We start from the raw sequence: 70,655 nt of genomic DNA on the forward strand, positions 1-70,655 counted from the left end.
CAATAGTTATTTTGACACGTCACTAAAACTCTATACATCTTTTTAGCCGCATAGAGTTCGGTATAAAAGAATTGGAGCCTTCAATGGCGCTCGTTTGGATTGGCGCTTTTTCACTAAGTCGGGACGAGTGCTTCGTGTAGTTTATTCATGTAAAGCCTGCTGTGAATCTATTCTTTGGTAGTTTTAGCTATAATCTTTCTATGGGGACCTATCTTGTGAGCTATTAGCTACCCGTGAAAAGTACTTATTGGCAGTAGGTAATAGCTCACAAGATAGGTTCCTATAATTGTCCGTGGTGTATATTCTTAAAGGTTAACATAACCTTTGTTTTGTCACCTGTCATCTGCTTTGCACTGGAGGGAAGTCGAACCTTAACTTCAAACTGCTATGTTCTTCTGATTAATTTTGTTGCGGTTCCAATGACAGTTTAACTTTCCCCCACGACAAACTTGACCTTCACTGGTTGGGTTTTTATTGGCGGTCAAGCTGTACATCCTGGCTACACTGCAGCGGTGGTATTAATGAAAGGTAATATTTCCGTATATTCTTTCTATCTAGCATCAAAAAATATTCGGAAATTATTCTGAAGATATTCTTGATGTTTCCTATTTGCCTAATATAAGGTACTAGCTGTGTTCGCGACTTTGTACGAGTGGAAACCCGTTTTCGCAACATTTTTCATTATTGCTCTGCTCCTATTGATCGTAGCGTGATGTTGTACCTTCCTTGACCTTCCTCGATAAATGGGCTATCTAACACTGAAATAATTTTTCAAAGCGGACCAGTAGTTCTGGAGATTAGCGCGTTCAAGTAAACAAACAAACAAACATACAAACTCTTCAGCTTTATAATATTGTATAGATTACAGTGAGTTTAACACACGCAAAACCAGGACTAAAAAAGTTTCCCACTAAACTCGTTGGCTCAAGCTCATTGTACAAGCTCCATAGGTACCTCAAAGCTAAAACGAAGCATACAATCCAGCACAAAAGGATCGCACCCGCAACCCCGTCCGAGAGCTCGTTGGATTGACGCGTTTTTTCACTAAGTCCGAACGAGTGCTCTATGGCTTATTCATGTACATCCTAAAGCCTGGAGTATTACTGCTCTTTGCAGGTTCCAGGTTTTTTGCTAGATAGTACAGTTTCCTAACAGATTACAGGTTGCAAAAGAACGCCTATTATCAGTACAAGATGCAACAGTGTTTACTTAGGCTGAGTTGTACCATCTTACTTTAACTTTGGCAAACATCGTCTGTCAGACTACATACAGTGTGAGTCACGTTAAAGTGTACATATGAAAATAGATGAAACTAGACCTATTTTTATCGACAAAAAAGAGGTCAAAAAATTTTTGAGATTTTTTTTTATTTTTTATAGAATTTTTTTTCTTCCAATTACTTATTGAAAAGAAAACGTAATAACTTTTAAATTAAGCGGTATATCCTGATAAAATAAAAACAGTAATAATGCTAAATAACAGGCAATACTAAAAAATACATAAAATATACAAAAAATGCCAACAAATAATAAAAAATGATACTTTTTGAAAAAAATCTGCTTTTAAATTCGTGTTTTTTTGGTTATTTGATAAATTTCTCCAAAAAATGCCCCTATAACAGGTGGTTTTTATTACTTTTTATTATTCTCTATCGTATTATCTTTGTAAAACGAAAAATCGCATGTCTCTATCCCTATCACAACATTTGCTATGATCGTTTGAACAAAGACCTGCCACAACATTATTCTCCGCTATAGGTAGAGACAATTTTAATTTTAACTAAAATGCTTATTTTACTTCGAAATCTTTTGTTTTCATTTGAAATCTAACTTGCCTTTATAAAAATTACAAATCTAGAGCCATTTTCAGTTTCGTTGATAACGAAGCTTTGAATGGCGCGCCCGGAGAGGCTTAGTTCACACGATCATTGCAAACGTTGTGATAGGAATAGGGACATGCGATTTTTGGATTTACGAAAGTAATACGATAGAGAATAATACAAAGTAATAAAAACCACCCGTTATAGGGGCATTTTTTGGAGAAATTTATCAAATAACCAAAAAACACGAATTTTTAAAGCAGATTTTTTTCAAAAAGTACCATTTTTAGGGTTCCGTAGCCAAAATGGCAAAAACGGAACCCTTATAGTTTCGTCATGTCCGTCTGTCCGTCTGTCCGTCTGTCCGTCTGTCCGTCTGTCCGTCTGTCACAGCCGATTTACTCGGAAACTATAAGTACTACAGTGATGAAATTTGATGGGAATATGTGTTGTATGAACCGCTACAAAATTATGACACTAAATAGTAAAAAAAAGAATTGGGGGTGGGGCCCCCCATACATGTAACTGAGGGATGAAAATTTTTTTTCGATGTACATACCCGTGTGGGGTATCAATGGAAAGGTCTTTTAAAATGATATAAAGTTTTCTAAAAAACATTTTTCTTAAAGTGAACGGTTTTTGAGATATCAGCTCTCAAAGTCGTAAAAAGTATGTCCCCCCCCCTCTATTTTTATAACTACGGGGTATAAAATTCTAAAAAAAATAGAGGTGATGCATGCTAATTAACTCTTTCAACGATTTTTGGTTTGATCAAAGTATCTCTTATAGTTTTTGAGATAGGTTGATTAAATTGACATAATAAGTTTATTATATTTGCTGCTACGGAACCCTTTGTGCGCGAGCCCGACTCGCACTTGGCCGGTATTTTTTTAGTGTCGCCTATTATTTAGCATTATTACTGTTTTTATTTTATCAGGATATACCGCTTAATTTAAAAGTTATTACGTTTTCTTTACAATAAGTAATTGGAAGAAAAAAAATTCTATAAAAAATTAAAAAAAATTCTCAAAAATTTTTTGACCTCTTTTTTGTCGATAAAAATAGGTTTAGTTTCATCTATTTTCATATGTACACTTTAACGTGACTCACACTGTATAAAAAGCACCGGTTATAGTTAATGTTACGGTTAAAACTCTCATGTGTTTACTTGAAGCACTGCATGTCGTCTATACAAAGTACTCTTGAGATAGACTTCTAAGTTTCAATGGATAAAGGAAGGCTAACTGGTACTTAAAATACCTAACTGACTGTGCATCAAATTGTTCGAGACATTCAAAGTGGCCAATAACTTGATGATACAACCTTATTCCAATTATAACAAAGACGTGTTGCGAACTTATTGACACTCTGGGTGTCAAGAACTATTTGACGATGACTGTACAATGTGATACTGAGACAAAGTTCAGTACCTAAGAACTAGGGATGTTATGGATATGTAGTTTCGGTTATGGATACGTTTACGGATATAGGAATAATATTATACCGGTTTCGGTTACGGTTACGGATATTTTTTTATTTCGGATATCCGAAAGTTTCGGTTACGGTTACGGAGATCCTGTGCTTTAGAATGCAATTTGCAATAGTTGTCCAACATGGTTCATTCATGGCCGCACACTTTACATCGAATAAAAAGTAATAAAAATATAAAAATTGATACTAGATGCCATTATAAAGGTAAATCGGGCTGTTATGCCTTTACATATTATAATGCTATACAAAAAACAATTTAAACTGCCTACATCCGAAACTATCCAAAACTTTTGAATCTGTTACGATTACGGTTTCGGATATTTTATTATTTCGGATATCCGAAAGTTTCGGTTACGGTTACGGATATCTATAACATCCCTGCTAAGAACGTCTATTTCGTACCATGTTGATAAATTTAAATATTGTAGTTGTTTTTAGTGCAAACACTGTCAGTCTTCTAAATCTATATCTAAAAACTGTTTATCTACCTACGCATCTCCTTCAGCATTTTATTCAATTTTATATTAAGTTCAGTGAACTTTTCCCATTACATACAGTGAAATGCAACAGCAACAGTTGCTTCAAAAACGATCATACTCACAGCAAAAGGGCAAAGTTGGTCGATTGCACTCCGGTCGACGCATTGACGGCATTTCCGAACTAGTGATGTAATTGTGCAGTGAATATCGATAGTTTGCCGCGTATCGATACATGTAATTATGACTGATAATGTAATATAATATGATTATCCACAAGTCTCACATTATAGAAAATCGGCAAGACCTGGAGCGAGATCAAGCGCGAAGATCAAGACCAAAAGCGATGGAGGACTGTTGTGAACGCCCTCTGCCCCATCTAGGGGACATAGGACCTTACGTCAATTAAGTCAAGTCACATTCTATCGCAGACCAGTGAGTATTATTGCACTTAGCCAAATACTATTAGTATTAATGCTATCTATAGTATTGATAAAAAAACGCTCATAGTTTGAATTTAAAATTAAAAATCATTTTGTTTTTATGTAATAGACGCTCTGACGAGTTGTCTTCTTTTTTCTTGTGGATTTTAACAGCAGCAATCACAATAACTGTAATGTTATGATATTAATTTCGCTTATGTTAAAATTTTGGCATTGAAGTATAAATAAATAAGTAAATGTTAGACTTAATGAACTGACAATGCTTTACGAAGCACGAACCAATTTTTTTAAGGGACGCGCGCTGGTAGCTTGAAGAGCTTTTCCAGCTCCACCGGGCAGAGTGGCGAGTACAGAACGAAAATTATATGCTATGAACTTACATAAAGTGACGTGACTACCATCTATTGAGTAGGTATCGATGCCGATAAGTATGAATATAATATTCTTGTTTGCTTTTTAACTTTAAATGTTATCGATTGACAATCGATATAATATTACTTATTCGTGCAACACTATTCCGAACTAAATTCTACTGAACATTTTCTATTTGACGTCAAAGTGATCGGTTGTATCGAAGATACGAGTTCAATCTTTGAACAGTATTCGTAATTTCTCGCTGAATTCGTACTGGTAAAATCTAAGCCAGGATTTTTTCTATATTGAAACATTTTAATAAATCTTGTCTAGGTATGGGTGAATTTCAACAAGTGCATATTTTTGCCTAATTTTGGTGGAAATTGTTATTTGTGTATTTTTATTCTTTAATTATAGATCAAATTTATTGGAAACTTATACTGTTTCTTAAATGATTAAGACATTAAATTTTGTCCAGTAGTTTTTTAGATTTTCCTTACACCAAAATTAAGAGAACACCAAAATTTATATTAAAGCACAAAAATTAGAAAATATGCTGTCAGTCGGTCATATCTTAGTGCCAAGCTCAAGAAATGGTTTTAAATTTACCAGCACCGACTCCAAAAATATTAATCATGGTATATTGTCCTAATAAATAAATAACGACGTACTTATTTTCTACTTTTAAGTGATTTTTGGCGTCGGTTTTATTTTTTTTGTTAAAATTATTTTTTTTGTGGACACTGCACCAAAATTAGAAACGCTTAGTTCAATTATTTTTTGTCGAATTTGTAAAAGAAAATACTCATTAATAATGTTGTCCTCAAAATGGAACCTCTGTATATTTTCGTGTAAAAAAAAATCAAAGTTCTATGTCATAAAAAACATATGATTTTCAGCTACGCCGCTCAAAAAATGTGTTTGGGAAATTGACCCGTATATTACTCCTAATGTACAAATTCTGTGATTACTGTAATGTTGAGCAACGCATCATTATGGTTCTATTAATCAAAACATGACCTTTAATAGAGCTATGTTTTTTTGAGATTTCAAATGAAATCCACTAAAAACACTTTATCTTCTTGCAACTCACGAAGGCGAGTGAGCTTTACTTGTGTGTGTAAGAGTACGTGTACAATAGTGTACATACACATAACGATGGTGTAATGTCTATCAAAACTTTTGAAAAACGAACAGTAGTGAGCCACCACACATGTAAAGCTCACTCGCCTTCGTGAATTGCAACAACTATAATACTTAAAACGATCCAGCAAGCAACATCCTTCGCACTAAGCGCCAAAATATTACTACCATTTCGTTTGCCGGTTAAAAAGCCACTGGTCGATTGCACTCAGTGTGATAGAGCCCGTATATCGAAACAGACTGGCGGCTAACAGTATAACACGTACGTTCACCTGGTGCGCCACTTTCAACAAACATAAGTAAGAATTTTTCTGTATCCACTAGAAAAGAGAAGCGAGGGAAATGTTTCGATGTAGCGCGTTCGAACTGATCAGTTAAGCTGTCAAGAAATGTGTTTTATTATTTTATTTTATACTGTACTGACTCTATGAAAAGTAATAAACGTTTCTCAGCAAGCAAGTGTAAGGCCCGGTTTCCACCAAAGCGGACTGGAGCGGAGAATAGTCGGACCGTCAAATTCTATACTTTTTTCTATACAATTTGACAGCGGCGGCAGCCCGGCGCGTTGCAGAGCTGTGCAGAGCGGAGAGGAGACGTGGAAATAATGAGATCTGATTGGTTATTTAAAACACTACTCCGCTCCGCCTTGATGGTGAACAGGCCTTAATGCTGCTAATCAAACTCAGCTGATGAAATGAACCCCGAAGAATTAGAAACTGCAACCAGAGATGGCGTTGGCATTGTAATGTAAACCTAGAAGCTCACCTGGAAGCCACCTAAATAAAATAAAATCGATACGAGTGTTGATTTAGGAAAGATCGTTTCCAAATTGATGGAAACAAGAATCAATGGGGCCAACATTGTGCTCAATGCATTGCAATGCACTACATGGCCAAAATTAATTCTGAATTAACGCAAATAAACCGTTCTCCTTTTGGGCGATGATTGCAGTATGTAGCATTCATGTTGTAGAGTTATACGACCTTGAGCCTTAGGGCCCTCGCCCACGGCGACTTTTTGTAGCGATGCAGTCGCGCTGCTGTAGCGCGTTAGTAGCGCGTTGGCATCACTTCTGTAGTGCGTTGCAAATGCGACTAACGCGCGTTAGTAGCGATGCTGTCGCTCGTTTACGAAACGCGCGACAAAAAGTCGCCGTGGGCCAAGGCCCTTATTGACGTGTTGTACGGTTAACGGCACATCAAGCTAAATACTACGGCTATTCTTATGTTGCTAATAGGTGCTATAATCATGTGAGATGTCTAATGTGCTATAAAAGTGCGAAATACATTCTTAACACCTCTTTTTATCATCGGAAGTCGTGCTTCATTGCACCTTATTATTTTAACGCATCAAGAGGCCGTAATAGGTTTTATAATTTTTCCTTTTCCGTGAGCCTGATATTTCAGAAAATAAAAAATGTAATTTTATTAAGAAGTTTATGGTGTGTTCAACCATATTTTATCATCATCAATCATCTTGATTTAATTCTTCATACTTTTTGAGCTTTTATAGGTTCTGTTAATAACAACTTTGAAAAAATCTCCATATAAGAAATAAAGGAGAGCGCACTGCACAAACGAATATTTTAATACCAAAATAAAAAAGCACGCCGCTTTTAGCATAAAGAAATGTTGCATTTCGTACATTTCAAATTACGGACAATGCGCTTCAAAAAATGAGAATTTTTGATAAAAACCATCAAAATATGCTCTTTGATACAACCATCATAATGGGACTTACAAAGGCTGTTTCTATTAAAACAATGGGCATTCTAAAATTACTTACATAATCCCAGAAGCTTTGTGCTCGAAAAGTGCGGTTGGAAAGCAAAGCTCTTGGTACGAGTGTGGACAAAAAGTCCGAATCAGAGTAAAACTGAAGAGTCACGGTATCTGACATCAGCGGCGCGTGTACTTTACAATTACACTGCTTGCCAAGATTATCGCACGTATTCACAAACATTAATATAAGGTCTCACAGTGCGCGTGGATGCACAGGGTCACACACGAACCAATCACAGAGCTCTATTCAACGCTGTGCTGCTTCACTTAAGCAAGCATCGTTTGTGAATACGGGTGTAAGGGTGTTGTAGAAAACTTCGATGAAAATAAATCAAAGTTATGATGGCAAAGGGCCAAGACGGGTTTCCTAGAGTTTTATCTAGTCGAGGAGCCAGAAGTTACAAGGTAAAGTATCTATTGTTTGGTAAAGTGAAGTTCTTGAAGTGGGTCAAATTCTTATACCACTTGCAATAATTACTAAGTCAATGTCAAAGTCAAAGTAAAAATTTCTTTATTTGTTTAGACTAATAAATAGTTCTTACAAATTGTCATTTTGCTCTTAAGGAGCCTCTACATGTCTCATAATCTTTTTACCCTACCAGCGCTTCGAGACCAACATTAGGCAAGTGCTGAGAAGAAGCGCCGCAACAAACTCAGTCACCACTGTCTGCCGGTTAACATAAATAAATAGAAATAGTAGTAGTAGGTACATTCGATTTAGGAGCAGTTCACTGAATAACTAATATTAAGCCATTATTAAACTTAACTAAGTATTATGATCATTTTTATTAATAAAGCTTTATTTTTTATTTGACGTGAGGTTTATCACACGAAGTTTTAAATGAAATAAGAATAAATGATATTTGGCCACGTGTGTCCGCGGTACAAAGCGTACCTAACTGATTGACCACCCCCACTTACGTTTCACTTTCACGTGGATATCATTAAAGGCGTCTTATTCACAAATGTGTCATAATAAAAATAAAATATAAACTAACTGTTCCCGTTTCCCTGTCCGCCAGTGTTCACCCATTAGGTTCGGCGACCACGTATGTCCGCGGTGCAAAGAAAGCGTAACTGAACCAGTTTAGTAACGTTTGCTCTAATTACGACCTTCGTCATGTTGCTTACTTCATTTTGGGTATAAAGGTATGCTAGTTATTCACTGACATGTGACTTATTTTGGTTTTGTAGAGTTGGTTAAAACAGTTGCTAACTATTGCCATTATTGGATGGTGACAATTTAATATTATTGTAGGTACAAAAGTTTCTAACTTAGAGGTTTTACAGCGCTACAGTCTTAATAATCACAGGCATTACTTAACTTGATGCTTCATTGTCATACTAAATATTTGCTTTCGTGTGCCAATTGATATACGAAAGGCTAAAATCACCATACCTGTGGGCTGAGTGTGAGTTTACATCAAACGCGTTCACTAGTGAGCGCGTTTAAATAAAATTTTATAAAAAAAAATAAAACCGACTCCAAAAAACCTACACTAAAAAGTAGAAAAATAATTACCAATTACCTACTTATTTATTAGGACGAATTAATATTTATGTAGGTATACCATGATTGATACTTTTGGAGTCGGTGCCAAGATTATGAAACATGTAAAGTTTGCCTGCACCGACTCCAAAAGTATCAATCATGGTATACCTACATAAATATTAATTCGTCCTAATAAATAAGTAGGTAATTAGTAATTATTTTTCTACTTTTTAGTGTAGGTTTTTTGGAGTCGGTTTTTTTTTTTTTTATAAAATTTTACTTATTTCTTGCTTTTTAGTTAACTAATTATTACCTTGATGTTAGGTACCACTGAAGGTAGGCAGTACATTGAGACCATATTCTTCATGTCTAGTGTAAAATAATATTCCCTACAAAATACAGGTTACCATATCGGAAACCTAAAAAGACCTTAAACCGTCAGCCCACCTTAAAAACATGAAAGAATACAACTGTTGGTCTATTTGTACCTATAATATTTAAAGAATTATCCTCCAACTCCTAAGCATTAAGGAGTTGTACCTACCATGACCAATTCATCATGATGAGATGATGAATATCTGATGTAAACACTTGAATAACTTTAGAAACTATACTTACCTATAAAATTAAAAGAATTATCTTCCAATTCCTAAGTATTAAGGAGTTTTACCTTCTATAATCAGCTCATCAATATGAGATGATAATTTCCAGGAGTAAATACTTGAATAAGTTAAGAAAAAGTTTGAAAAACGATATACGTGCCTATAAAATTTGAGGGTTGCCCTCGATTTCCCTAGGATCCCATCATCAGATCCTAACTTGGTGACAATGGGACCACCTCAGAAGTGTACCCTATCGAACAAAAAAAGAATTTTGAAAATCGGTCCACAATTGACGGAGTAATCGGTGAACATACATAGAAAAAAAAAAATACATACAGTCGAACATATAACCTCCTCCTTTTTTGAAGTCGGTTAAAAATGTATGAACATTTTAGTTTTTGAACTTTTCCCGCTAGGGGCGCTGTACAATCCGTCATACATTTAATGTCATTTTTGACGCGGTCACTAGTAGAAAAGTGTAATGAAAACTCACACTGAGCCCTCTGTTACTGTTATACACATTTGCCATGATTGAAAAATAGTTGCTGATAAAAACCTAATTTTATCTCCCACAATCGTAAACGGCAAAGTATAAAAACGCGATCACATTTTATACTTTCGTAAAGAATCAACAAATGCCCCATCCGATCTTACACCCAAACGCTTGCCCATAACCTCTCTAATAGCACTCAATCGCATAATACACCCGTAAGGCCTCAGCCTCGAACTTAGCGGGCAGCGGGGCGGGAGCGGCGGCGGCGCTGGAGCGGGGCGGGCAACGCAGACCCGTTCTCGAAACAAGCGGGCAGCTCGCGCGGCGCTTTAGCGGCGAAGGGTTGTGTTCGGGGGTGTGTTGTCGAGATATTTGTTTTTATTCGCAAACGAAATGTCTGAACAACGGCGACAATTTTATTTCGATTCAAATTTATTCCTAACGCTCGATTTATTGTGGGCAAAAGAAGGAGTGCGCTGCCCGCTCGTTGCCCGCTCCCTCGCCGCTGCCCGCTCGTTGCCCGCTCCGGCGCCGCTGCCGCGCCACATCACTGTTTTCGAGAACCGGTCTATTTGATTTTACGCATAAGATCCTGCCGCTCCCGCCCCGCCGCCGCTCCCGCGCCGCTGCCCGCTAAGTTCGAGGCTGAGGCCTAAAAGCTCGAGTTCTGACCGCGGTCACATGGCGTGACGTCCGGAAACGGCCCGTGTGCCGGACGTCCGGACCGCTCATCCGTAACGCGTACGGACAGCGTGTAAACTGTGATAGAGTCACCAGATCTGTGGCTTTATGACCTTCGATAACTGGCGATGCTGGCTGGGGTTGGGAGGTGTTTATGGGATTGAAGTTTTGAATATGGAATTTTGGGGTCCTACTAAGCAATGAGACCATCTCTAGAGGGACTACTCGTATGGTTTTGTTGTAACTGTCATAATCTTATAAACTGTGTTAATGGATTCTAAATATGCTCAGGAGCTATTATTGTATATTTTTGTTGCTCTAAAAAGGATTAGACACTCCAACTTATTAAACGTAAAACTATATTTATTTCTCAAGTAATGATTAAAAACAATTAAAATTATGTAGAAGTTATGGTACCTACTATTTAATTTTATACATTAAAATTCTGCAACAAATAATCGTCAAAAAACACAAATAAAAAAGCTCAAAAACATTGACAGTACTGATTCGGGTAGGGTTCTGTCCCTTGCTAGTGGCTGAAACAGTGGCGCCAATGAACTGGCGAATACGGATGGTAGCCTGAATGAAGTCACTACTCAGTTAATTTATTTGATTTTTTTACCCAGAAACAAAAAGAGAATACGTTCAAAAATATCATAAATTATTTATTAAATTACTGAAATAATAGTGAAATAATAGTCAGGAAATTCATAAATTAATTTAAAACGGTTCATTGGCTTGTAGGTACTCTTATTTCCTCTTTCCCCTACAATTTATTAGTGAATGAATAGTAATTGAACGAAATAAAATACGATCATACCTTATCATTTCTTTTCTCCTTGATATCCACGTGTCTATTTATTATTACTTAAAGAATCTCCGCACTCATTCCGTCACTTCTATAGCAGTCAAACCCTCATCCAAGTCCCGATTTATCCTCAAAGTCATGTACAATCGTAAGGACAACGAAAAAATTATTTAGAAACTCAACTCTATTCCATCGATTTAAAGTTCAAAACTTCCCAAACTTTGCCCTTGACTGTACAGAGACAATATTAGAAGTTCAATTAATATTTATGTGTCTGTCGCTTCCTGCGATGCTCTTATTGAATCAGACGTTAAATGGTCACTGGTTTCGAATTTAGTAAAGTACGTTGGACTGTTAATTATTAAGTGGACGTGCAAAGTTTTGTCAACATAGTGTAAGCTTTTTGAATAATGAATATAAAATGCGTATTTGCGATAAGGCACTATACTTGAAATGTTAGCAGTAGGTCTAGGATGCGGTCTAGGTATTCCATCGCGGAAGACCAGTTTCTTGACATGCCCTTACGAGCATGTCAGGATAAATGCTGAGCGGGAGCCTATTGACATAGTGGCCCACTATTTTATATATTCGTTTTGTGTTGTTATTGTTTATAATTTGTGCTTACTGTGTTCAATAAATTCTATTTCTTTCTTTCTTTCTTTCTATTTCGTGGACTCCGGGTGAAATTTTGATCACCCATGGATAAGTTCACCTAGGTAATGAAAATGGACTTAGTTATTTAATTTTTTAGCGTTAAGAGTTTATAATTTTCTTTCTCTAAATGGACTTCTTATCCGTGGGTGATCAAAGGACACCTAAGTGTCACCTGGAGTCGACTTTGATCACCTGGGTGACTCATTCCCGGTGATCTAAGAGGAATAGACCTAGGGTGCGCGCCGCACTAAGGTTTTATAGCGCCATTTTATCGATTTTACGTGATAAGCCCATACATTTGTCGTTACAATCATCGATATGATTTCATCCTAGTCCAGCTGATGTCATTTATTTTGAGAATAAGTAGAGCATTTTTTGCGAAGTAATTATTTAACTTAATTATTTATTTTATCAGTTTTCTCTGCCATAGGTACAGTTCACACATTTACATTTAGTGGGGAGATTACGTTGTTGTAGGTTGTCATTATAAACATTTTAAGTTATAAATTCGATACTATATTAACGAAACTTTGTTTCCGATTTGAAAGGCGGAAGAAAAAAGAATTTTAATTTTTGAAACCTGCAGAACTAACTTTCAAAAATTGTGAAACACATTTGAGTTTAATCACCGTAATAATATTAACAAAGTAAGACCATAAAAGCTGTAAAAAGGGGTAAAAAGGAGCTAACAATCTTTTATAGGCTGTATACAGTTACTTTTAAAACTTTTATATGGTTAAGATTACCGGTTATCTACTTAGCTTTATTAAAATAAGACGTTACCGCTTGTGAACTTTGCAGTACTTTACTACTAATGCTTTTAGTGTTATTTTAGGCACGTAGGATAACCTAGACGTTTTCTTTTAATTTCCGTCCTTACTCTTATGGCTATTAAGTTGATATTTGTACAAAAAATATCCATAGGATAAGTAGTTACTATATTCGCATACGAAAGAGGCACGGATGCAAATTAGCCAGTTCGAGTATGGTTAATCGACGCTAAGGGATTGCCGGAAGAAGCTCCTAAGGCGATGGAACTTATGACCGATTGAATTGGCGAATGTTTGCGAGTTTGCTCGTTATAGGTATAGTGTACCTGTACATATGATCAGACTGAAGTGCTTTTGTCAAATATTAATTACGACGACTAAGGTGTGATAGGGTGGGTATAGATTGATGTTGTCACCTGACCTCTATAAATAAGTAACTGAAAACGACGATTAGCTACTTATTTATTATTGATTGAAGGTTCAGCCGAACCAACGGGATCACACGCGATCAGTCGGCGTGCAGCGATGGTGATCAGACTTGCATCGCCATCGCTGCACGCCGGCTGATCGCGTGTGATCGCGTTGGTTTGGCTGAACCTTTATTATATTGAGAAGTAGTTAACAACGAAATTATTAGTGACACGTCTTGTCCTGTGAAAAGAATGTGATGAATTTATTGTTCTTCATCCGAGTCGCTGGTTCAAATCTCAGGATTGAAAAATGTTTAATGAACATTATTTTTTTTTTAAAGAAAGGTTTTTTTTTCTTAACAAATCTTACACCTCCCCACCAGTATGCTACAAGTGAAGTACTATCAGAATAAATTACTCAATAACTACACAATACGGCGAGTGCTTCCGATATGGTCCGTTGCTACCGGACGCCATTTGTTCGTCGGTTAGTTACTAGCCCGGGTTCGAACCCCACACACGTTACGCGGTCTCGACTTACACAACGCGCCAAAGGACCTAACCTCAAAAACCGGGGGCTCGAGCGAAACAAAAACAAGTGACTATCAGCTTACCGACTCAAAACGTTCCAAAAACAAATGAAAACGTGTTTTTAAATTATAATTATAGACGTCAGAATCCTTGAAAAAACAAGTGAAGATCGCTGACCAGTGATATTTGGATTGATAAAACAATTGAAAAACGCTTTTTTAGTGAAGAAGTTTAAAATTAGTTCTGTTTAATCATAGAAATAGTTTTGATGTGACTTGAAGTGATTTCGACGTTCGTGTGTAGTGAAGGTGCAGTTATCTACTGATTGGATAAACTGAAGATGTGGTGGATATTGAAATTATCGATTGTTTTACAATGTGAGTATTAACACCTCTTGTACATTTATTTTAAGTTTCTAATTAATTTACAGCTAGCTATTAACATAGCGACTTCAACCGTCTCAATGGTCTAGTGGTAAGACCACCTGTTCGAGACTCAGAGGTCTCAGATTTGATTCCCAGTAAGGGCAGATTTTTCTGTTCGGTTTGGTTAGAGGTAGATCCTGTTCTAAGTCCGCCTGGCTAGCTAGCACCATCTTACCTAAGTCTGTCGCAATAACAACAAAGTTAAGAGTATTGTTGTGTTCCGGCAGTTGGAGGTAAGATAGCCAGTTCCTCTGTGGTTGAGGATTCCGGGTGAAGCTCGTTTTTCACCTTCGGCCTGATCATCAGTTACCATCAGATGAGATGCAAGCCAAGAGCTTCTTCGTATTGGATAAAAAATCTAAAAATATTATTATAATTGACATTTTTATCTGGTTGTTTCATATAGATTATGAAATTCTATAATATACTTGTAAGAACTTTAAAAAGCCCAAATGATTACACCCTTTCTGACATCGCACTTCATCAGCTGATTGGTATACTTTAAAGCTATGCATGAATGTAATCGTAAGACGGTAGATGATAATGAACCGTAAAACTTTGTTGTAGAGTCCATTATCGAGTGGTACGGTGAAGTTCATTATTAAGTATGGAAATTGGTCTCAAAACTTTAAAAGAAATAATTGCAGAGTAGAAATTATGAAACAATACCGGTTATGTAACTGAATCACACCAAACTTTTAATTAACCTACTTAAATCAATGTATTAAATACCTACTCCTAACATTGAAATATTTAAAAGGTTTTTTTTATCCTCAACGAATTTGACCAATTTATTATTATTAATTCTTGAATGCATTTAATTTCTTTAATTATTTGTAACCCTTTTATGTACATACCTAGAAAATGTTTTGCCCCTTTCTTTTCTTAGGATGTTTTACTACTCTTTTTAACCGACTATAAAAAGGAGTAGGTTCTATGTTCACATGCATGTATTTTTATATTTTGTCTCATATATTAGAGGTGACAATGAAGAATAGAGCCGGTATCGATATAGGTTATGGCAACATCGACATTCTTGGAAAGTTGATAATACATTTTAGTAGAGATTTTTTCTGTAAAATAATGCAACGTAATCCAATTACTTAACCCATTTGTCAAAAAGTTTAATTTATTACACTAAAAACTGGCTGTTTATCACGAACTACGGAACGTGCGTTTTTAAACAAAATTCGCACTGGTATGGAGCTATTTGTCATCGACACAAACATTATATTTCAAAATAAAAAAATGTAAATGTTATAAACATGAAAAATATTGTTTCGTACTTGGACAATCGGGAATGCTCAATGTAGAGTCGACAGCACATCATCATCATCATCATTTCAGCCATAGGACGTCCACTGCTGAACATAGGCCTCCCCCAATGACTTCCACATCGCACGGTTGGTAGCGGCCTGCATCCAGCGCCTTCCTGCTACCTTTATCAGGTCCTCGGTCCTTGTTACCCCATCGGCCGTCAGTTCTGCGTTCTATGTGCCCTGCCCACTGCCACTTCAGCTTGTCACGAACTAAAGTCGCTGACATAGCCCGACGGATTAGCAAATCCGTCGGGCTATGTCAGCGACTTTAGTTCGTTTACGGATCTCATTTCTGATTCGATCTCGTAAAGAATAGTCTGTCGTCGCTTAAAGCCTTACAGGATCGGGGAAACCCTGACCCATCAGTGGTTTCCATCCACACTGCGCTCAGACTGGTCAGGCAGAACCACGGCACAAACGTGAAATTCATTTGGGTCAAAGCCCACTGTGGTATAGACGGTAACGAAGCTGCCGACAAAGCTGCAAAAGAAGCGGCCTCTCAAAGGACGGCCACCAGTGTAAACGAGTTCCCAATTTCGTTTGCAAAGTACATCATCAGGAAGCGTACGCAAGCCAAATGGCAAGAAGAATATGCCAGTGCCGCTATACACTCCAACATATTCCGATGGTTTACAACAGTGGGCGAGATTGCGGAGTTCCGTAAGCATTTGGGGCCGTCCTTTAAAAGCTCGCAGATTTTTACTGGCCACGGTTTTCACAAATCCTACCTACACCGCTTCAAGATCATAGACAACCCTACTGCCCCTGCGATGACTCCAGCTTACAGGATATTGACCATCTCATGCGAGACTGCCCAATATTTAGCAGACTCCAGCATGAGCACGAGATGACATGCAACAATTTACGGATTGACCCCTATAAACCACAACAAATCATAACAAAATCCCAACCAATCGTCACGTTCATAGCCCTCATTAACTCAATAGTCCATCAACTCAAGGGGATCAACAAAACATAGCTTGTAAGCTACGTATTGTTGGATCTCTCTCTCTTTTCACGTTTGGTAGCAGACTGTATCCATTAGCAGACTGCAACTAAACGCCCTTGGAGCTCAGAACTTTCGAAGTTCAATAAAAACTGTGAGCACATTATTAGCTACTTTAACCAAAATCGAAAAAGTGCCGAAAACAAAAAAAAAAAAAACTCGTACTGTACAGTTTTGTTGCATAGTAGAACTTATTACCTACATAAGACGATACAGTGTTGAATAATGACGGTTTGACGGTGTCATCTGTACTTATTTGAGGACCTCTTGTATCAGGATAGTAATTATTTAAACGCATGATGTGGCACGGAACTAGAATTAAAGTAAGCTCGTTACCTGTACGTACCTAATAAAATTATAATAAAAATAAACTTTTTTAAAAACAAGCTTTTATTCTGAATTTCGAAAGCTTGCATCGCGCATGGAATTATTCCTCTTTTTCTCTGTTTGCGCTACAAGCTTTCGAAATTCAGAATAAAAGCTTGTTTTTAAAAAAAGTTTATTCTTATTATAATTTTATTTTACACTTTTTAGTTATCTTAATCTCAGGACCCTGGACATTATCTGAAAAGACAAATCCAACGAACCCAAACTCGACGAGTTTCCGCCGTTTTGTTTAGGAGTTCCTATGGCCACCTCTCGACTCCATCATCAGACCAGCTCAATGGCACTATAATATTGCATTGTCATCGTACTTACAAAATATAACAAATTTCAGCTCAATCGGTTGAGAAGAACTGGTCTTAAATTCAGTTGCAAGATTTGTCCCACACATACTAACAAGTGAAGTCAATATAAAGCTTGTAATAATAAAAAAGCACACGAACACGCCATTTTATCGAGTTTTTGTGAAAAGCATACATTTTGTCGTAACCTAGTAAAAGTAGGAATCTCTCAACTGATAATTTTCGTCAAATTATTTAATTATTTGAGACAGTATTTCAAGAGTATTTATCTAAGGTAACTACTAGTAGCCGCCAGCGACTTCGTACGCGTGGATCCCGTTTTACCCCCTTAGGGTTGGAGTTTCGTAAAATCCTTTCTTAGCGGATGCCTACGTTATAACATCTACCTGCATGCCAAATTTCACCCCAATCCGTCCAGTGGTTTGGGCTGTGCGTTGATAGATCACTATATCAGTCAGTCAGTCACCTTTGAGTTATAATATTATATTTAGATTCTTGCAACAATAACTTTACTTTGCTGTCCAACTTGCGTAGTTACAACAAATCTGTTTGCGACTTACATTATTCTCTTTTATTATGTTTTGGAATACAGTAAGATTAATTCTCTTGCAGTTACGGCTGCCCGGCTGTGTTCATTAACCGCTTTGCAGTTCTGCTCTGAATGAGCTTCTATGAATGCTTTACTCAGCTGTTGTATTTCTTTCTTTGTTTGCTCGCTAAGTAATTTTGTGGTAGGAAACGTTCATGTTTGCTGAGAGAGAGACAAAGTAAAAGGGGAATTGTAGGTCTAGTGCTTAAATTTCTTCTTAACTTCTTCTTCTTTTATTATGGCAACGGCTTGGTTTTGAGAACCATGATTTCGCCAATGTCACGTAAACAGTTTTGACAAAGTAACAGGGTTTACAAAAGACAAAAATATTTAACGTTTCTAATAATAAGCAAAATTATTTGTGTACCTAAAACAAAAAAGACAACACAAATTGAGACACCACAAATAGATACATAACATAGAGATTAAAATGTAAGGAAGGGGGTAGGTGGGATGAGATAGTGAGAGGAAAAAAAAATTCGGTTACCTACAAACGAATTTTGCGGGATTGAATAAATTTTGATAATAGTTTCAAAAGCGGTGGGTCCATAGAATTTAATAAACATTTAATATTAGTAGGGCGAGGGACGCTTTCAGGGAGGAAATCAAATAAGGAGGAACCTACGTTTGGACAATTGAAGAAAATGTGATTAGTTGTGCCTTCGTCTAAGCCACATTCGCATAAGGAACTATTTAAGCACATTTTAAAGTCTCGCTGTCGTTTGACGTTCCAAAAACGTCCCGTGACGTTCCCATACCTCAGGCACGGATTGAGTTAGCGTAGGCGCATACCATCGATTTTTCGTCGGCCGATAGTTTAGTCGAGGCTTCCGGCGACTGGGACCGCAATTAACTAGGACCGCGGTCCCAGTCGCCGGATCCATAAAAATTAATAATTTTCTTCCGGCGACTGGGACCACTCATAGATAACTTAAAAGAAAATATTATTCAATCCAAAATCGGTACAGTACTAAAATCCATGAGTGGTCCCAGTCGCCGGAAGAAAATTATTTAATTTTTACGCATCCGGCGACTGGGANAATAATTTTCTTCCGGCGACTGGGACCACTCATAGATAACTTAAAAGAAAATATTATTCAATCCAAAATCGGTACAGTACTAAAATCCATGAGTGGTCCCAGTCGCCGGAAGAAAATTATTTAATTTTTACGCATCCGGCGACTGGGACCGCGGTCCCAGTTAATTGCGGTCCCAGTTGACGGAATCCTCGTTTAGTCGGGCAGTGGATCAGTATGGGCATTTTTTTTTTATGTGACAGGAGGCAAACGAGCAGACGGATCATCTGATGGTAAGTGATTACCGTCGCCCATAGACACTCGCAGACCCAGGGGCGCATGTATGGAAGTGCGCACATTACGCCGTTTCGATTTGGCCGATTCTTCATACAAATTAAAATCGGGCACAACTATCGGCCAACTAAAAATCCGTGGTCTGCGCCTACTTAAGCGTTACACCTATACTGATACAAAATTTTTCGTTACTAATCGCTAGGTTTGACAAAACTTTGATGTTTTAAACATAGACTTTAGCAGCTTCATAGTAATCTGTGATACTTGGCAAAAGCATGTCATTGTAGCTGACAAATTATCATAGCGGTATCAAACATTTTCCATTTTAATTGTGAAATGGCTGATTTTTATTCATTAACACTGGAATATTCAATCAATTTTTCAATTAATTTATCTGTGTTTAAATGCAATTTATCACTAAAAACATTCGAAGAATTGAAAATTGCCACCAATTTACTGCCAATGTCGTTATAAACTATTGCGTGCTATCGACACAAGATAGTATCTAGGTATTCAATTTAGGATACCCGTAACCTGACCTTTAATTTCTAACTGCGTCATTATTGACGTAATATTAATATTGAGAATCAATTTGAGACGTCAAGATAGGTACTAGCGGCTGCCCGCGACTTCGTACGCGTGGATCCCGTTTTACCCCCTTCATCTATCTTACGCGGTTTAGATTTTTTCATACAAATGTTTTTTCCTGCAAACTCCCGTTCCCGTGGGAATTTTGCAATATCCTGTTGTAACTACGCTTTAAGTTTACTAAGGTACCTGCATGCCCAATTTCAAGCGTCTAACTTAAGCGGTTTAGATTTTTCATACAAAAGGATTTTCCCGCTAATTCCCGCTACAGTGGGAATTTCGGGAATTCCTTTCTTAGTGCACCTCTACGGTACCTAAGCTACGTCCCTTCCAAATTTCAAGTGCCTACGTTTAGCCGTTTAAGCTGTGCGTTGATATGTCAGTCAGTCAGTCAGTTTCTCCTTTTATACATATTCAGATTTCATGGTAATTGAGACATCCAAGCATTATCTATTTATAATCCAATCCAGAATATTCTGCAAAAATATCCAGTACAAAATACTCTTGGGCTCGCACTAGACAGAGATAAATGTGTAGCCATTTCACAAATGTGACAATAATAAATCTTTGGAAAGTCACACACCTGTGAAACGCGCCTTTAAAAATAACTCTATACGGTATGGTTTTATGATCTTGATAACATGGTAAAATAGCAAACACAGATAAAAATCTGAGGGATTTTTTGACATAATTAATTGTAAATTGCAATTTTTAATGTTATAATTATGATTTTATTTTGGTTATTCGAATTTATGGACTTAATAGGACTGAAATAAATGCATTATTTATTTATTTTATTTACCTACATACAATAAAAGTACTTACCTATTTAGGAAATAATTACCAGAAAATTATAAAACTTTGTCTCTTACTTATTTTTTTAAACTTTTTTCCGATTTTCTGATGGTGACATTTATTATTATGTAAGTTGGTTACATAAACGTTTACGTATGTAACACAATCTGCAATCCGCCTCGATACACATCGTTAATTTATCGAGCGCTTTGAAAATCACTACCGTATTACTTGTCCTTGTAACCTCAGAACATAGAAAAAGGTTTCTATGTTCTGTGCTTGTTACAGTATTACGCCAGTATTCACATACGATGCTTGCATAAGTGAAGCTGCAAATCGAACGCACAGCGTTGAATTTAGCTCTGTGATTGGTTCGTGTATCGCCCTGTGCGTCCACACGCACTGTGAGATCTCATAGTAATGTTTGTGAATACGGGCATTAGTAACTTGCACGGGAAAATGATTCCTCTGATCCTTTATTTTTTATTTATTGCAAAATAATTTGCTTGTATTGTGGCGTGACACTGGCCACTACAAAACTTTATACATTTTTCATCGACCAATTTCGTTTTTTTGTTCTTTTTCATTCACGACTCTCTTTTGTTTTTCTACGCAATGATTTTCACGAATTCAATTTGTAAATACGAGTAAAATGTATTCTACAAAAGATTTTTAACTTTCCCATTCCATTACATGTAGGCTGGGTTATATCATCTTAATAAACGTCAAATGTCTGTCAAACTCCATACAAATACACCGGTTATGATTTATAGTATTCTTGTACTACAAAGTTTTAATTATGTTTATTTATTTATTTATTTAGGTTCACCATCAACTATTACATCAATATTTGCACAGACACTTTGACAATACAATAATGTAAATGTATAGCTATATTAAGGTAAACACCGCTTACATAATATTAAATGTTTGCTAATTATTTAAAGGAAAAGAAAAGAAAACAATAAAAAGTCTGTTAATCATTACAATTTACAACTCATTCAAACATGTTCAAAAGTCTCCATGACTGCCTTTCTAAACTGTTTATTATGTTTGCTTATTGGTGTCATAATACATTATTAAATGGCCTTAATAATAAATAACATTTAAGTGGTTATTAGTTAAAACGTGCCGGCTTATCAGGTTAAAAGGCATGGTTAATAAATATAGCCTTGACGTTAAGCGGTTTAAAGCAACTAAAAGCGGCGTTAAAAATTTAAAACAAATAAATCTTCTTCGCGTGCTTACCGCGGGGTAAATGTAAAAAACCGTGTTCCGCTTAAGGTACAGTCATACTGTGCGATAAATTGAAATAAAGTTTATTTCTCTAAAATAATTTATTTAAAAAACCCATCAGAAACTTAAAAAGAGATGTTAATTTAAAATTTAATAATACAGGAAAACTAAAAAAAAATCTAATAAATGTTTAAAATAATTACTCTTTTTCTTCATAATTAGGTATACTTTTAAACCTTCTACTATCAAGGACTCTATACAAACCATGTTGACGACTTTGTACTTTCTATCACTTTTGACAACATAATAATATCCAAAGTCGACGACTCACAAACATCGTCATGCCGGCGGGTTTGGTGTTTAAACTGCATTAAACTGGATAATCACAGATAATTTAGTTTTACTTTTACATTTTGTAATAATAATTTTAACAAGCATTAACGTATGCCCTGTCACCTTGTCATTTATATCATACTTCCATAGAGTAATTGCATCTATCATATAATTTTTATGGGTATCTAGCGTTTTGATTTCGATCCTAATACTTAAGTAGTGTGAACACACCTTTTATAGGCAACTTACGTAATTATATATTTTCAGCGAGCTATTACCTGATTTCAGGCAGTTTCAAGGGACCAGCGCCAGCTGTTTTATCGAACACTTGACCTACTTAGCCCCTCTTAGTGAAACTTAGTGACATTATTATTACTAGCAGTTGAAAATAGGTTTTATTTTATATAAGTTCTACGAGCGAAACTTTTTGGAAGCGCTATTCAAAAAGCGCTCACTGTGCGACCAACGTTGAAACTTCAAAAATGTGATGTTACGTTTTTTTACGAAGGCAAACGAGCAAACGGATCACCTGATGGTAATTGAACATTTAAGATAGTCTTTATCTGTTTTTGAGGGAGCGATAGTCTTTCGCCCGTATTCACAAACATTACTATGGGGTCTCACAGTGCACGTGGACGTACAGGGTGACACACGAACCAATCAACGCTGTGCGTTCGCACTCAAGCAAGTATCGTTTGTGAATACGGGTGTGAGTGTAGAATCCATTCAACTTATAGACGTCACACACTCCAGCCTCATAAATGAAAGAAAAAACTCTCAGCAAAAGCGAATGTTTCTTCCGAGACCCGACTTAAAATAAAAATGATAAAACTGTGAAACTCGATATCGAGATTGCCGCTCAAAAGGCAATGGCACGTGTTACTTATGCAAATTAATCGAGCGAACTTTCCGAAAGTTCGTATCATGACAGCTTTTTTGATGGGAATGTATTTGACGGGGTTGCCACACGGCCAATATGTCGTAGGACACGTGAATTCGGAAGAGAAATAACTTTTACTTGGGTCGCTATTTTCCTTAACATAAATATTTTGGAGTTATGAAAAACCTTGTGCCTTCGACATTCTGTTATTTGCCTTTGTCAGTGTAGGAAAGATTTTTCTGAAAATAGTCCACCTAGATTTTTCTTTCTCTATTTTTTTTATACTATTCATGTTGAGGGTAAAACGAATTCAAATATTATGAAAAATGTTCTGTGCCAGACGTAATTTTTCAGGACAAACCGTTTTATCAGTACAGTACAGCAGATGTTCCGTTTTCAAGCTGGAAAATTTTAAATTGAAAATGACATGGGTCCCGGAATATTGACGTTCAAAAGAATCGCGGGCATGTCGCTGGAAAATATGGATATGACCTAATTCTAATTATAAAAAGGGGATGAAAGGTGGACGGCTCTGAAAGGGCTTCAATTTTAATTTGATTTTTAAAATTGACAGCGATATGGTGGAATCCGTGCATTTGGTCTTGAATAGTACTATACGTTTCTATTTATGCAACTCATAAAGTTTGCTACCAGAATGTGAGCTTAAGCTTTTGTAATAGAGTACGTGATTAAACTACTACGTAGGTACATAGAACGAAATACTTGGGAAGTAGTAACAGAGCGCTTTTGAAAAAAATAATCAGAAAAAATATTCACGAAAGCACTGTAGATTAAAGCTTAATCTGTTAAAAGCTTTCGGCTACGTTGTTTGGATTAAAAATATTTAAATTAACATTTAATTTTTTTATTCAACATAGGTAACAACCATGTTTACTCGTACATACTATATGAGTCTTTGTAAGGGTGGAATTGCCTTTATCACCTACTCTGAGTCTACTGTGCTATTTTTACTATATTTTCCTTGAAGTAACTTCATCGTTTTTAAATAACAGTAAGACACAAGATCATTGAGGCACCAAGGGTCAGAGCAAGAGGAATAAATGATTGTATTTAAATTGGACTATGACAATTTTTTACAATATTTGTATTACTTCTAAACCTGTTGTATATTCACTGTAGCTCATTAAAATCTGTATATCGAGTGAGCTCACTGTCTTTACTCTCAGTGACGATAACTCACTGCATAAAACTCTATTATACCCATAGCTCCCGCTAAAATGGTCTTTGTCCTGAATTTTTAAAGGCGCAGTCACAAGTTAGGAAGTTTCTCGACAGCCCCGAGTCATGGCCACCCTGTATAGCAAAGTTTCGAGTCACTTTAAAAATTCACGGACAAAAGTGAGATGGCAGTGAGTAGACTTATTAACATTAAGTGAGTCACTTTCTCGATCGCTTTAGAAAAGTTCCAGTTCAGAGGTGCTATGCTAATTTGGTACTTACGCCTTGATATAAGTTTTTGATGCAATGATTCGATGTCTGAAAGGGCGATTGTGAGTTAAGCTGTATTTTAAGTAGGTAAGTTTCCCTTTGATGTCGAAGAAGTTTGTTGTAGAATTTTGAGTAAAAATTATATGCTTTAAAAAGCAACGATGAAGTAATTACAGCACACGTCGACGAGTAAAAAAATGTTATTTCAACTGTTAGTTTTTTTAATAAGTCTCCCCTTACGATTCGATTTGAAAGAGTGAATCTTTCGTAACATCTGAATAAATAAAATTTAAGTACCTTTGTTGCAATATCTGATAGAAACTAAATATTGTACGACATTGTGTGACGATTGTTTATTAGAAAAATAATTTCATAATCACAATAGTAGTAGCACGAGCTGGAAGACGTAGCGTGGGCAGGCCTCCTACTAGGTGGACCGACGATCTGGTGAAAGTCGTGGGAAGAGCTTGGATGCGGGCAGCGCAGGACTGTTCATTGTGGAAAACCTTGGAGGAGACCTTTGTCCAGCAGCGGACGTCATTCGGCTGAAACGAACGAACGAACGAATCACAATAGGCGTGGAATCAAATGTAAAGTGTAAAAATACATTCAAGAATAGTTTTAAATGGAAAAAAAAATGTTTTAGTTAGTACTAGGCAGAATTCATTTATTCCATTGCCTAAATTAAACGAATAAAAAATAGCTAAGCAAAGACGTCAAAACAGCTCGCGTCATTTTATTTTTTTTCAACGCAAAGGCGTTAACTCCGTCTACCATATTCCTCATAGCTCGCGCGTGCTCACGAGAGCGGGATTCCTGTTTTTTACACGCAACGTGTCTTTGGGTATCAGACCATGAACGACACTCTTGGTCGCGTGCTGAACCCAATCTAGATCAGGGCTGGCCATTGTTGGAAGAACTACTAATTAACGTACTTGCAGGTGCCTTATGTGCTGTTATTTACGATTGTTTAAAGGTATAGATGCGTCGGTGGATAGAGACAGTCAATGGAAAAATATCGTATGAAGTTTATTTCAGAAACTAGAAATTCATAGAAATGGATGTAGCGTCATTTACGAAATATTAGAGAATATTAGACAAACTTTGGCTTTTTACCAAGCGAATTAGAAGAAAGCCCTATATCTATGTAGACGACAGCACATCAAGCTAAACAATATTCAAATTAAAATTCAAATTCAAGTATGTAATTGCAATAGATGCAATTTTGCAATAAAAATTATAACCGGTTTGTGTGCAATTAGATGAGTGTCAAAGTAGTTAATTGAAGTATAAAAAGCATTTCTATCAATTCAAACGTATAATTTCTAAATCTAAATGACTAATTACTAGATTCGGTGTCACTAATTAATCTAATTGATCAAACTTAACACATTACGGTCCACTAATCAGGCTGACACTGAATCATTGGCGTGCACTATTGCAGTGCATTTAACTGGCAAAGTGCATTAAGTATTAATTAATCGGGTAGAGCTTATCACTGAGGATTACTTACATGATAATATCTAATTTTTTCAAAGATTTTTTTTTATTTCCAAAAAAAGTGGAGTGTTTCGATTCTGATTGTCAATTGTTTCTAAGACTCAATTAACCCTAGAGTGCTCGCGCTATGAGCATTTTGCCGCCCTCGGCAAAAAAATCGAGTTATTTTCTACACGATGCGTTTGTTAAAGTCAAGCGTTTCAGTAGCTGCCTCCCCATACTTCACCTCCATGTATTAGAAATTAGAAGAAATTTAGTGCGCAGGTGACGGCAATAGAGAACGATTGTTGAACGTATGTCACGTTTTGCGGCAAATTGCTCACTGCGCGACTACTGACGTAAGTAAAATTTGTGTGTCTGGTTTTTAGTGTAGTTGGAAGATTATTAGTTTTTATTGCGTATAATGTTGTTTTGACATTAATGACGTCATAACATTGATAATTACTATTAGTGCTTAATTTATTTCATGTCGTTTTCGGTAAAATTCACGTAAAATACAAAAAATGAAAAAACAAGGAACATGTCGGATTTCGAAGAAGCTGGTGCACTAAAATTAGTGGAAAATGTATACTAAAGTTATAAAGAAAGTAAACATAGTCATTACAATACTGTTATAGAACAATCAGCGGCAGAATCTGAAGATGATGTGCCAAGGGTGCAATAGTTGTGCAAATTTACTGTGCAACGCACATTAAATGCACATGTGACAGGCCTGTTTTGTTGAAGCACATGTGATATGTAAGGAAAACCTTTAAATGTGCTAATAAGTTTAATATTTGATGATGTATGTAGGTAAAAACAATAGTATTTCTAAGATTTCTATAAATATTTCCTAACATTTCCAAAATATATTTTTTTCTTTAAATTTTAACCACAAATCTTTAATAAACGTTATTTTCTAATAGTGTATGCTTTATTCTATCATTTTTAACTGATTTTCATATTTTTAAACTGTTAATTGACACACAACCGGACTTTAAGTTAGGGCGGCAAAATGCTCATACGCGAGCACTCACGTTTCACGGAAAGGCGCGACTACTCTAGGGTTAAGCTACTAGTTGGAAAAAAAGAGGTTTGAAGCATTAAAACTATCAAAATGCCGAATTGGATTGTCAATTTTTTCCAATAATGTTATCTGTCAAAAATATGGTTAAATAAATAAATAAATATCCTTGGACATTTTACACTGCGCCGCTAGTCCCAAACTAAGCAAAGCTTGTACTATGGGTATTAGACAACGGATATAAACATACTTAAATACTTTTTTTTTGTAATGTTTTTGTTTGTGTTATTTGTATTCGTCTAAGTTACCAATAGGTACAATTCATAGATCAGACTTACGTATAAATCCTACTTAATAATAATTATAAATGTGAAAGTTTGGATGTCTGGATGTTTGTTACTCTTTCACGCAAAAACTGCTGAACGGATTTTGTTGAAACTTTACAGTATTATTGTTTGTAACCCAGATTAACATATAGGCTATAATTTATGCCGATCTGTGACACTAAATATCACGCGGGTGAAGCCGCCGGCAAAAGCTAGTTAAATAATATAATGACACGTCTTAGCCAACCCTAGCCCAGATTAGCTGTTTAAAAAAGCGTAAGTACAAGGCTTAGAGGGAGCGCTAACACTGTTATGTTTTACTTAGCCATTTTAACGCAAGTGGCTAAATTGCGTGAGGCATAACTGTCAAGGCGTTCGTCAACTGTTTTGGCTGGACGTGTGAATATTTAAGTAATAATATTAATGACGAAAGCGAAGAAATGTCAAGGTGTTGAAATATTTAATGGTATGTAGAATGTCTACTTCTTTAATTTGGATTAAATGTGACGTGGCGTTTTGAATCAAATTAGCGGAAAATTTGATTGTGTGAATAAGTATTCCTTGCAATAAACGTAACTTGAAAATACATAGAGCTTTCTAATTGGAAAAGATTCACAACATTTAGTAAAATAATGAAATATAAAATAATGTTCAATAAAATTAATGATTTTTCGCCCTTTCGCAGTCTTTCACCATTGTTCTAATTTAATTTTATAACACATTGAGCTTGAGTCACCACCCAAATGGTTAAAAATAGACCTTTTCTTTTGTATTATGCTAAACAATTTTAATTCTGGGAAGACTCCCTACTTCCTGCCACGTGCCTATCCTTAATAATTAGATGTCAAGGTGTACGAGCGACTGAGACAGGTGTGCCTAGTTAAGAAGAGGGAAAGAGAGGGAAGACAATGTATCGGAAGCACCGGAGCATGATAGACGCGTGCGCAAGCCTTGATAATATCTGCCAGACGCCATATTGTTTTCTGTTACGGGTGAATTGCGGGGAGTTTAAAAAAGTTTTTATACCGTTTTTTGTTTTGGTACTTAAAAGTTTACTGACTTCGACCCTTCTGTTTTTATAATCATTCAATTAGATATGCATTTGAATGCATCACCATTTCCTGATTAGATGGGGTCGTCTTGCGGTACCTACTTTAAAATCCAGTACAAGATGATGATGAGTGAAAGACGCATTTGGATCTTAAGATACAGATCGTTATGATTACAGAAAATTCATAAGGTTACTGCATCCAGTTAATTATCAAAAATAAAATAAAGTATTGAATTTATTACATCCTCTCTACTCAAACTTAGCCGCGGATGCATCATATCTATAATACCTAAGGTACCTGAAACTGAACTGAGACAAAATCAATTTATGAGTTTTATATTACGAACAACAACCCCACCCATCTGGCTAGCAGGAAGGGCAGGCCAAATCCTTCATCTGTCTCTGGTAAATTAGAGAGACACCCTCTTGCACTGGGAACTGAATGATCATCATTATGATGATAATACGGACGGAAAAGCTAGTTCAGTATATATTCCAGCAAAAGGTAGAAGAATAATAACAAGGATAATAACCCCAACAATCGCAAGAATGCAGGACGCGGAACGGGTATCGCACAGGCTGCGCGGGCGCCGCTTGACTGCGCACCCCTGTCACGGTCGCCGCGCACATATGCAGGAATTCGTTGCGATTATAAAAATGAAGTAAAAATAAAAATAATTCCGTTTAATAAAAAGGGATATTGTACAACACGTCAGAATGTTCATTTTTGTTGCAAAAGCGCATTTATTGTAATTGAATACAAGCCAAAGAATTTTGTTTCATGTACCATACGGAAATGACATGTGCCGGAATGTAGGGTGTTTAATAGTGTTTAGGGATACAATTAATGAGGTTAAATGTAAATACACAGGGTCAAAACATGCATTTAATTTGTGTACTATGAAATATGTATCTAACGCTTGTATAGAACGCTACGTAAGACTAAAAACGACAAATATTTGTATATTAGTTGCAAAACAGTACCTAATGCAGCTACATATGAAGCTTGTGTAAGGCAGTGTTTACCTTGATGTACTCGTCTGTAATAATTTCATAACTCACGTTCTATTCTACGAAATCTTTTACCGAAAAACAGTTATTTAGTTCCACCTTTTAATTTTCTGCGAAAACGAAAAGCTTAAACATTTTGATTTTAATGACGACACTTACGCTAAGTCCATCATTGTTGGTTTCTTTGAAGTATTATATTCGCCATATTGACAACAACTTTAGACTACATTTTTTTTGTTTCCAATAGACCGCTATGCCTTCGCCTCTGTAGCTGAATTTTAGAGATTTCTGTACTTAAAATGTTTAAAAATCCACTGAGGTAGTATTTTTTTTTAATTTACAGTTTACGTAGAGCTAGATCTTCATAACCTGTCCTCACTGAAGGTTAATACAGAACGTCCTTTAACAAGCTATTGGCCGAAACAAACGAACGACGAAGTTTATGTCCATACACTAACATTACGAGTAGGTATGTGCCACTTTTTGTTGTTCACAATCACACTGTCTGTGCATTACTGTCACGGTCGCTAACTTGACTAATGTTTCCTGCAACCGTCTGGAAACTTTGCGATGCTCACAAACCACTAAATTACACATTATGAATTGACGTGTGTTTGCGATCGTACCCCCTAATAACTATGAGAACGTTTGAAAGTCGTTTGAAGGAGGTAAGTATGAGAAAATGCATCTTTCCACGATTGTTTTCTAAATGGAAGTGTGTACTGTGTCATCTGTTGATTTAGTTTATTTTCTTTACATATAAGTAAAGCCTTTAGTTATTTGGTTTTTATGATGGTAATGGTAAAACGTCTGCTCGTTTGCCTGCTGTCACATAAAAAAAAGTCGGACAAGGTGGACAAATGACCTTATAAAGGTTGCAAGAAGCGGTTAGATACATGCTGTCAACCGACCAATCTGAAAATCATTGATGAAGGCCTAAATTTTACACTGTCAGTGAATAAACAACCTGTGGCTGAGATGTAAATGATGATGATGATAAAATATTTTTTCACAAAAGTTACATTTACTTAAGTGTACGCTATACAACTGGTTAGAAGCTGTAATGCTATATGCATCATATTTCAAAGAATTAGTTTAATTAAATGCTCCTCTATTCTGCTCGATCTGAGGTAGGTACTCCAAGTTATTTGTTTATAACTTTGTGTGTTTAGGAATTTAACTACAGCCAAAGTTATGGAAGCAACTTTCTCACAACTAAACCACAGGCTATAGAATATAGTAGATATTCCGCTATTTTGATACTTACCCCATTTAAAGGCTTGTTTGTATTCGTCCCCCAATTCAATATCAATATCCGGCCAAACCGGAGGTGACTCCATTGCTATTTTAAATGTCATGCAAATACAAATGCAAATTGAAATATTTATTTGGGTAATTTATGATACCTACCTACTCGTACAGTAGACTTTTATGACCTTAAGACTACTTACTTTCAAAACTTGTTGTTTATTAAATGTACAAAATAAGCACACATTGACGCGTTGGATTTTCTGTAAGCCTTCAAGCAGCCTTCTAGAATAAATAGAATAGAATAAATAGAATAAATGCTACTTTTCTGAACCATATTAATTTATTTTTGTAACTGGAGTCACATGAAATCTAAACTACCATACGTTCAAATGTACCTAACCCTGTTTAATGTACAGTCACGGAACGAAAAGGTTCGTTAGTTTTCAAATTGATTCCTTCAACGAATCAGCCCCCCTAGACAAAACGCACTTTTTGATCGAATCGAAAATCGAATCCGTCAAAACTCCATACAAAAAAGGGGCTTTTCGACCACTTATCGACTGGTTTGCGATTATAATTTGCACTTTGTCTAGACCCACAGAACTATGTTACAGAATAATCTCGAGTTAGAGAAAATAATCTTTAACTGTTCGTCACTAAAGTTCAAAATTATTCAGATAAAAGTTGTTTGACGATTTATCTAAAACCTTCTTGTTGGTTCAACCTGCCATTATTATTTCTTTTAAATAAAAAAAAAACTAACTATTGTCAATTGGTCAATGTCATCATTGCATTGCACTGATGGGATAGAAAAGTAAACAAGCAAAACCTTATTCGTTAGCAAACGTCATATTTATTTAAATGTTAGCAGCACTGTTTCTTGTACTGTTATGTTGGCAGGTTTGACTCTTACAGTACCTAGTGCAAGCGAAAACCGACACTAAGGTGACGAACCTTTTCATTCCGCGACTGTAAAATGATCACAGTGTTCTCCTAAAAAAAGCAAAGCCACGCGTTCCCAAGTCTCTAACATGGGCCAGTGCTCTAACCAATCAATTTTCATGAACAATTAAGCCGAAATCTGCTGACAGATCTAGTAAAGGCTTTTTTATAGAAATAAATCCCTCAAGGAAATCGGGTACCCGGGCATTAGGCGTTCGTTCTACCGGAAACATCATATTATCGAGGGAAGAATTCCCGGATGGATCCGGAATATTGTTTCGTGGTTTCCTATCATTCCGGCCCCGGCACCGGGTGAACCCTTTTATGAAGGGTGTTTGTTCGATCATTCTTACGAGAGGATTAGTTGCCTTGAATGCTTTGGATGTCGCTGATAAGTTGAAGGAAGTTGATTTATTTGGTAATAAACAACTTGGGTAAGAATACAAGAATTAGATTGGACCTTATAAAAATAAATAATTAAGGTTTTTCTCTGTTATGATGACATACTTTGAATTGGAACTTAAGTTTATCACCTAAACAATTCTACAACAAATTATTTTTTTACAGAAAACAATTTGGAATGAGTTTCACATTTAGATAATGTTCGTAACAGGTAAACAAGGAAAATGACTAAGGAAACAAGTAAATGAGAAAGAGTTTTGATTGGTCCCATTTCATGGAAAACATCTTGAAATAACATTTCTTGAAATGACGTTAATTACTTTAATTAAATCTTGCGATATGTTTATAATGATTTAAATATTACTATAACATAATACACAAGTATTAGGATAATATTACATTCACAGTTCAATGCATTATGAAGGATGCAGATTGTGGCAAGGGCCGTACGCCATACGCCTATAGACAAGGACTTCTACCTATGCAAACTACATACTTATTACTAGGAAAGATATTCAGATTGAAAATGATGTAGCTCAGGCGGACAAGAGCTACAATAGCTCCAAATAAAAATTGTACGAGTACAAATTTTGTGGACCTCCTAGCACATTTAACTAAACAATTTGTTCAAAATGTCTGTAACATGATCAATATCGTAGTGTAAGCCCTGCCTGTCTAGTATTACGTAGAAATCTTGGACTGTTAAGGCCGGGTAGCAGAGAAAATGGCGAAAATGAGGTTTTCATTTTTCATTTTTGAGGTACTAAACAGTAAAATTAAAGGCTAAGATTTTTATTGGGCATAGTTGAGGATATTTTCTAGGGCTATTAACGGATGGAAACACGATTTGATGAAGTTGACTCGATAGAATAAATTCCCAAAGTTACCTCTATTCGTTTTCTAATTATGGTTTTATTTTTAAAATAAGCGATTTGAGATTCTAAATCTTTTACTAAACTAAAGTTCAGAAATAACTTGAGGGCTTTTAACGGATGGAATTTTTATATTGCGTCTTATTTAGTTACTATGTTAAAAAATGTGGAAAAAATCGTCCATGACGGCTTGGACAATCTCAATCAGTCGCGCGGTGGCGCTTACGGAGGACGGACGCGTGTCAGTTTTTTGGACGTGACAGTTCGCGATTTGTCAATATTTTTGACAATGATGACTTTGATGAGTCACAGTATAATAATATCAGTGTTACTGGAGAAAGCTAAAATATTTGATAATTAAGAATTATCAATTTTGTCTACCTATTGAAATTTAAATCGTTCGCATCCTTTTAAACGAAGACTCTACTCATGATACATAGTAAATTCCTTAAATATGAGACAAAACCAATGAGTTAAAATTACATATTAATAGTACCTACATACAATCGTCTTACACTTATTAGAAGAGCACACTGATACAAATAAATAATAAAAAATTAGGTCAGAGGGTCAAATATAGGGGCAGCTGCACGTCACTGAAAGACGATTCTGTTTACTCGGCATCTGGGCTGGAGAACATGAACCCTTGTTTACAGATGCAGATGTAAATGGAGTTATAACTGGACAAATTTTACATGAAATGTTTAACAGAAATCAGTTAAAAGACACATACATGGAATACCAATAAGGTTGCGGAGGGAAAGCTACCTATTATAAACTAGCGGCCGCCCGCGACTTCGTTCGCGTGGACCTCGTTTTACCCCCGTTAGATATCATGTTGATAGATGGCGTTTCACGGCTTCCCCCGAATGAATATTTACGAACGTCATACAGTAGTTTGTCCAGCGCTGTAGATTTTAACCAATGACGATAGGTAGAGTTCGCTTTTTAGACACGTCTTATTTATTTATTGAAATTTATTTGTCACATATCGTCATAAGTTAGCCTATATGTTAATCTGGGTTATAAACAATAATACTATAAAGTTTCAACAAAATCCGTACAGTAATTTTTGCGTGAAAGAGTAACAAACATCCAGACATCATGACATCCAGACATCCGAACTTTCGCCTTTATAATATTATAGTAGGATAGGATATTCACAATCCAAACTAATATTTACTATTTAGCATTTACTTACAGTAAATATATTAGTTTGGTTTTCACAATCGAACGGGTGCGAATCGACCCCTTTGAGAACTAGTAATCGCATACTACTAGTTCAAAAAAGAGTCGATTCGCACGCGATTTTAATACTTCTAATACATCCGGGCGAAACGCCTACTAAAAAAAATTTATTATTGAAAGGGGACGTTTCGCATATTCGTGCGAAGGAAAATCGTGCGAAACTACTACTAACCCAATAGGGGGTAATAGGATGTGTTGGTAAAATATGATCAGTTAAAAAAATAACACCTTATATAAAAACCGAAAAATTCTTATTCTTATATTATTCTAATTATGTAAGAGCATAATTATTAAAGTCGAAGTCAAACATTCTTTATTTGTGTGGACCTATATTAACGAGAGATTACAAGGCGTCAAATATTTCAAGAAAAAAATTAAAAACTATTATAAAGCTAAATTTTGCTCTCATGGAGCCTTTACCTACTCTGACAAATCAAGACTTAAAGAAGAAACTAATAATAAAACTATTTAACTGTCCTGCAATGAAAAGCTTGATCGGGTACAACACCTCAAGTTATTTTAGAACTTGATTTCATTAAGGGACTCTGAATATCAAATCGCTTAGGTATCTAAAGTCAAACGATTCTGAAATGTCAAGTGGTATAAAGTTGGGACTAATAAATAACCCATTAAGATAGTAGCGCCCTCCTGTCAATGACATACCTGGAACGATAGAGTATTGGACAACTAATAAAAATGCTTAGTCCTAAATGACTGACGGATATCGTAGAGACCTGAAAGTTGGAAGGTGTGTTCTTTGTATGACGTAGGCATCCGATTTTCCGAAATGGGGTCAAGAAATGAAGGGGGTGAAATAAGGGGGCAAAGTTTGTATGGGACAGTGATTATTTGGTTCAATCTACTTGAAATTTTGCTTAACAATTCCTTAATATTATAATTTATGACAAACGTGTAAAAGGGGTAGAAAGTTATTTTGGGAGTCTTACTGCTTTTGATTTAATTACTTTTTATTTTTACAAGTGTTTGAAAACTCCATGTCAGATTGCAATCAATGTCAAGTGAAATCTCAAATTGAAATGTCTCAATTTCAATGAGGAGGCTCTGCATTTATTCCTAGAATTCCCCTAACACCGTCAAATTACCCTTTCGAATTCAAGACAGTGCAGTTTCCCATCAAAATCTGCTTCGTAATGACTATAAACAAAGCTCAAAGTCAAACTCTAGCGACCTCTGCATAAACTCCCATGAGTGCTCAGAGCGGGTGCCTGCGGCAGGTAACCGCGTGTGATGCTCATAGTGATTTTCAATACAGAGCCCCGTACATACGTTATACATAAATTATGGAAAGAAAACACCCAGACCAATACAAAAAAATATGTATGCAATTTTAGTATGATATTTTTATTTATTAATAAACAAAAAGACTGAACAAAATTGATGCGTGTACTGATTAATGTAATTAACCACATGCAAAGTTTCGTGAATTGCAACAACTATAATTTATTATCCAAGCTCTAAATAATCGCTACTAAGAGTAACTGATCATAAAATGTTTTTCCAATCGCTCAAGCTCCCGAGGACCTAACGATAGGTCGGGTGACGTAATCTTGAAAATTCCGGAAGGTCGGGTGACGCCACGCCTCTTTGAACCGTGTTTACTTTGGCAGTTATATTTTATATTTATTCGATTCTAAAATATATTCCCAAAAATTCTGAAAGTTGTTTTAATTAGTATCACTTGGATATGATTTGTATTAGAAAGAAAGTGCTGTGAGTGTGACGCTTGAACGGAAGGAAGTCAACCTAACCTAACCAACTGGTATTTCTATACTGTGTAGCCGCGAGAGCTCTTTGGCGCGCTGTCTTCGGCGAAGTATTGCGCGCGCAGATTTTGACAGCGCGAAATACCTACTTTAGCAGAAATACCAAGCCTTAAGTAGAGCCATGCTGTATTAATTATAATTTTGATGAGAGTGATAAAGGTGTGCGATTTGTAATTGAGTGTGAAAGTATCTTAGTAAATAAATAAATAGTGATGATGCTGAATAAGTGGTTTTAAAGGTCATCAAGTGCTTCACTGACCTTGTGTTCGCATACAGTCCAATATTCTGAATCGCGCTAGAAACAATTCGTGCTGCTGCGTTCACAAAATAAACGAGCTCTGGCCAACGGACCACGAAAATACAGCCAAAAAAGGTCACACAGCTGTGTATTTTCGTTCAAATAAATACACCGCTTTGTCCAGGTGTATTTCAATTCTACGTCGCGCTAATTCCACTAAATCTTTATTGTTCTTACTATAAGTATATATGAGACATTTTTCATTGATTTGTTTAGGAATTTGTTAAAATGTTGACACTTTTGCACTTGTTAAAGCTTTTTTGGGCAAATTACGCCAGCTCTTCTTACAAATCCAATCTATCATGGTATTCATGGTTTGTCATAACAGTGGTGACTGAGTTTGTTGCGGCGCTTCTTCTCAGCACTTGCCAAATGTTGGTCTCGAAGCGCTGGTAGGGTAAAAAGATTATGAGACATGTAGAGGCTCCTTAAGAGCAAAATATTTGACGATTTGTAAGAACTATTTAATAGTCTATACAAATAAAGAAATTTTGACTTTAACTTTATTCAGCAACATTGGATCTTCGCTATATCAATTTTGATGAATTTAGGGGTGTTTAGAAAAACGTTTTAAATAAGTTAATCAAACAGACTTGTTTATTTATTTGTATTTCATTACGTGTCTTAATTTGAAAAGTACTGCCTGTTCCTCCCACGCTGTGCGCGCCCAGGCTAATGCGAAGGGACGTCCGTTATTATTGATTTTGCCTACATTGAAGGAATGTTTTAATTTTTTTGTCCCTCCCCATCGGAATTCAACCCATCACGTCGAATATTATGTCCCCGAGTATTACCACGGGGCTCTAGTGATAAATTGTTTTGGGAAGCCAAATACCTAAAAATATTTTACCTCAGAACGTTGGAGTGAAAATGTTTAACATAGATAAATACGAATTTTGCACGTGTTTTGGGCTTGTCGATGAAGTTTTGGGAAACACTCTTTACTTGGGATTAGTCGGCCTTATTTGGAAAAACCTTTTTGTAAAAGGTTTTTCCTATCTGTATTATTTAATGAGAGAGATTACGTCATGAATTGCTTTTTAAAATATGTTTAGTAGTTACATACATTATAATTAAAACAGACTCGTCAAAGACTAAAAATATGTATCAACTGTTGTGGTGAACCCAGTCGTACCACAAGCATATTATTTACCTTACCACGAGGGGTTAATGGGATTATTAGTGATTTGTATTCAAAAATACTAATGCTTTAAAATAGCTCTAAATTTTGTTCAAAATAAGTTACCTGGTTTTTGCATAAAAGAGACAAACAGCTATACATCCATATTCACAAACTTTCACATTGACAATGCGTATTAGCAGAATAGCTTACTTACTACACTGCACTGCTTAAACTGTTTTGCTGTCTGTATTTTAATGTGAAGCCTATATACGGTGCAAAGTAACTTAATAGAAACAACTTCTGCCAGTTACACTTAGCGCCTGAGAGCTGCGTAAGTATTCCTTGGTGTTTTAACTTTATTCCGAGAAATTCAGGTTAACTTTAGTTTTGTACAATTGCATAAATATGATTGCGTTTGATAAATTAAAATAGTGGGGGTCTAATGTCGATAGTAATTATACTAATTAACCTTTTATAGAAACTCTCTAAAAAAACTCATTTATTTTTGCAAATAGGCTTTTAAAAAGCACTTTTACACGTCCCAATATTAACCCTACCACTGCTTCGGGACAATAAATGGGCCAGTGCTGAGAAGAAGCAGCGCAAGAAACAATTATGTAATCCTGTAGTGTAAGTTGGTGGCGGCCTGCATCCAGCGCCTTACAGCTGCATACCTTGTGGAAATCATTGGGGGAGGCCTATGTTCAGCAGTGGACGTCCTATGGCTCAAAACGTGTTCAGATCACGTCGGGGTCACCAATAAAGGGTACGTGGCTTATGGAAACTCACGTAGTCACTTTTGAATAAAATATAATATATTGTAAAATCTCCTATTTTACTACCTGACGTTCTACTGACATCAACAACCCGGTTACCATCGCAACCGCCGTAGCCTATACCCGGCGCAAAGAGTTTTTGCTTACCGCTACAATGATGATAGAGTAAGTATAGAAAATGTCACCGAAGACCTCATAAAGGTAGCAGGAGGCTTGTGGTTCAACAGTGGACGTACTTTGGCTCAAAATGATGATGATGATAGAAAATGTACTAAAGTAATGCATTTATAATTTTAAGCGCTTCTCTATAACTCGTCCCTGGCCTTAGGTCCTGTAAGTCTCTATATTATTATGTCCTGAACTCTAGGTATGTTACAAAAAATGAGCAAATTGTCATATTAATAACCTGGATATCAACGTAGATAATTATGAAAATGTAATGAGAGCGAATACGATTCATGATTGCAGGTGGTTTTACTCCAAATAAAGTGACAAATAGAAATCGAAATAGTAGTTAGCACTTCCATTGCTTTTATTCGAATTTAAATATCGATAACACATTCGATTGTGTTCCAACACTGAACATGTAGCCAAAAGCATTTCAGTACATTTCTCGCTGAGTGCATGAACGGAGCATATTTCATGCTTATAACATTTAACTTTGTTGTGAAATATTACGATGTTTGTGTCGATGATAAACAACCGCTTGAATTTTATTTTTAAAACGCAACTTTTGTGTTTTTGTGTAACTTATAGTTTTATAGTAATGCATTTTTTGTGTTCGACGGCTTTTTCAGCGGGATTGAATTTAAATCTGATAAAAAAATCGGTTGGGTGGGATACTCACGTATGAAAGGTTCAGCACACTGAAATAGGTACACATATTATGATTCTAAAATGAATAGTTTTAGAATCAATTAAAACTTGACATATTAAATAGATATCACGAAGATAACATAATGTGTACGTACATTTCAATAAGCCAGCGTCTAAAAAAGGAAAAGTTTAAAATAATTTAGAAATGCTTTCAAAACATCATTTTCTACTTTTTAGGATTACCAAGTATTTTTTGTTGAGTAAAATCACTCGTGATTTTATAAGGATTCCGTTTTTGCGAACTTTTTACGGAACCTTAATGAAATTGGCAAACTTTTATCACAGTTGAAAGCTTTGACGGTGTATTTTATATAGGTAAAAAGTCACTGAAACTTTCCTATACTTTGTTGTTTATTTTTACTTTTTTCTTCTTTTAACTAAATGAAAGTTAAAAAAAAGACGTTGAGTAAAAACTGATAACACTGGAAGTCTTGATATTATTAATAAAGCTTGTTTTCTATGGAAAAGGTACTTTATTGTGTCTATTGATACAATAAAGTACCTATTATCTTTAAATGAGTGCATGAGACCGCGCACGCACGTGACTCCATTCTGTCATCTTACGACTCCTCTTCATGTTCGAAATGTTTTTCGATGGCCTTGAGTTTCATGAATCATAGATTGTCTTTGTGGCATCAAAAATAATAAACTTTATTTTCTTCTGAAATTTTTAAAACCTCTATTTATATCTTTCAGGTGTCCAATCAGCCCGCATAATCAACATGCGAGTGCCAGAAGTGTTCCAGTACGGGACACTGGACTCCGTCACCATGGACTGTGATTACGTCACCGACAACGTCACTGGTTTAGTTGTCAAGTGGTTTTACAACGACAAGTCGCAGCCGGTGTACCAGTGGATACCACCGCAGAAGCCGCAGGCTTTGGGCATGTTGAAGAATAAGGTAAATATTTGTTACATGAGATAGACAAAAATATATAAATAGGCTGAAAGCAATTTGTGGCAAGCAATGAGGGCTATCGTTTTAGCGCTCACCAGTTAGCGCCACTGTAGAGTAAGGTCCTGTCACTTGCTAGTAGCGAAGACAGTGGCACCAACTGGTGAGCGCGAAAGTGGTAGGAAGACTATCGCATTTGCACTCATCAAGATGGCGCCACTGCAGAGTAAGGTCCTGTCAATCGCCAGGGGTGCCAACTGTTAAGTATAAAAACGATAGCCCTCATTGCAAAGAGATGTGTTTATGTACTAGAGATGGATATTTCACGGTAAAATTGAATTCCACCAGATTATATCTGACGTAGTTAGTTAGTAATTGTGTAGGTATGTAAGATGACAGTAGATGACATATGATTTTACCGCACTTTACGCGAAGTGCTTTTAAAATAAAGACTATCTGGGTGTAAATAATTTAAGTTAGCACCTGAATCAGTGGATTTCTTCCAATTTAAGCCAAAGGTCATGAGAAGAGACCAGGGATCAAGTCTCAATTGACGTTAATTAATCAAGCAAAAACTTCTTTCAGTCAAAAACATTAACGTCACATAAATAATGTAATCTGCCTTTTTACAAACGAACGTTTTAATTCATCACAATACGCGCTTTCGTATTCTGGCTGATACATAATTACAATGCTTGATGTAGTAATTAATATTTGATGGCGGAGAGTGGCCGAGGCATTAATCATTTGGAAGCAATCTCCGTCGTTTTATGAACGCTGACACTTGATGCAGAATTTCAGTAACGAAGTGTTGGGCGAATAACATTTCAACAGTATTCGCACCATTGTGTAAAAAGGTCATATTATTATCATAGGTAGGTACAAACTGTAAATACCACACCATTATAGTTAAAGATATTCACGTCACCAATAAAATAGTTTTTAGTACTTAAATCAGTATAAAAGGATGAATGTGATAGTTTGTCGATCGTTGTCGAAATCTTTGATGGAGGCCTTTGTCTAGACGTGATTAACACTAGGTTGAAAAGAACGATAAAATAATAAATTACCTAGATTTGTAATATTTTTTCTAGTTTTGAGAACATTTATAAAGTCAGTTCAGAATCGAAAGCCAGTCATTAATCAAGGAACATATTTTATCAAACTGACATTCAGGGCTCCTTTTAAATCAATACTACTGTCTGGATACCTACACAATTTGAAATAATGTTTGCTTCAAACGCCAAAAGCATCATGTTTTTCACAAGTTATCTTTTGATTGACATCGTAAAGGTAGCTACCATTCGATCAACGTGGAAAGCATTTGGGGAGGTCTATGTTCAGCAGTGGACGTCCTGTGGCTGAAATGATGATGATGATGATGATGATCTTTTGATTCCAGCTTAACCTGAACTACAAAGTGTCCCACAACCCGTACACGCAGCATCGGGCGCTGCACATCCTGTCTCCGACTCCTGAGATGACGGGAAACTATACCTGTGTGGTCTCCACCTTCCTAGCTGAGGATCAGAGGACGAGGCCCATGACTATATTTGGTGAGTCATCATCAACTCATGGCAGTCTATCTACATATATCTATAAAAGCGAAAGCCAAACGGCTAGAGTACCTTTTGTACTCGCCACTCTGCCCGGTGAAGCTGGAAAGACTCTTCAAGCTACCAGCGCGCGTCCCTTCAAATAAAACCTCACTCACTCACTCATCACAAAATCTCAGAAACTACAGGTGCTAGGAGTCTGAAATGGATGCATGGGGTTCCTTTTAGAACGTAGGTGCTCACTAAGAAGGGATTTTGCAAAATTCAACCCCTAAGGGGGTAAAACAGGATCTATACGTACGAATTAGCGGGCGACCGCTTGTTGTTCGATAAAGGCCAATGACGACTTTCGTTTTAGCGCTCACCAATCAGCGCCAATGTAGAGTAGTGTAGTGTAACTCGCTAGTGGCTAAGACAGTAGCGCCAACTGGAGAATCTTGAAGCGGTAGGAGAACTATCGCATTCGTACTCACCAGGGGCGCCACTAGAGTAAGGTCCTGTCACTTGCCAGTGACGCCAACTGTTAGGTAAGTATAAAAACGATAGCCCTACTGGATTAGGCAATGTTTGGCGATCGATGCGCACCGACGATCGCCAAACGGCTAGAGTACCTTCTGTACTCGCCACTCTGCCCGGTGAAGCTGGAAAAGCTCTTCAAGCTACCAGCGCGCGTCCCTTAAAAAAAAAGTAGGCAATGAAGGCTCATTGCTACTTTTCAATGTTTGTGTAGGGATGCGGTATGACACTCATACTAGCATCCTATTACACTTGAGAGGGATGGAAGATTTTTTCAACATACTCTGTGGAGAGTATAGAGATCAACGTAACGTACCAAACGATGAAATTAAAGTGATGGCAAATTATATTTTGTAATCATCACTTTCTATTTGGTGAGATTCAACCCAAGATCTTTCCCCTTGTGTTTAAAAAACAAATTGCTTGGATATTCCTTACATCTGGCTAACTGCTCAAGCAGCAAACTTTCAGACAAACATTCCTTATAATTTTACAACAGCACACAATTCGAGCAATAACGTTCAGAACCAGAATCGCTAGCGCAGCCGCGCTTTGTGGAACCTCACTGCGGAAATTGCTTTGCCAACTTGATGTACTGTTTGTACAGCGAACGGCAAAAGTAAGTTTGGCATTATGCTGCCGGCAATAAAGGTTAGAAATATTTGTACAGCTAGCAGAATCAGACAGGTAAAAATATTTGGATAGCTCGAGTAAAGTTAAGGTATTTCACGTTCATTTCATTAAACCAATATTATTAAATTAATCGCTGTTTAGGTAATTATTTATAGTGTAATATAATAGTGCTTAATGGCACCACATGGCACCGTATTATTTCATTGAATATGAAATTCATAGTAACCCTCTTTTGGCTACCTAAAAATACTATCAAGTTTTGGATTATTTCATAGGTACGGCGGTAGCCAGGTATAATGCCAATGATATAAATAAAAATGTTAAAGTTCTACGTATAAGTCTCTTACAGTACAGTCTTACGCAATGAAATCCTTCAATCATAGACATTTTCTATGTAAAAAAAATATATTTATCTTTGGCGACAAGAGCTTACTAATATCAGTAGAGTCATTCGTTTATTTATTACGTAACTTTTGTAAATGAATATAACTAACAGATAACTGTTTACGCCTCAAGTGATTTCAATTAGTTACTTACTATTCCAATAAAAAATATTATCAATTTTGTAATTAAGAGGATACAAAATATTTACTAATTGCTTAATAAAGTATTTGAGAGGCTATAAGGCGAGAGTGAATAGGCACTTACAGGGCAGATAATAATATGTTCCAGATGCGATTGCGGTCAAATACTACCTGCCTTTTTATGCGTAAAAATCGCTCTCCATGCCTATGACATCTATTAAGTATGCTTAGTAGAGCTACCTTACTGCATTCACCTATACTGTGTCATCTTTTATCGGATTATAAAATATACCGGAGCTGACAATAAAATGTTTAGTGCCCAGACATTGCATAAAGCCGATGTAATTTAGATGTCATCAAATTGCAGTATTTTGGCCCGGGCAAAGTATATTTAGGTACATTCAACAGTTCACGATCACGCAAACTGTAATGGATACTATATTGTTTTAACGAAGATGTAGGGGCCTGTCTGGGCGCTGGATGTGGTAATTTATTGCCACTTTTTTTCAAAGATCCTGGGCAAAGGAAATATTGAAGAGAATACTAAAACATTCATGACTATTAGTAAAAATATTTAATTGCAAACTTAACTGAACTTAAAAAAGTGTATGTTTTTCTGAATCACTGGTACTCGACGTTCTTTTAATTGTATGAGATAAAATTTTGTACTTAAAACATAAGTTATTAGTACTTTATCACACGCTATTCGTTCCGTTGTACAAACGGCTGCCTTAATACCAATGGGAAATCTTTACCAGTCTCTGTGGTTACATTTTCTACTAGTCAACGAGAGAGAGTATACTGACAGAGAATTCATATTGGCAATAAGACAGAGAGAGTCAGGCAGGAGGCAGTACATAAATTTAGACGAAGTTATTGCAGAAAATAGTAAAGATTGTTTGGATAAGTTCTAGCCCATACGAGTAGAGACAGCCAAAAGTCCCTTCTAGTATCTCTACATCCCAAACATAGCTTCAAATATTGATGGATTTTATCGTATTATAAGCAATACGGCCATTTGTATTCCATTAGCCTCCATCCTTGCTTTGTTTCTGTGGCGTGTCCCGGTAATGCGCGATTAGTTCCAACTTAGCTTCCCTCTGCAAGTATATGGCGGCCATATTGCGTATTAGTGGCTTGTGTTTTGTGGCACTTAAGAGGTTAATATCTGGTAGTACATTAGGCATATAATAGCTTCTTTATTTTTGTACTTTTGTTTTTCAAATCTATTCAAGCATATCATTTGAACAATAACTAATTTTTACGGTATCTTTGTAGCATTCTACTTAATAGTGAGTCAACTGTCTCAGTCTACGTGACATTACTTTGCAATCAAAAATACGTTTACGAACATCACCAGATACACGAGGAGCTCGGTATGAAGTAAGGCTTTATTAGTTAAAAATTTACAGTTTCTAAGGGCGCTTTCAATTTAGATGTTGACATTTGCATTGCGTTTGCAAGACCTCACACGAAATATTGGTAATTCTCAATTTTATTCTGACGCAATTGTCATACAATCTACTTTGTGCGGTCTTGCAAACGAACGGCAAGCGCGGGGCAAATGTTCGGCACGAAACGTCTAAATTGAAAACGTCCTAATACGTAGTTCAGATTATAATTTCGCCACTTCTTTGATTATTTTCCCGAAGTGGTGGTTGGGCATGCTATATTTGGGACGTGTATAAGTGCCCTGAAAAACGTCTACGTACTGATAAAAATATCAATAGGTCAAAAACCTGCCTTGTCTAGCATTAAAAAAAATGGAATTCAATTAATGTTATATTTCTTTGTTGCAGTCCCAGAAAGAAGATTTGATATGATCCAGGATAGGTTAGAAGATGGCTTCCTGAACATCATTTGCTCGGTGGAAGGCGTTTATCCAAAACCAGAGCTCGTGATATTGGCTGGGAACAGGTGAGTTTGTAAGCGAAGCGTAGTAAAGTCAGCATCAAATGGTTTTTGACACCTAAAGTGGCCAAAAAGACAACACAACCTTATTCCAATTGTACCAAAGACGTGTTGCGAACTTTTTGGCTAATTTGACGCTGACTCTATACGTGATAAATCTTTAAAAAGACGTAACAAACTTAGACACTTTTTGAATAATTTCTACAATAAAAAAATCTCGTTAACCCCTCGTGGTAAGCTAAATATGCTTGTTACGAATAAGTTCACCCCAATAGTCCAGCAGACGACAGGGCTTAAACCCGCGTTCACCCTGATTTCGATTCTTCCGATACTGACATCTTAGGACTATGATTGTCGCCTAAGCCAATCATTAAGCTATTTGGTAGAGTCGTTTGTGCATCGAGCCATTTTTGAATGGTAAGATATTGATTCATCAATTTTGCCATAAGCTGCCTAATCATATGTATACTAGGGAATGTGACCCATTTAACATCCTATACATATCAGATATCTAATATCTCGATTACATGCCATACAAATTATCGATAAATGTAAACCATTCACCGAAGAACGTAGTTCGAGTGGGGAGTATTCATGTTAAATGTCACACAAGGCTTGAGTTACGTTGTCGTGCCGAATTAGCTTAGTGATGTAACTCGATACCGGTTATAATATCGATATTAAATTCAATCGAGTAGAAAATCGCGTGAGAAATAGTTTTAGTTATCACACTGCCAACCTGTCTGAAATTCGCACGGGGTGAAATTTCATATTGGTCAAATATTGAAACCCTGAGTACTTTTTTAGCTTTCAGGGAAGTTTTTGGGAACTTCAAGGAAAGTTCTCGTATAGAAAAAGTAATAAAAACGACAGTAATTTGGTTTTCTATCATCGTTATTGCGGTGAATTGTACGGATCTTAAATGGGTACGTTCTAGTAGTTCATTTATCATCACTTATTTATGTCGGAATTGTATCTATAACTAGTCCACAGAGACCAATAACTTCATCGATGCGATGAAGCACTTTAAATTTAACGTATGTAAACACGATTGCAACCATCTCATAGTACTAAAGTTACTAACAAACTTAGTTCGTCGCTGAAAACGGTTATTTATAACGTAATAAATACCGGAACAGTTCGATTACCGGACAGCCGGAACTTCAGAACTCAGGATCGAGTCTTGAATATTACCAAACACTCACTGAAACGTACTTAAAGTGAAAACACATGGGAATCTATTGCGTTTAAAACCGCTTTTAAATTATAAAGTGTTAAATATGTTTTTAATAACTCATCTGCCAAACTAAGAATCTGATTTATTTGCTACATTAGTTACTCCAGTTATCAAAGATGTGAAATAGGCGGACTAAATTCTAAAAACTCAAAATAATTTACTAACCAGTAACCACATTATATAAACCTATATGTTATAAGTGCCTACCTTATCAATAATTATGGAGGTGTTATTGGACGTACATATAACAAGCATAACAATGATCCAAATAAACTGTTATTATGTCCAATGTCTTGTAACCAGTCATTAATAAAATGAAACGAAAATAAATCAAACAGATAACCGACGCAACAATAAAAACAAAAACAGAAACTCGAATACATCAACATATTTCCCAGTTAACCAAGTTGTAAATCAATGCTCACATTATCAGACAATAATCGCGATCAATATCAACCGTTCCCGCTCGCCGCATTACCATTTTTTTCACACGATTTCCCCAAAAAATATCGAGTGCCGCCAACCGTGCTTTTTCACACATCGCGTCAATTTGATTCGAATGTCGGTGACTTGTCGCTGAGGTGTGTCACGGACGCACACTTCCGCATTCATTATGGGGTGGAACAAATGTGGGAATATAGTATAATGTAGGATAGGACAGAAGGGTTAATACAATAGGCTATTGACAGGAAAACTATGGTGACGTTTGTTACTACACAATAGTGATGTAGATCCATCCTAAATCTAGATCAATGACTGATGTCATCGACAATCAAAATACATGAGCCAAATAGAGCAACAAAAAATCGGAAAATTATAAAGGAAACTATAAAATAGTTTGAACCAATGTCAAAGTTGATTATACCAAAACGTGAATATACAGTCGACAACCATACATCAGACTTGAATGATACCTTTTTGTCGCAAAATAGTCTGTATTACAATGAAATAAGTCATCACGGTGATTAACGTGATATGATTTCGTCTGCGCAATATTGAACACAGCTATTTGAACTACCTACTATTTCTTTAACAATTTTATCAAGATGATACATCTCATCACTAAGTTGTAAATGATATTATTTTGCAACAAAAATATGTAGGTATCTGTCGATTGTCATATTAAAATAATTTAACAAACTATCGATTCCTTGACCGGCTCGTTCAAAACATCGTCCCGTACGTTCCCATTACCTTACAGTTTGGGTCTACATAATTCGGATGCTGCCGAAAGTTGGTTAACAACCTGGACATTTTCGGAAACGTCGACGCAGTTAGTTTGTCGCTGGCATTCCGCTTATTCGGTGTAATATCGGACATTGTTGATGTTGTATTGATTACAATATCGATGGAGTGTAATTGGAAACCGATTTATTGAACTTGGTGGGAAAGGGGTTAACTGAAAGTCAACTGAGGACTGTTAGAATTTGTTTTATTTTCCTACATTGTAATATTTTTTTAGTACAAGTAACACACACATTAATATGGAGTGTTGTGTTTTAACTTGATGGCTGACTAAAGGGTGCCATGATGTCTTAATGATTTGTTTGAACAGGAAAAAATATGATGAGCATTTCATTTGAGGCGACAAATAGGCCAGCGGTGAAGGTGATGGACCGACTCGAGATCCGAAGAACGCTAGTTTAAACCCTGCGCTGTGCTATTGTGGTGAGCCCATTCACAACACAAGCATATTTAGCACAAGGAACAATATTTTACAAATTTAATAAGCAAGTAGGTATATTATTGAAAACCGTTTTTAAATACTTAGATTCGTCAATAAAGCGTGAGCCATTTCATCAACATATCAAAATTCTCATAAAGAAATAAAACTAGCCCCAAATGGCTATGGCCAGAGGCTGAATTAAATGTGTCTCCAGAATATCCCCCACGCCGAGATTAATTTGTCCGACATAATAAAACCTAGTCCTGACCCCGCAGTATTCTCTGGAACTCCCATATCACATATTTGCCCGTACCATTTTGCGTAGGCAGTTAAATTTTTCCTTTTATAGTCCAGCCGCTAACGGCTGAAAAATTTCAGGCATTCCTATGTATGAGCACGGCTAAGCTGAGAGCAACGCGGCGCTTAGTCCATACTATGGGAACAAGCATTTTTTTCTAAGGCTTATTTGAATATTTCTACAACTGAATAAAAGGTGGATTTAGAGGTATTAAAATTACAGTAATGTGTAAAAGACATTATTGTACTTTCACGTAAGAATTGAAGTTTAAGGCAGTGATGTTACTCTTTCACGCAAAAACTACTGAACGGATTTTCATGAAACTTTACAGTATGATTGTTTATAACCCAGAATAACATATAGGCTATAATTTATGACGATCTATGACAAACTAAATTTCACGCGGGTGAAGCCGCGGGCAAAAGCTAGTATTCTTATATTTATTAAAGTATGATCTTCTCGTGGAAAAAATGTCGACAGTACATCAATCTATTTGTACAAGATTGTTACAAAATCGCAACTATTACAAAATTACAAATACATTTAAAATGCCACATTCCGCACAAAGCACGCGTATTTTTTCACGTGGAATTTGCGATGTTATTAAAAGATATTATGACTTAAACGTTTGCGTGTAATTCTTTGCCGTTAAGATAAAATTAATAGCTTGTTATCCAGATAATCACAAACTTTTTGTTCACAATGCAGTTTAGAAAATCTTGACGAACATCCAGTATCTAATGATTTGTAGTGAATGAGAATATGATTAATTATTGTAGACAATTTCCTTTAGGTCTGGAAATTATATGAATCATTTCATTTTATATGTATACCCCTCAAGTACCTACCATAGTGAATCGAGACACAATAAAAATCAATTTTACCGCTGTTTCATGCGACAACTAGCCTAGGCGCAGACCATCGATTTTTAGCTGGCCGATAATTGGGTCGGGCTGTTAATCCGTATGGAGATGTATGAAAGTGCGCATATTACACCGATTTGGTATCGGTCGATTCTTCATACAAATTAAAATCGGGTCCAACTATTGGCTAACTAAAAGTTGGTGGTCTGCACCTAGGCTTAGGGTTCCACGAGTTCAATTCAATTTTCTAATCAATTAAAATATTGTGGTAAATTTGACATACTTGAAATACTTTATCCTTTGTCAACATGACGCCGATGCTACGCTATGCCACGCTCATACTACAAACCTAATTATTAGGTATTCTACTTAATCTTGTTTATTGTTCACAGGCCACTAAACGCCAAATCATCAATCAAGGTTGTCAACGAACGCTACACTGCATTGACAAGTGCAGTGGTCAGAATCGACGCTCTACCTCCAACCGTGGAGATTCTATGCGACATGCAGGTTCCTCTTGCAAACTACTTCAGTAGAAAGAGGGATATCTTCTATAGAGGTAATAAACTAGTAATAAAACGTAGATATTACGATTTTTGCATATACGAGATCTTTCATATTACTGCTGCAACTCTTGTGTGGCCACTATTGCCAGCTTGACTGCCAATAAAAACCCAGCTAGTGAAGGCCGTTCGTTATTTGTCTGATAAAGAAACATGTGTGTTAAATTGAGTCAAATTAAAATTTATTTTTCGTTGCAGATCCACCTCCTACAACGGAGTCAAATTCTGCGCAAACGCAACAAGAACCAGACAGCGGTAAGGATTTCGTTATTATAAACATTTTAAATTTTAATCATAGGGTAGTCTAGGTATCCGAATAATAACTTAGTATTTTATCAAGACAGATTGGCTTTAGGATTTAAAATGACTAAGTGAGAATTGTTCAAAACTTTGTCACACTCTCCTGAAAAATGCCCAAAACTGAGTTACGATGTTTTTCCTTGCAGGTGTCGAAATGTCTTAATTTCACTTATTTATAAAAAATAAATTATTATACAGTAGCCAACATACTTGTAGCGGCAATAGTGGTGTCGGACTGGCCAAATCGAGATCCAAGGAGCGCGGGTTCGAACCCTGCCGCCGCTGGACTATTGTAGTAAACACACTCGTAACACAATCATGCTTCCCATGAGATTAACAGAAATGTCTAAATACCATATTATTTGTCTACAAAAAACGTAGATATTTTATTACTACTAAACATTTACTAATTGCCTCTATTTTTGTTTCAGGTTATTCAACGAAAAGCTCAGAAATATTAGTTACTATTTCACTGTTACTCTGTTTTTTACGGCTACAAGAAACGTGATATTTGGCAAAAACATAGACTGAATTAGGTTTCGTTGTATAAAGAATATTATTTTTTCTACTATAGCAATTAATATATTTTCATATTGAAAGATTTTTACCTTACGAGGACGTTTGTATAAAAATACTTGATCTAATAGTAATTGTTGGATAATAAGTTTAAATAGCAAAATGTGTAAAAGTTGAAATTTTCTCAATCATTTAAGTTTTTTATAAATGCCTGTATTCAAAAAATATTATAGATAAAAAAAAGCTTTGAACCGGATTAGATAATGGTAATAAGATGTAGTGGATTTTATGTCACAATGTCGTATGTAAAAATACGATGCAATACTAGAATTTTCTACAACATACCTTCCTTTGACACTGACTGGGCGATCAGGATCCAATTAGACACGTCAACTACCTGCAAGCAAGAAAACTAAATGTTAACTTGTTTATTAAGTAAAGAAAAAGACAACAGTATGTTTACCTTGAGTTTACGTTAGGTGTGCTCGCTAGCGACTGCGTAAAAAATGACACAAATTTTAGAGCGCCCCTACTGGCTACTTCCAAGAATCGAAGTCTTCATATTATAATTTTTTGACGCATTTGCTAGCGAGCACACCTAACGCAAACTCATGGTAAGCACACTGATACGTATAATTAAGAATTATTGTACTTATTTCAAAGCGTATATTTTAAGTTTGTATATTTGTAAAAAAAGTAATACAAGAGGATTTATTAAGTAATATATGAAATATCTTTATTAATTAATCTCATTAATTTAAGCACCAAAGACATTACCAACAGATGTTACGAATCCAAAAAGAAATACATTTTTCATGTGAATAAATAAATCAAAAGCTAACTAAACTTCACCTTTTCATGTTAATTAAACTTTACGAAATTTATTCCGCAGTACTCCAAAGATTATTTCCTCTAGTCGTAATTAGAAAATAAATAAAAAATGTTCGAAGAAATTCGTTTGTTTCTTTTAATGGCCTTTTACTTTATTTCAGTTATACTTCAAGGTTTCAATTGAACGAGTCAAGTGAGCAAGCCATTGTTATAAAAGGTTAAAGAGTTAGACTAGAATTGGGGCTTCTGGGGCTTAATTTCAAGGAAAGACTAACGTAAATGCGCCTATTACCGCCAGTTTAAGCTGACTTCGGATAAACGTTAGAAAATTAGATATAAGACGTGGTGATAGAAAAGACACTTTAATTTATTTATAACAATGATGAAGTAATCTTTGAATTCAAGTAGTAACAATGAGTATTCAATCACACAATAATTAATAAATAGCAATTTAATCTGAATAAGCAGTTGTTTCTATTACCGACCTATAGACGAGGTGTGTTTCTATTAACGTTTTTTCTGTTTCTATTACCGACCGCTAAGAATATTGCTCTTCAATTGGGTATATTCCAAGAGGCACGGGTTCGATTCCCGCTCATAGGCTCGGGAACCACTTGATTTTTTCAAGTTAAATTTGTTTTGCTTTTAGTTTTAGTTAAATTTGTTTTTTTTTTNACAACGCCATGGGTCGGTATTAGAAACCAAATTATGAAAAGTGTTTCTATTACCGCCCTTATTTAAAATTGTATTTAAGCCACATAAATACAGCGAGAGGGCTATATTGAGGGTTTATTAAGGAAACTAAAGTACGAATTAATATTGTTATGCAAAAACATGTTGGTATACTCATTTTAAATGTGTTAAAATCGCTAATTAATAACAAGGTGCACCTTAAGTAGCTGGGAGCGCGTCAGTATGAAAAGTGCGTCCGTTGCGGGCGCGTCCCATTTAATGTGAAATAACTCCGTTTACTGGTTATTTACGAACACAAACTTTAATCGTTTTGATAGTCAATAAACATATCTAGATATTTTTTAAGTAACGTGTTTTCTGGAACCTGTTATTATGTCTTTTATGAAAGAAAGAAAAATAGGGCGGTAATAGGATACAAATTTTGGGGGGTCGTTAATAGGCGCACTTACGTTAGGTATAAAAAATAGGTTTAAGGTCGATTCACACATATTAGTGAAGCCAAAGTTCCGTCCACGTGTTCGTTCAGTGTTAGTGCTACAGTTGGGTCAGTTATTCAATTCACTTTTCAGTACCTACTCAGTACACATCAGTTATTATGTCCGTGATTTCCTGTATTTGCACTGACAACTGATATTGAGAGCACTGTTGTGTAGTCACTGACACTGACAGGCACTCATAGAGAATTTATGACTGAATATTTCGCACTGTGCCGGTAAGTACTGTGTCAGAACTGTGACTTCACTGATACGTTTTTTTTTTATGTCAAAGGAGGCAAGCGAGCAGACGGATAACCGTGTGAATCGAAATTTAAACACGGGTATTATAGTATTCTATTAATAAAAGAAGGATAATGAAAAAAATCTGCTGCCTGCCTGTCTCGTGGTTGTGAAAATCGACTCTGCTTGTTACAGAAATGAAATTCTAATAAAAATAATAACAAATGAAATAATAAAGTTTATTTAGTACTTTTTGGTACAATAAAAACAGTGTCCTTTTTATTTACATACTCTCTACTGAGATCCGGATATTTTCGCTCCCACAATATTGACAGTGAAAATAAACTTCATAAACAAATTGTTTTGAAGGAAGGCCCGGTCAGCGTTTATGATGAATTGGCAAAGCAAATTGTGTGCCTAATTTCACCGTAAAAACAACTTGTTTTTCCCAGGGTTATTGGTAAACACTTTTGTTGCGGTTTCAAACGTAAGTGCTTTTTTATGAATAAAATAATTCAGTTTTAATAATTGTCCAATTTCAGTTAACAGTTTAGAGTGGAGATCTTTGGAGTAGAGGCCGCGTACCGGAAAACGCAGCGTGAGACGTCCACCCACAAGGTGGACCGACGATCTTATAAAGGTAGGTAGGTAGCAGGAAAGCGCTAGATGCAGGCCGCTAACAACCGCGCGGTATGGAAATTATTGGGGGAAGCTTAAGTTCATTCTGCAGTTGATGTCTTGTGGCTGAAAATGTGATGATGATGATGTGTCGTGTGGGTTGTATTAATAGAGTTCATAATCCTGATGGCAGATAGATTAATTATTGCTCGACAGATCAAGAAACCTATTTTTTTTTCAGGCGCTAGATGCAGGCCGCTACCAAATCGACGATGTGGAAATCATTGGGACATTCCTATGGTTAGCAGTGGATGTCCTACGGCTGAAATGATGATGATGAAATTGTTTCAAATTATGAACTAACCAAACTAACAATCAATATTATGACGTAAATTAATACAGATATAATCGTAATCGTAGAGACGATGGCCGTTGGGGCAGAAAAGTTCTCGAGTGGCGATTTCCTACTAGGTGGACCGACGATCTGGTAAAGGTCGCGGGAAGAGCCTGGATGCGGGCAGCGCAGGACCGTGCATTGTGGAAAACCTTGGAGGAGGCCTTTGTCCAGCAGTGGACGTCATTTGGCTGAAACGAACGAACGAGCATTCTTCCACCATGTGGGATCTATTTAGTGCTAATGAAAAACAAACATTTTGTTCACTTGCCGAAGTACTCATGTGTAATGATATGCTCACGGAGCATTGAATTAGAGACAACGTTTAGAAGAGCATTACAGCATTCACTTGTAATGACTCGAGCATTGTATCAGTAAATTAGGTCACAGCGAATGCTCGTGGGCAGGTATGCAAAAGCGAATACGTTTAGCTGTCCCACAATTTGCAATGTAATGGCCAACCTCGAAATTCGGAGTGGTGCATTACAGCCGAATGCTCCTGGTGTGTAACAAAAACAACATTTTCAGTTGTAGATGATGAGTAAAAGCAGTTGATGGTTCAAACGCTATATTGCGTATACAAAATTGTTACTTGAAAATTAAAAAAAAAAGTTTGACAGCAGTTTAAAAAGTAGCCATTAAGAGGAAACACTCTTTAACGTAATAATATTGTGTTCCATTTCACTATACGTTTTATTTGGCATCAACACATTGTACGGGTCCGAAAAAAATACACGAAATCTTTACACAACGGAATTAAATTTTGCAATCACTGATCGGTGAAATAGCATCTTCATACTGACGAAGAAGTTATTTTTATTTTTATTTGTGATATGTAGTGTGGTGGTGTTAAGTAGAATAAAATTTTAGAAAGAATCTACTTTAATCTTTTCCACATGGCAAACGAATTATTTTGGAACGAATTGCTCGCGTCGTATGCATCTGCACCTGTTTGATTGAACGCATCCATTTCGGGGCTTGCCCCAGTTTACAGATGTAAAAATATAGTAGAGTAATTTTCGTAATAATTCATTATTTATTTGGACATCAATAATATAAATAATATACAGTTTCATCAAAATCCGCTCAGTAGTTTTTGCGTGAAAGAGTAACAAACATCCAGACATCCAAACTTTCGCATTTATAATATTAGTAGGATTATTCCAGAGGAACCCATTATTCAAGGTTGATCAAAAGTACCATTCCAGGTGTGTCCAATTTGAGCGCAGTCGATAGTGACTGATGAGCTAATGACTAATGATATCTAAAATGGCGTTTGCAAATTGAAAATGATTGATGGACTGGCTTTACCTGCTGCGGCTCCGTGATTAGCCTGGAATTAGAGCTTAGCGATGGTTTATTAATAATGTCATCCAGAATAGTACCTAGGATAATTAGTGGATCGGAGATGAAAGTTCTAATTTTAAAACAAAAATTGTGGTTGAGAATTCTGCCTGATGAAAGGCAAAAATTATTTCACAATTATAATTCTAAAAATGTTATGCTAAACATAAGCTTTAAAATATGTTATACGCACGAACTTAAGTAATTATCTCCTGTATGTAGTTCCAGGTGGTCCGTATTTACTTACAAAGAATAAAGTTATAGGGTAATTTTAGCTGTTGTTTGATCTAGGGATCGTCTAGAACTAGATAGATAGTGAAAAAGATATTTTGAAAAATATTCAAATATTGGAAAAATATGGCATTAACAAGCATTGAACCTCAGCCAGAGCGGAACTTTTACACGCCGATTCAAACGCCCGTAACACAAACTATGCTTGCTTAAGTGAAGCAGCAAATCAAACGCACAGCGACAAGCGAGCTCTATTCAATAGAGCTCTGTGATTTGTTCATGTGTTATCCTGTGCGTCCACTGTGAGACCTCATAGTAATGTTTGTGAATGTGGACGACAGACAACATTAGGTTCATCTTTTGTTGATTCTGTCATATGCAATAAGGCTTCAACTAAACATACTAGCAATTTCTTGCCGTATACAGACGCTGTCTTCTCCACCAAATTTTTAATGAATTAATTAGCAGTGCCAGCTCCTCTAGAGGCCTGCCTAGACTAGCAGCCTCTAATTAAACTACGCAAACAGACAAATAACCGATTCCCTTTGTCTTGGCTGTACAAAGGATAATCATTAGCGTAATTGGTTTTCGTTGACATCTCATAACAGGTGCGTTACTCGGTTTGTTTTGTTTCTTTGGGGTTGTGTCGTTAACGAATCATAGACCGCAGCATACAGTGTGAGTCACGTTAAAGTGTACATATGAAAATAGATGAAACTAGATCTATTTTTATCGACAAAAAAGAGGTCAAAAATTTTTTGAGATTTTTTTAAATTTTTTTATCGAATTTTTTTTCTTCCAATTACTTGTTGTAAAGAAAACGTAATAACTTTTAAACTAAGCGGTATATCTTGATAAAATAAAAACAGTAATAATGCCGAATAACAGGCGATACTAAAAAAATACATAAAATACACAAAAAATGCCAACAAATAATAAAAAATGATACTTTTTGAAAAAAATCTGCTTAAAAATTCGTGTTTTTTTGGTTATTTGATAAATTTCTCCAAAAAATGCCCCTATAACTGGTGGTTTTTATTATTTTGTATTATTCTCTATCGTATTACCTTCGTAAAACCAAAAATCGCATGTCTCTATTCCTATCACAACATTTGCTATGATCGTTTGAACAAAGGCCTGCCACAACATTATTATCCGCTACAGGTAGAGACAATTTTAATTTTAACTAAAATGCTTATTTTACTTCGAAATCTTTTGTTTTTATTTGAAATCTAACTTGTCTTTATGAAAATTACAAATCTAGAGCCATTTTCAGTTTCTTTGTTAACGAAGCGTTGAATGGCGCGCCCGGAGAGGCTTAGTTCAAACAATCATAGCAAATGTTGTGATAGGGATAGACACATGCAATTTTTGGTTTTACGAAGGTAATACGATAGAGAATAATACAAAGTAATAAAAACCACCGGTTATAGGGGAATTTTTTTGGAGAAATTTATCAAATAACCAAATAACACGAATTTTTAAGCAGATTTTTTTCAAAAAGTATCATTTTTTATTATTTGTTGGCATTTTTTGTATATTTTATGTATTTTTTTTAGTATTGCCTGTTATTTGGCAATATTACTGTTTTTATTTTATCAGGATATACCGCTTAGTTTAAAAGTTATTACGTTTTCTTTACAATAAGTAATTGGAAGAAAAAAAATTCGATAAAAATTTAAAAAAAATCTCAAAAATTTTTTGACCTCTTTTTTGTCGATAAAAATAGGTCTAGTTTCATCTATTTTCATATGTACACTTTAACGTGACTCACACTGTATAAACGTTACAGTAATTAGTAACATAATTTATGTGACATACATGTTTAGGGCTGGTTCCCACGAAGATATCAAGTTACCGTTTTTTGCAGGAACTGTTTTTGTAGGATCCCGTTTAGTAGTACCTCTACGTGCTTTAATATTGAAGTTAACATGATATTAACATCCGCAGTGTCCCACGAAAAACCGATCTATTCGAATTACAGACACATTTAGGCTGGGTTGCACCACCTATTTTGACCGTAACTTTAACGATAACAGGTGTTTTTTATATGGAGTTTGACAAATTTTTGACGTTTGTCAAAGTTAAAATAAGATGGTACAACTCAGCCTTAGTATTTGTGTTCACACGATAGCCCAGTTTTGCGAGATCCTGCATTACTGGATGGAATTTACACTATGGATCAGGATCGTGATCGTGGGAATATTTGATTTTTTAGAGTTTTGATTGATTTTTGTGAGCTTAGCTTTCTAGCGAAACCTCAAAGACTTGTTTTCTCGAATGAAAACCAAACTGTATACAAAAAGTATTAAATTACAAGCACCGGTACATTCATGTAAGGTATTTTGTATCCGACTTAATTTAAGGCAAAAACCCCGCACTGTCTCACGCCCTTTTTAATTCGGTCGCCCAAAACCTGTGGCACTCGCAAAGAAAACTCGCCCTTAAGTTCGGAACAACAAGCTAAGCGGTTTGCTGGTTTTTAACGACCGCCCCTTGATATCAGGGTCCCTTGGACACGTTTCCTAATGGTGGACGTAACGTGACACTGCATATGCGAGGAATATACGGGTCAATATAGTGGGGAAAGACGCTGCGATTTTAAATAGGCAGTAAGGGTAGAAGTAGTTAGTTATTTGTGTGTTTAAAGATTTAATTTCAAATTGAATATTTGTTTATTTATGTAGTAGTTAGTAGTAACACAAAAGAGTTCTTAAGTTCTATTGAAATTCACCATAAACTATTAGAAGGTTTACTGGATTTATAGTGACACGGTAAAATAATGTGATGTAGAGCAACAATATGTTGTTAATTTGTGATTCTATTTTAGTACCAAATAAACGTTTTTTCTTTCTTTCTTTCTATTAACATTATTATGAGGAAAGGCAATGCACTACCCCGTGGAAAAATTTCATTAGTCTAGATTTTATAAGAAATGCGATATTTACTTCTGCCTTTACGCCTTTAGGAATTTAAATTGAGATGAATCTAATTGTTGAGGCCTTAATCCATCACGTACCTAGGGCCTAGGCTCAGTGTGGATTGATAAAGGGTTGGGTATTAAGAATGCAAAACCTACAGGCTAATTCAAATGCTTTCCATTCTACCTATTCAATAGCTAATAATAAGCTGTGCTCAATAAAGTGCTCACAATATTGAAGCAAGATGTGGCCAGAGATAATTATGGTGGCCAGTGGGTTTTTAGAGAGTTAAATCTTTTCGCCATGTTTAATAAGTCGCTCTCGTTTTCGAATCGGAATTATCCCGCAAGCATAGAAATTACTGTCAATTGGTGTCGCCGTAGTTTAAAGTAGTATATTTATTGAATCCATCATCGATTGCGTGAGAGGCGGTGTGAAGGTGTTTACCGTGGCTGTTACTACAAGGACGGTAGGAACTCATCTAGGCCCAGTACTGGGGAATAACTTGAATTGTACGTATTAGGTTAAAAATCCTTTTACTTTGATTTAGACTTTAACACTTTTTATCCAATCCAAAGAAATATATTAGAAGTCTCCATATCGCCATATACAGTCCACTTATAATTATCGTCTCGCTTAATTTTTTTTTGTTCAAATTTAAAATAGCGTCCATGTAAATAACATTGCGTCGTATGTCTCCACATTAAGGTGTGCGGTCCTCTGGCGAGACGCCAACATTGCACTGATTCCAGTGGCTCTCGCAGTATTCTCTAAGGTTATTGCAATTTAAATGCTACGTTTGGAACAGTCAACAGCGCATCAGACTAAACATCACTGTTGCAAAATCAACCCTAACATAACTACATAAGATATGCCACAGTTACCTTGACGTGCCGTCGTCTGTACATTGCTATGTACAATCCAAAGGAATATGAACCTTATCACATACGCATAAAGTTCTTTAGACTGCAGCAGAAGATGCAGGTCTAATAGACCATGTTTTTGCGTGTGGCTAGATTTTAAACATGTTTTTCGGGGATTGACCTATTTTGAAGTGCTTGGCGGTAAAAGTGCTAAGTTTGGTGTTCTCTTCATTTTAAATGTTATTTTAGACTTATTCAACACTTGTTTTTGCCTGCGGTATCACCCGCGTGAAATTCAGTTCGTGACAGATCGTCATAATTAAAGCCTATTATGATATTCTGGGTTATAAACAATAATACTGTAGTGTAAAGTTTCATCAAAATCCGATCAGTAGTTTTTGCGTGAAAGAGTAACAATATACACACTCACAAACTTTCGCCTTTAAAATAACATTATTAGTGTGAATTGTTATGACCTGAGGCTGATAACATCTGCTATGTAGCCGATAATAATAACTTCTCGGAAACTATGGTGAACGTCACCTTTAAAATTAAAAACTATTAATTACACAAGCATTTGGTTTCTACTTTGGCTGCCCTAACACCCTTAAAATCTTATTTAGCATTAATAAACAAAATCATTTTTCCAAATTAAATATTTTTGTTCCTTTTATAACTAACTAGCTGACCCGGCGAACTTTGTTCCGCCTTAATGACAATAAATAAGCAGACTTTTTTTATTTCGAACGGGATAAAAAGTATCCTATGTCCTTCTCCTGGCTCTAAACTACCTCCCTGACAATTTTCAGCTAAATCGGTTCAGCCGTTCTTGAGTTATAAGTGGAGTAACTAACACGACTTTCTTTTATTTATATAGATGTTTATTTATTTAAAGACTTTATTGCACACATATAACAATGTTCTGTACAAAAAGGCGAGCTTATTGCAATAATGTTCATTTTTCACAGCTTTAAAAGTTAAAAGTGTACGCTCAAGACCATAGTGCTAGCTTACACGAAGCAATATTGGCCAAACATCGTCAAAGACCATTCGTTACGCGTCCAATACCTAAACGTTCATCGGCTCTAGCTCGATAGTATAGGGCAAAGAGAACGGTATACTCATATCAGTAACAAACTTGACAATGGATGGGCAGAAAAATAAAAAAGACAATTAAATAGTGAAAATAAAACATACATTATTACCAAAGTGAAAATCTTCTTATTGATAAGTTTCAGCAGTAAGGCTGACCTACGCAACTGGGATAGTTGAAGACTATCTATATCTTCATCAGCATCATTTCAGCCATAGGACGTCCACTGCTGAACATAGGCCTCCCCCAATGATTTTCGCAATGGCCGGTTGGTGGCGGTCTGCATCCAGCCTTTATGAGGCCGTCGGTCCACCTTGTGGATGGACGTCCTACACTGCGCTTTCCGGTACGAGGCCTCCACTTCAGAACCTTGCTGCCCTATCGGCTGTCAGTCTTATGTGATAGTCTTACATAAGACTGACATGACTATCCAAAAGGTGGACAGGTGACATTTTAAAGGTTTCAGGAAGGCATTGGATGCAAGCCGCTTCCAACCAGTCAATCTTGAAATCATTGGGGGAGGCCTAGTTCAGCAATGAACGTCCAGTAGCTGAAATTATGACCGTTATTTCTTGCAAAGCTATATTTTATTTTATTTATTTATTTTGTCATATGCAGTTAATGACATTTATTTTCAGAGAATAGTGCAAAAATAAAATGTTTTGTGCAGAGTGGGCTGGCTCTCACGTACAGGCTTGGGCAATGTTGAAGGCTGCAACGACAAATTAATTGGCCATAACCTAGGAATTATTGGTATTGCCAACAGAGTTTTTATACGAAAAAATCGGCAAGTGCGAGTTATACTCGTGTGATTAGGGTTCTGTACGTATTCATCACATGTCGTAGTTTCTAGATGTTGATACTTATTAAATTGTTATTTGGTATCCTAAAGGTCGAAATAAAAGCAATTTTCTCTATCTTTAAATAATTAATAAGAGTCGACTTTTTGTCTCACAAAAGTATCTGAATATTTATTTAGTTTCTTTGAATGTAACTTTGTTACGAGTTTTAGTTCAAGATGTCATTCAATTGAATATCAAAAAAACTTTTTCATGTGTGTCACTAAAATAATTACACCTTGGGAACTTTCCAAAATATTATCCAACAAAAAGTTTCTTAGAAATTCTTAGAAATAGTTTGTGACTGACGGACACGTGAAGGCTCCTTAGGGTTCCGTTACATCAAAATAATATTCTACGGAACCCTAAAAATTCCAAAACATCTTCAAACAAAAGCTGGATTGAGGTGCAATGCGGTATCGTTGATACGGGCGTTCGAAGCGAGTATTTTTCCGCTTTTTCCAAAACTTTACAATCTATTTCACGAATTTATTTTCTGTGCTGTATTAGATCGCGTATCAAACGCAAACAAGCCTTTGAATTTTATATTTTATAAAGCTAAACTAAATTGATGCAACAACGGATGGCGACACAAGAAATGCAATTGGCATTTATTTTTTGTGTGCCGCAAAAATTCGTCGGTTGTTGAACAACATAAATATTGCATTTCAAAACCAAATAGCCACAAAAGCTTTTTTTAATAATTTCCATTCACAGGACAATAGATTGTAACATCGATATTTATATGTATCTCAAAAACAAACGTGTTAATATTTTATTCTATAACGAATGGTAGGTAACCTTTAAATAGATCTAACTTTAAAATGAAATGAGAGGGATGTGCCTTTTTATTTCACGTTAATTAAATCTTCATTTTATATGTTTATTTTATCTTATTTATTAGGAAAACATACAGCTCATAGTTTACATATAGATACATACAAAATTTATTCTTACATAAGCCTAGAACTTTTCTTAACATCTCGTAGTTACCTATTTTGTTTCAGTGGGCCACTTGCTGTGCCATTTTTTATACTATTTAACCTGAGATTTCTTTTCGAAAATGTTGACCGAGATAAAAGTGTCTTCGCAAACAAAACCAAGAACATCTAGTTAACAAAAAACCTAAATCTTTAACGAACTTCCCATAACTTCGGTGCTTAACTTCTTAATGACGTCATTACTCCAACTCTATGTATGAAATCCGTCCTAATTCCGCAAGTTCGTCTCACGCAATCCGATTCTCATATTTTAATAACCATTATAAGTCCCAGTGCATCCATTATGGTGGTAACGAGGCAGAATAGGGCAAGTAAACTTGGTAACACCCATCCTCAATGAACGGGCGGGCGCGGAAAATGAATAAGATTAAATTTTGGTATTTTTGGGGGACGTTATGAACCTTTTGTTCGAGGTTTATAAAATGTTTTTAGTTTCGAAAAAATGGTGATTCGTGAACAGGTTGTTATATGTTTTTATTGGATAAATGTTTAATACTGCAAAAGATTCATGTTGAAAATGTGTTGATCAATAGAAGTAATTTAAAATGTCTCTCTCTCATTTCTATTATTAATGAAATGTAGTCTTATTAACTATTTTAACCAATGCGAGCTGTGATTCCTACCAAGAACATTGCGTAAATTCACATGGAGCTTTATTCAGCTTATTATCAAGTGTGACTCTTGATACAGACACAACAACCTGATTGTTGTTAAAAGGGTTAGAGCTATGTCTGACAATAACATTGTTAAAGCCTACACATTAGAAGTGTGGTCCAAGACAAAATAGCTTGGCGGACTTGAAAACATTTTTTTTTCGTCGGGAAATTGTCTGCTCGATGGGGACGGCCAGTGGGTTTTGTGGGACTCTCCCCGCCTGCTCACTAAAGGCGGGGCCTATCCACTAAAATCCAACGGTGTCCACCAGAGCCCAAAGAAACAGAGCCGCGAGTTATTGTCCTAGTTGAACATTTGTCCGCAGCTCTGCTCACGAGCGAGCCTCTCTGGCTTCGAGGGAACCCCCAACCCAATCCCCTCCTCCAGTTGTTTTGACTTGAAAACCTAGGCGCGCTTAAGAGCGTTTACGCCGTTTGGCGCAAAAACAGTACTTTTTCAACTCGTTACAATCATTAACCAGTAATACTACAAATATGTTATAGGCATAAATAGTTAGGCGATTTCGTCGTCTAAATAGTTAATTGAGAAAATATTGCGATTAGTTTAGTATTTAAGAATTCTATCAAGATAAGTCCACATAGGTTTTGTAAATTTCCACTTTAGCGTCAGTTTACAAGCTGAAATTTTTATAAAAATACTGTGAAAACGATTTAACAAACATTTATATCCTATAGCATAGATCCTTGGGCAAATAGTTATCTGAGGATTTTTTTAGATTTAAGCATTTTGCAATAAGAAATCACAAATTAAAAGAACGTGAAATACCCAAAAATCAAAGTGATTTTTTCACCAATATTCTTCCTTTATTCAACATAAAAATAGCTTAATATAATAAAACAACATCTTCTTTAAAATATTTACTTTGAAACGATATTTAATTCATTGTTATTGTTTTGCTATAAACATTTGAAAACTATTAAAAAACGCCGCGCGCGAATCATTTCCAATGATGCCCCTTGAAACGCCGCGCTTCGCGTAAACGCTCTTAATATTGTTCACAAAAAATAAAGTACCAAGGTTCCAAATGTGCAAAGTCATACGTGCGAGTTCAAAGTATGAATACTATAATACTAATTTATTTATTGACATATACTCGTACATGTTGTTTTAGGAAAGCATGTGAGCAACTTAATTTTTATTTATTTTCTTTAAATTCTGGTTCATAAACCACATTAGGAATAAAAGGGTACCGTTGCTGCGTTGGTGCTACTCTGTGGCTGGACTCATTCGGATTTCGAAAAAGTTGTATTTGCGCACAAAATCTCACCAATTTGAAATCACGATTTTTGGATCATCGAACACGCTTTATTTAATACTTTACTTTTAACTAAAGCAAAAACAGCTTGGACCGTAATTATCAAAAACGTAGCGGCCAAAAAGCAGCAGGCACAGTTGTAGCATAATCCCGCTAAGCCGCGGCTTCATTTGACTGTACACTCGCAAAGTGCCTAGGACGTTGAAAGCAGCCTTCATTTGAATAAAACGCCACTATAATGCCGCTTTTAACTCGCCAGCCGGCATTTTGTTTGCCAACAATACTGTTTTTTGATGGCGCCCCTGATTGATGATGATAAAATGTGCTAACTGGAACAAAAGCCCGGAGGTCAGATGGCCATCTTAGTTTTTTCTTGTAACAGTTGCTTTGTAACGAAAATATTTTTCACCCTAAAATGTTTTGGAGAAAGGATTTTTATTAAAGGATGAAATAAGATATTTTGTTTCTTTGAAGCGAAGCTACTTATTAAAATAATTAAACACTTTTGGGGCTATTTTGGCTGAAATACAGATATAATAAGTATAGAGATACCTATTGGACTCATCTAAAATTTTCTTTTAAAGATTATCTGGCCATCGAACAGATCTCGTATGTTTTCTGAAATGTAGTTTCCACTCAGAATCTGTATTTTTCCACTGCCTTTCGTCATAGTAAGTCTAGTTTTCCTTTTTGTCCACGTTAAGATAAATTGGTAAGCGTTTCTTCACCTTCACTTACTTTAATGAATATATTTTTAAAGATAAAAAATACACACAAAAGCTTTAAGCCATTGTTGATAAAAAAAAATATGAGAATAAACTTCAACATGATCTTATTATTTTATTAATTTAGCTTACAGATATTATTATTATGTATTTGATGCTGAATGTAAACATAATTAAATTAGCCACAGGAACATTAAATGAAACCCTCCCCAAGACAGTAGGTAATTAACTTTTTTATTAAAACTTTTATGGCCTTTATAACAAAAAAAGCTGTTTGTATAAATAAATACACATAATGTGCCAAACATATTGAATACTACATGGTACTTTGTGTAGAAAATAATTCGGTATTATTATTATGATCTCTTCCACGCCAATACGTGGGATCCGATCTGTCTAATTTATTTAGATGCTATTTTAATTTCAATGTATTATTTTTGATCCGTAGTTTTTTTAACACTATTTTAGTAATAGTTAAATACCTACTTATAAACTAATTTATTTATAATTAACACCTTTACTATTGCCCGCAGAATCGCTAAAATTGAGTAGCAGTGGGCGGGTCACATAGCTCATAGAGCTGATGGCCGCTGGGGCAGGAAAGTTTTTGAGGCGACCACGAGCCGTAAGACGTAGTGTGGGCAGGCCCACATACAATTCAAAACTTAATCAATCAATCAATCTTGTAGATAAATCTAATCACCTACGCAAAACCTGAGAAAAACAACTCATCGCTCAAACCTCAAACTTAATAAACCTCAGTAAACAGCGGTCTAATCACAAAGAACTGTATATCAGTCTACGTGTTGTCCAGCAAATTGCAGGAGCAAACACAAATAGCGCCACTGAACAAACTGTGTAACTTTGTATTTGGACAAACAGACGGTCAAGTCGGAACGCCCACGCTTATTTATTGCGGGACCCTAAAACAATAGAGCGATCCGTTTTTAATTAAGCTGCATTAGTTTGGCAATAGTCACTTGTTGACTGGATTGTGTTTGAAGAGTTATTGCAATGCCTTTAGGCATTATTGTAAGGCGATTCGTCAGCGTAAAATTAGGGATAACTTTTATTTCACTGAATACATAATTATTACTACTACGCCTATTTTTTTTTTTCAGCCAAATGACGTCCACTGCTGGACAAAGGCGTCCCCCAAGTTGTCCTATTTATTACATGATTGAATTTTTATTTGTTTGATCTTTATAAAAATATACCTACTTCTTCTTCTTGTCGTTTCGACAACAAACCTACACAGCTCAACTGTGACTGTGACCTACTACTTATAAATTAGCTGAGTATAAATTGAAAAGCCTACATATATTTGGTTGGGTGGCACGCTCAACATTTTGTACGTAGGTGAAAGAAATAAGAAGTTAAAAAAGTCTTTGAAATTTTCAACTTTTCCATCTAACACAAATAAGTCACGTTCTAACTGAAAATAAGCTATTAAACTTAATTATAATTATATTAATGGTAGAGCTGCAAGATGTAAAGATATTCAAGATCTGTTATTTTTAGATTAACGTTTCATCATTGTAACTTACTCTTCTGAATTGAAGGAGTAGTGTGCTTGTATAAATGTACGAAAGAGTAAGCAACTCTACGAATAAATAATACGTGTAACATTAATGTCATCAAATTGAAATTGGCTGGCAACAACCATTACATACGTTATGGCAACACTACAAGGATGCCAAAATATTTTCCTTCAAAGCACTCGCAATGTAATGCACAGTCAGCGTCGTATAGTTCGTGACACCCAAAGTAGCTAAAAAGTTCGCAACACGTCTTTGTTACAATTGGTATAAGGTTGTGTAACTTTTTGGCCGCTTTGGGTGTCATGAACTAATTGATGCTGACTGTACGATAAACAAAATTAAATGGCTACGCATTATTACAGCGTGAAAACTGGCGAAATAAGCGTTTAAGCAGCTAATGTACATATTTGGCAAGCAGCAGCTGTATTTTAGATCGATCGAATTAGGGTGTCACCCTGAGCATCCACGCGCACTGTAAGACCTTTTTTAAATTTCTAATTTTTGTGAATACGGGCGTAAATCTTGTCTATATAGAACTGATAGAGAAAAGAAATGGGTCATCCCCGCGACGAAATTGAAAACTAAACTCGTCTCGCAGTGTAGTACTGCAGTAGGTACATAATTACGCTTTGTCCGCGACTTAGTATGGGTAAAATTGGTTTCCATAGCTTTTCCCGCTTTCGCAACATTTTTCATTGATGCTCTACTCCTGTTGGTCGTAGCGTCATGTTATTATAGCCTACTAGCTTTCCGCCCGCGGCTTCGCCCGCGTGGAATTTTGTCTGTCACAGAAAAACTTTATCGCGCGCGTCCCTGTTTCAAAAACCGGGATAAAAACTATCCTATGTTCTTTCCCGGGACTCAAACTATCTCTATGCCAAATTTCATTAAAATCGGTTGCGAGGTTTAAGCGGGAAAGCATAACAGACAGACAGACAGACAGACAGACAGACAGAGTTACTTTCGCATTTATAATATTAGTTGGGATAATCCTTTTTCCATTAACGGACGAAGAATTCTTCAAATCGATTAATAAATATTCCTTAAAAAAAACAAAGACATCAGCATTAAAATATTAAGGGACTATTCCCACCTCTCGTTCCCACCAATAAAAACCCAACCGGTGAAGGTCAAGTTAGTCCCAATCAGTAAAATATTAGTTATGGATAAATAGTTTTGAAAAAGCTTTTGATGCACACTGCTTTACTGCAGAATATTTTTATCCCAACTAATATTATAAATGCGAAAGTAACTCTGTCTGTCTGTCTGTCTGTTACGCTTTCCCGCTTAAACCTCGCAACTGATTTTGATGAAATTTGGCATAGAGATAGTTTGAGTCCCGGGAAAGAACATAGGATAGTTTTTATCCCGGTTTTTGAAACAGGGACGCGCGCGATAAAGTTTTTCTGTGACAGACAAAATTCCACGCGGGCGAAGCCGCGGGCGGAAAGCTAGTAAATTATAATAATAATTTTAATAATAATGAATGAAAATTATAACGGATTTTTAGCTGTCAAGTAAATAACCATTAAAGTCATTAACGCGCTATATTTGGCAGCCGAATCTTGGAACCACTCGCCTAATAGTCAAACCCCGGCGGGCCAGAACTTAATTAAAGTTTTAATGAGCACGCGATATATGTATTTTCGCATTCGAATGGCGACACGGATGAGGCACTATTCGGAACGGATTGTTTGAGTAAGTTAAAGAGTATCTTTTGATAACTTTGAGAATATTAAAGCTCTAGTTATTATAGAATGTTTTAAATACTTCAAAATGCAGTAGTTCGGAGTAGTTAGTAGACTGACTGCCACAGTCTGCAGAAACGCTAAAATCAAGTGGCAGTGGACGGGGCACATAGCTTGCAGAGCTGATGGCCGCTGGGGCAGAAAAGTTCTCGAGTGGCGACCACGAGCCGGAAGACGTAGTGTGGGCAGGCCTCCTACTAGATGGGCCGACGCTCTGGCGAAGGTCGCGGAAGGTGTCTGGATGCGGGCGGGGCAGGGCCGGTCTTTGTGGAAATCCTTGGCGAAGGCCCTTGTCCAGCAGTGGACGTCATTTGGCAGAAACGAACGAAGCCTAAAGTATGTAGGCCAGATCTCCATTTTTCTCTAGTGAAATAAAGAGGGTTTTGTTCACTAAATGTAATGTAGACCAAATGATCTGATGATGACGATGTTGATAAAATTACCAGGTGCATTGCAACCCTATGAAACTATTTCTTCTAAAAGGATGGTATAAACGTCATGTCATATCATAACCCTTCTAGCCAATACGAATCATTGACCCAAAGTTTGATTGCACGATATTGACGATCATGCAAAGTTATTTAAACTCAAATGCGAAATCAATTATTAATCACTCCATAACTAGGTGAAGTGCGGTCCGACAATTTGGCGGTCCTCAATTGGATTATCAGGTAACTATTTTGACTGTTTAATGGGCGTCGTTGTTAAATGTATCGAATTCTTTTACTTTGGATATTTGGCAATAGTTTTTATTTTAAAATAATAAACAAATAAATAAATGTCTTTGGACAATTTCACACAGAGCCAACTAGCCCCAAAGTAAGCAATTTATTATGCTTATGTTAACGTCCCTAAGTGGTATAGAAGAATATACCTATCGTTATCTATTTCGAAAATGGATGTTTCATAGTCCACTGTGATAATATCTGTTCAAATAATATATAGTTTTCCCATCGTTTAGTACAACAATCAAGCGGATAATAATTGTGACAGTGATAGTTTACAAAATTACTGAATCGAGCATGGAAATAACAATTAGGTTTAATTTAAGCATAATACGAGTACTTACATAATATTTAGTTATCACTGGAAAACAAATATTTCCCAAGGGATGAGTTATTCGTGTCAAAATGAACTGAAACCACACAACTATAGCGGAGGGAAATCGCTAAAGTTTAACAAAACATTATACATTTACCAAAATTATTTATTTTAATCACAATAATAGCCAAATTGAGCGAAACACTCTAAATGACAAATTCGAAGAACCGTTATAAAGCTACGTCGAAAACATACAATTTCTGGAATTATTATTGTCGGTTGTCACTAAATGAAATTATGATTGTATTAATTTCTTCAGCCATTTATTGCTAGACCCTTTTATAGTGATCTAATTTTCACCGACTTCAACAAAAGGAAGAGGTTCTTTATTCACTTGTATTTTTTACATTTTAGTAAATTATCGGATAAGTAGAGATTTTAATATAAATGGTCAGTGTAACCGTGTAATCTTATTATGTAGCAAAAGTCTTTCCCTCAAAATAACGTCAACCATTATCAAAAATTATGGTTCGTTATTTATCGCAATACTTAAATAAGTAACGCTCATTAAAATTTTTAGGATAACATAATAATAAATGGCGCGAGGCCATGACATAATTATAAAATTAGGCCCAATGTATGTTTATCAAACTCCTATAGCAAGATAAAGTCTATCATCAAGGTCTAAATATCTTCTTTGGTACAGATAAATACAATAACAATTCTTTTAATTTTCTCACGACATTAATATATTATGGTAATTACCGCATTTGTTACATCACCTTCACCCGCGTGAAATTTAGTTTGTCAGCGATCGTCATAAATTTTATAGCCCATATGTTATTCTGGGTTATAAACAATAATAAATATTGTAAAGTTTTATCAAAATCCGTTCAGTAGTGTTTGCGTAAAAGAGTAACAAACATCCAGACATCCACACAAACTTTCGCATTTATAATATTAGTAAGAAGTAAGATATTGGATTTTACAGTTTTATTACATGGCGTCATGCAACGTCATGCTACTATAACTCAAAAGAGTCTTAAAGCAGTTTTCTTAAAGCTAAAATCTATGGATTGCCATTAACCTAACTTTAAACCTTGCAGTATCTTACAATAAATTATGCCTTTATGTGGACGTGTGATTAAACTGGACAAAGAAAGTTTAAGGAACCTTGGCGTCCCTCCAAAGTGACGTTCGCCAACATTTTTAACCGGTAATTACACAAATAATTCACCTTTCCCACCATAAAACGGACTTTATTGCGTTCCTAAGAAAACATCGTAGAAGCTGCTTGGTGAGATAAGCAATTTTAAACAGAAGGAAAAGAAAAATAACAAGTTAATTACTTTATGGGACTTATCTGTGATGACAGTATTATTATTTAAAAAGTAAGCAACATGTTTTTTTTAATACTTCATCATCATCATTTCAGCCGTAGGACGTCCACTGCTGAACATAGGCCTCCCCCAATGCTTTCCACGTTGATCGATTAGTAGCGGCCTGCGTCCAGCGCTTCCCTGCTACCTTTACGATGTCGTCGGTCCACCTTGTAGGTGGACGTCCCACACTGCGTTTTCCGGCCTCCATTCCAAAACCTTGCTGCCCCATCGGCCGTCA

General features: G+C 36.0%; 1 protein-coding gene across 1 annotated transcript; it reads left to right on the plus strand.

The window, feature by feature from the left end:
• Window positions 1–13,935: 13,935 nt before the first annotated feature.
• LOC114363031 (uncharacterized) lies at window positions 13,936–50,598 on the plus strand. Its single transcript, XM_028318622.1, has 7 exons — window positions 13,936–14,325; window positions 39,724–39,929; window positions 41,326–41,479; window positions 44,952–45,069; window positions 49,520–49,686; window positions 49,889–49,945; window positions 50,422–50,598. The coding sequence occupies exons 1-7, from the start codon at window positions 14,289–14,291 to the stop codon at window positions 50,496–50,498; spliced, it is 816 nt and encodes a 271-aa protein (XP_028174423.1). The 5' UTR covers window positions 13,936–14,288; the 3' UTR covers window positions 50,499–50,598.
• The last annotated feature ends 20,057 nt before the right edge of the window (window positions 50,599–70,655 follow it).

Source organism: Ostrinia furnacalis, unplaced genomic scaffold (assembly GCF_004193835.3).
Source record: "Ostrinia furnacalis isolate ACB-3 unplaced genomic scaffold, ASM419383v2 OfSCF6942, whole genome shotgun sequence".
NCBI classification, from domain to species: domain Eukaryota; kingdom Metazoa; phylum Arthropoda; class Insecta; order Lepidoptera; family Crambidae; genus Ostrinia; species Ostrinia furnacalis.

What these genes read in the sequence shown, in the direction of transcription:
- LOC114363031 (XM_028318622.1), top strand. Translation starts at nt 14,289, where the DNA reads ATGTGGTGGATATTGAAATTATCGATTGTTTTACAAT. An exon ending in GTGATATTGGCTGGGAACAG is followed by an intron (nt 45,070 to 49,519) that starts GTGAGTTTGTAA and finishes TATTGTTCACAG; the next exon opens with GCCACTAAACGCCAAATCAT. An exon ending in GCAACAAGAACCAGACAGCG is followed by an intron (nt 49,946 to 50,421) that starts GTAAGGATTTCG and finishes TTTTTGTTTCAG; the next exon opens with GTTATTCAACGAAAAGCTCA.